We start from the raw sequence: 72,089 nt of genomic DNA, 5'->3' as shown, positions 1-72,089 counted from the left end.
GCTACAGCAAGAGGACAACCAAGTAATTCTGTGAGAGTGGTAGGCTCCTCCCAGATATGTTTTCCTCCTTTATGTGGTTTTCTGGGCACATGGGCTTCTTGGGAAGAATCACTAACAGTTTCATCATCCCTCTCATATGCTGAGTCTGTCTCCATGCTTGTGAATTTGGAGTGAAAACTAATGAGTATGAAGAGATTTTAAAAGTATGAGGGTGAACAATTTATGTAGGAAATGACTGCTGTTTTTCTTTTGGGAAATGAGGGAATGAATGATATTATGACTTTAGGTGAGGTATTTGATGATGGAATGGATGTAAGTGGGGAATAGGAAATGGGAATTAGGGTTTTGGGAATGTATAGGGTTAGGGTTTTGTAATAGGGAATGAGTGCCAATGATTTTGGGAGAGGTAAAGAGGAAGGGATTTAGGGAAATTTAGTGTGAGGGAATGGGGTGTAGAAAAATAATCAAAGGGGAATAAAAATAGCAGAAGACAATACCCTATGCAAATTGTGCAAGCCAATTTAGAGACAGCTAGGGTTTAGTGTTTTTGACATGCAAATCACCACCACTGATGAAAAATTGCTTACTAGATAGGATGAGAGGCTTCACTTACTTGCTGAGAGGTTAATTGTGAATTTGAAGGTAGAGGAAAATGATGAAAATCGATTTGAAGCTCAACAGGCAGGTGTGTAGCGCTTGAACAAAATTCAGTGCAAAACCTGCGCCAAGTAGGTGCGTAGCGCCGGTTTAATTTCCAGTTTTTTGCTCAGTTTCGCCTCTTTCTCCCAAAAACATGATTTTTCCCTTTGAGCTCACTCACTTGCAAAAAATGAAGACCTTCAAATACATAGATGAGCTTTATATCCCCTTGGCTTTAATTTTTCATTTAACAAACCCACTTTCCTAAAGTCTTATTCACTTTTGCTTTAAAAACTCTATTTTTCATTTGCAGTTTGACTCTTCTTGATCACTTGATGAACTAATGCATTGATGTTTTTGTTTCTTGCAGTGGCTGGAGTTGGCAAGGTGACCAAGGGTAGCAGCTAGAACTTATTACATATAGAAAACACTTTAAATTACATAAAATTTGTACATAGAAATAAAAAACTCTGTTTTCACCTCAAAACAGAGTTTTGAGGTAAAAACTATTTATTGAGCATATCATCAGTAAATTTATGATCTTATGAACTTATAAAACTTCCTCATGTGCCTGATGACCTTTTATTGACTTTTGGATGACCATGGTGGCAAACCCTAGACCTAGTGAGACCTAAAACCCTAAAACTGGCTTTTGCAAATGAAATGACACAAAATGACAATAAATGATCTAAACATGTGAAAACATGCCAGAAGGTAAATGCCATGAGGGAAATTAACAATCAACCACTACCATCAGTTGATCCATGACCTAATGGAATGCAGCTGATCGGATGGGACACCTAATATGCATGCAAAAAGAGAAATTTGATCAGTGATGGAGGGATGAAGATACTGACACTAACATTGGCTCCAATGGGGATGGTAGCTCCTGGGATGTGCCAAGAACCATAAATCTCTGGAAAAGCAGATAAGTGCCTTCATCCATTGGGCAATATGGAGTCAATAACTTCAGAAGACTAAAACAAATTTCTTGACTCAAAACTGACTTAATTACAAACACTGAAAACTGACTCAAAATTGACTCAAACAACTGACACTAAATAACCAAGGATTGAAGCCAGACATTCAGCTTTATAGCCTTCACTTCAGGTCCCCAACTGAATGAATGATGATAGTACAAACTTTGCAACGAAAGAAATAAAATGGTATATACAATGACAAAATGTGACAGCAGAAAATTCCTCAAAGATAATACCGTTTTAGAAGCCGACCATTGACTAGCCCTCCTGGACAATCTTCCTTGTTCATTTCTTTGAGTAGAAAAGCATTTTGACCTCGATATGCAGCAATTCTATATGGTCCCTTCCACAGATTCTCGAACTTTCCATGCTTGCCTTTATCCTTGTTTCTAGCATCCCACTTTAGCACTATATCTTCAATCTGAAATTTGTCTGCCTTTTCCTTCCGATCATAAATCTTCTTAATTCTCTCTTGCAGCCTGAAGGTATTCTGAAAAACTTCCTCTCTCGTTTGCTATAAATGGATCATTTGGCTTATTCTCCATTGAAAATGATCTTCCTCGCTGCCAGCTTCCTACAGAAGTTTAACAACAGGGACTGCGAGAGATGTCGGAACACCGTGTCAATACCATATACAATCTCGAAAGGAGACATGCCAATTGACTTCTTTTGACTTACTCTATCCGCCCATAGCGCATTAACCAATTTTTTATGCCAGCTTTTCTTATTGGTTTCCAAAAGCTTTTTAATGATGTTGACCAATGATTTTTTTGAAGATTCCGCCAATCCGTTACCTTGCGGATAGTATGCAGTAGAATATCCCAAGGTAATTTTGTATTTGCTACAATAGTCAATCATCCTTTTGGACTTAAAAGTTGTTGTGTTATCTGTAATTAGTCTGTTAGGAAAGCCAAAACGTGACAAAATATTATTTTCAAGAAACTGAATTATTACTGAGTCTGTACCCTGCCGAGTGGGGATCACCTCAATCCACTTTGTGAAAGAATCTGTCGCTGTTAAGATCCACTTATGCTGAGCTGAAGATGTGGGATGAATCTCTCCAATAAAATCTAGGCCCCATTGCTAAAATGGTGCACTAAATTCAACCGACTTAAGAGGTAGAGGCTGCAACTTTATCGTTCCTTGAAAAATCTTCCATTCATGATAGCTTGTGACAGTTTTGTAAAAATCAGCAAAGAGGGTAGGCCAATAGTACCCCGCTCTCAAAATTTTGTTAGTCGTCGTCTTCCAAAATAAGTGACCTCTATAGTATCCTTTTATGAAAATCACTCATGACCTATTTTGCTTCCTCTTCGACCAAACAATTCAGCAAAATGCCTCCAGGATCTTTCGAATAGAGTGCATTGTTCAAAATACAAAATCTAGCAGCCTTCAATTTCAGAGTTCTACCTTTATTTTTAGCCATCCCCGGTGGTGGTGAAAGTTGCTAGAGCACATATACAATATCTAAATACCAAGGAGAATGGAGAAAAATTTCAGATACCTAAATCAGCGAACTATCTTCATCTTCTTCAGACATGGCAACAATCAGGTTTATGTCCAATGCATGTAAATTAGACTCCGCCATCAACTTTGCTAGACCCTGCCCCTTGATTAGCTTTGTTGGCTTTATCTCCAAGTCATATTCTAGCAATGTTGTGATCCATTTGCCTCGCCTCCCTTACGGATCTGTTCGTACCAAAAAATCTTTGACTGCTACATTAGGGACATAAGCAAGAATATGAGAGTGCAAAATATATACCTAGAAATCTTTCAAAGCTTTCACCAAGGCAAGAGCTTGCTTCTCAATAATGTTATATTTTAAGGCTACAACTCTTATTGTCCTGTTGAAAAATGCAATTGGTTTTTCAAGCTGATCTCTTTTTTGCATTAGAACTACTACCATAATATGTTTAGAAGCGAATGAAAATAGTATGAAATCTTGTGAATAATCTAAGCTGATTAAAATGGGAGCTGAAGAAAGAGCCAACTTTACTAGGTTGAAAGACTTCATGGCTTCTTCGGTCCACTTAAACACACTATCCTTCTTCAACATATTTGTAATCTCCCTCAAGTGTTCAGCTAGATTAGGCACAAAACGACGTAAGAAGTTCATCTTACCATTAAATGCTTGGATCTCTTTCTTACTACGAGGAAAATCATTTTTCTGAATAGCTTCCACTTGAGTAGGATCAATGCGGATGCCTTCTTTTGATATTATGTGACCAAGAAGCTTCCCCTCATCCATAGCAAACAAGCTCTTTTTGGGATTGAGTGAAATTCCATATTTTTTGCAACGCTGAAAAACAATTTTCAGATGGTAAAGATGCTCCTCATCTGAATTTGAAAAGACAGTCAAATCATCAAGATACACTACTAAAAATACATCTTTTTCATTGGCAAAGGTGATGTCCATGGCCCACTAGAATGTTGCACCAGCATTCTTTAAATCGAACAGCATCTTGGCATAGTGGAATGTCCCCCACGGAGTTGTGAATTTTGTTTTGTCCCTGTCATCTTCATGAACCAAAATTTGATTGCAGCCGGAATACCCATCGAGCAAAGACATACGAAATGCCCCAACTACTCTTTAGAGTATGTGGTCCATTTTCAGAAACGGGTAATTATCTTTCAATGACACCTTATTCAAATTTCTGAAATCTATGCACAATCTAATCTCACCTGTCTTCTTCCGCACGGGTACCGAATTGGAGATCCAATCTGAAAATCTGATTGGAACGATTATGCCAACCTTGTACAATCGATTCACCTCTTTTTCTATTGATGGCAAGAACTTCGGATTTATCCTTCTTAACTTTTGGCGAAATGGCTTTTGGTTTGGCTTGATTGGAATGATATGCTAAATTATACTTTTGTCATACTCCTTCAAATCTGTATAGTCCCATGCAAATACATCAAAGAATGAAGACAATAAAATAATGTATTTTTCTTTTACCTAAGGAGGTAATGCCTTTGACAACTTCACCATCTTTGGATTTTCTGCTGTTCTGATATTCACATCTTCAACTCCCTTCTCGGTTGGCACTAAACTTGGTTTCCGAGCTACATCATCTTGATCAAATAATTCTTCTAAAGGTATTAGACCTTTAGGGATGACACTGTCCTTCAACTGTAGGACTTCCATCTGATTTACCTCTATTTTTGGTTCACCATCATCTTGCTCACCATCTATAGAAATGTCTTTATATTTGCCTTCATTTTGCAAAAAATCTTCAATCTCTTTGTCATCCTGAAACACCTGCCAATATCTTATATTATCAGGGACAGTTGGGTGATGCTTCACATGAATTTCAAACTTATTGTTTGAATTCATTGGGATCTTTAAGTTGCTTGCAACTGTAGCAAGGGAATCTGCAATAACATTTTGTGTACGAGGGACACATGTCAAAGTATGATCTAGAAACAACCTCAAGATATCTAGAACCGCATTATGGTAAGCGAGCATTCGAGGATGTTTGGCTTGGTATTCACCCTTGACTTGTTTGATTACTAATTTGGAGTCGCCATAAACTGAAATTCTCTTTGCATTCAACTTTTTGAGGATTTTCAAGCCTGCAATCAGTGCCTCATATTCGGCTTTGTTATTGGAACAATCAAAAGCCAATTTATATGAACAAACTCTTACATTACTCGGGACTTTATTTGGTAGGAAAACAGGGTTGCGTATCCAAATACCAATTCCTGCACCATCCTTACCTACTGCTCCATCAAAATCCATACTCCACAACCTGACTTCTTCCTCCGAGTGCTGGAATTCTGCCTGCTCTTCTACCTTTGGCTACTGTCCATCAATTTTCTGCTATTGGAAGAATGTTGACTATTCAATGGTACTTTCAAGCCTTTGTCTCTCTTGATCAAGTACTGCTATGAAATTTTCTGTTATCTCTGGAATATCTTCGACTTCAACTAGTTGACTATTTACATCATTAAAACCACTGTCATAATAAAGAACAAAAGATTCTAAATCTGTATGTACATAATTAATCGGATGATTCAAAGGTTTCTCCTTGCTCGTGATCATATACTTCATCTTTTTCTCCCTATATAATTTTCTCAACTGACCAAACACGGGAATAGTGGCATAGGAGAAATCTAACTGCAATGTCCCTTTAAGTTTTGCACCCCATGACCTAGATAAGAGCATGCCAAATCTAGGGGGAATGTCGGCCACAACTACATCCATGAGTACATTCTTTGCTGGGATCTGATCTAAAGTCACAACCAAATTTTTAACGAGACCAATACATCTGACCCTACCGGAATCAAAGGAATAAAGATCATGATACTTGCGAGTGATGTCCAAACCCAATTTTTCCATAATTGCCTTTGGCATCAGGTTGTGAGATGCTCCTGAATCAAACATGGAATTATGCAAGAAAAAATCATGCACTCTAAGGCTGATGTAAAACGGGGGTACATCACTATCCTCAAATTGATCTTCTAATGCCGGACCAAAAATAAGTTCGGGTTGGTCATCTTCCACATTAACCATATCAGACAGGGGATCTACATTCAAAATCTTTGACACCTGACTTTTATAACTGCTATTCTTCATTAATTCAGTCAAAGGTATCGACACTTTTAACTTAGCAATCTCATTTTCTAAGCTAAAGGCTATAGTTTCCTCTACCTCTTTGACCGGAGCATCCTTCTTTTCAGACTTCTCCTTTGCTGCACTTGGCTGATTTGACTTTTCATTTGCAGATTGTACTTTGCTGGAAGTAGGATCTACTGGCTCTTTTCCTTTTTTCTGAACATTTGGAGAATCATTCTTTGGTGGTGTTGCTTCCTTCTGCTTTTGAATTGGATTAATTGGTACATCCCTACTTCTGAGTGAATACTGTCTTTGCTGCACTGTCAATGAATTCATATATCCCCTCTGATATTTATCTGATTCTTCTTCTAGGACTGTTTCATTAGCTAATATAAAATCTTCATCTTTCTATACAGCCAGGTTTTATGAATATTCCTCATCCTCTGTGATATAAATTGGCAAACCATCTGGCGTAAAAAAGTGGTTCTCCTCTCCTATTGGATTCTCATCATCATCTGATTCCGAACCATGCACATAATTCTACTGTAATGCTGTTTTGACTTGCTGCTATGCTATTTGATCTTGCGCTCGTTGCTCCTACTGTTTAATCCTGAACTGTGGTTGCTGCTAACCACGGAAATTTGGATTTTTGATCTATGTCTCGGGTTTATCTGCAATGGTTAATCTATCAAACATCTTCTCAATTTTACGAAGCAAATGATCTGAGGAAGAAGCTTCTTCCTTTATGGTCACCTTCTTCTTGGTCTTTGTCCTAGCTCTCTTAGCTAGCAGATTTGCCTCCACACTCACTGCAATTTTCTGCATATCCTCCAATGTGGCAGGATCTCTTTCTCTCAATTGATATGCCATGTCGGGATCAAAACCATCGGGAAATTTTATCAAAGCTAGCCCCATTGGTGGCTTGATATTAGCTGGAATAGAATTATAAATAGTATTGAATCTCACACAGTAATCCTAGACACTTTCACCAACATTCCTCTTTATATTTTCATACTCGGAGAGAATTTGGAGTGGATTTTTCTTTACCTCCCAATGATCTAGAAATTGTCTATGAAAAACCGCCAATGTATTGATAGTCCCAGCAGGCAATGCTCTGAACCACTTTCGCACCTCGCCTCTGAAACTTTGCACGAATAATCTCATAGTCACATTCTCTTCATCTATCTCATGAAGGTCAAAGAAGTCGCTCATCCTATCAACATGCTACTGCGCTGTGATACCTTGGGTAGAATTGAACAATGGAATTTTACTTTGGTAATCAGCAAGCATAGCATCTAAGTTCTGTGGCAAGACGAGAGGTGCATATCGGGCAGCCATTGCTCGTGGTGGATTGGAAACTGGCCTTGGGGATGTAGGAGGAGTTGGAACAACAATAGCAGTCGATGTGATGGGTGTGTGAGGTGTCGAAGGAGGTGAAGAAATGATAGATGTTTGAGGTGTTGAAGGGGGAGAAGAGACAATAGATCTTTGATTAGATATGGTGGGCTGAACGGGAATGGTGGGGATAAAAGGAGGTTCAGTAGGAATTTCTGAACTAGACAAAACAGAAGATGATCCAAGAGTAGCAGATGCAGATTCTAAGAGCTCGGGAATATTGGTAGCCACTATAGATGTTTGAAGTGAATTCAACATGTAAGAATCAATTGATCTATTTTCTCTTTCAATTTCAAGATATTGGACAAATTCCAGATTTAAAACAGTATTAGCAACTGCACTTTCAGATTTAGTTTCAAACAAAGATAGATCAAAATGTTCATCAAACGGGAGATCTTCAAGATATTCAAATATAACTGGGCAAGAATGAGATCTAAACACCAGTATCACAGAACTTTCCTTCCGAAGAATTCTTGGAATAAGATTTTGGTTTTCATACATGGGAGGAGGATCAGGATCAGGATTGGCCCTCGTGTATCATTTGGAAGCCAGTGTGTTGAATTGTTCCCAAAATTCAAATCGACATTACAATCTTTTCACCCTACTGAATTCTAAACTTATCATCCAAAAGTCTAGATTTGTTTAATGTAATGGGGTAATAATTTTCAGTTCTTTCGCTAGTGGAGTCGCCACTATGTTATAGCCTAAATCTACCTCAGGCCGAGAAAGGCAGGTCTAGGGTAACATCAAACCACGCTTAACCTGGTAGCTAGCCCTACCAGGTCGGGAGAGGGCTCTCTCCTTGTAAATCTCAAAGAAAATATGGAAAGTAATGCTAGAGATGACTAATATGAATTCTAATTTTAGGTTAGGTATATGCTCAGAGGGATTTGATTGATTTTAATGGTTGGTTGCTGGATCAGATGGGGAAGGCAGCTTTGGATCCGGGAAATCAACTCAGATTTGCAGAGGTTTCTGTGGGGCGAGGTAGGCAAGTGTTTTAGCATTTTGAAATGAATGTGATGGTGAGTCTAAAGACTAGTGAGGAGTTGGAGAGGGCATGCAAGTTTCATGAGTCCTCTTCAAACAATAGAAAACATTTAAAACTAAATAAACCCCAAGGCAGAGCACTGAAACACCAATGGATTCCACCCTTTACTCTTGATTTATTTAGTTATGCAGGAAAAGAGAGATGATGCCACATATAAACATAAGATAAACTGAATAACATAGGAGAAAACAATGCTAATTCACATTACCACAAGAATCCCACAAAATGCTGCAAAACCCTGGTTCATTTCCTTGCCAAACTGTAGAAGTGATTTACAAAGTAGCTAAATGCATCCACAAGAGTCCAACCTTGATAAATGACTAAGAAAGTACAAGATATAGGCATCAAACCACCTATGCTAGCCATCAGAGGCCGAATCTATGAGTCAAGGAACTGTTTCAACAAGATCTAAACTAGGAACTGAAAAATAGGCAGTGGAACAGCTTGCCTCTAAAACTATGGAAACTGATTCATTCATCCTCAAACCAACTCTAACTGATGTATCTACCTCCTTAAGTCATTTTTCATCATATTTACATAATGGTACATCAAGTTACATCAAATTACATCATTAATTGACCAAGAGAGAAGAAAAATTCAAACTGACAGCAAACTCGGTGAAATTATGAACAAACAGGCAAAACTGGCAAATTTTCCTCCTATGCGTTGCGCCACTGATCCTATGCATAACACTTTTTCCAGGCCAATTTTGGAAGGCTTCCCAAAGTCCAAATCAGGTGCAAAATAGCTCATTGGAAAGCTTCGTGAGTCTACTTTCTATGAAAACTTGAATTTTTTGATATGGAGTCCATTTTCCCCTCCAAAAATGGAATCTCCCAAGAATGCTTCCTGTGTGGCAAAAAAGTGGCAGAGAGGGCACTTTTTGGGTGTTTTTAGCCCTTCTGGAGGTCCAGAACTTGTTAAAATTTCTCAGCCATTTCTGAGAAAGCATAAATTTTCATGCCAATTCCAAAAATGTAAACTTTTTTGCAAATGGAGGACCCCATCAAAAGCGTAGCACCGGTGGCCCTACGCACCTATTGAAAAAACCTGTTTTTTGCTTCAAAAATTTTAAAAATGACAAAAACTTCACCAAATTTCTTGAAATTTGGCATGAGTGATCGTTTTTATGTGCTATGCTCCGCCAATGATGCTTCAGCCAAGATCTTGAGCTTATCTTGGTCTTTTTTGCTTCTCAAAGCTCTCTTTAGCTTCACCTTTAACCTCTTCAACCTTGTTTTGCAAATTTTATTCCGGGTTAAGTAGTGATAGGCCATATGACGCAAGATTTTCTTCTCTTTCTTTGCTTTGTCGAGGAATTTCTCCATGTGAATGTTTCTCCTCTCTAACCATGATTCCCGGTCGGCCTCAATTTCTTGCTCAAGGAGTGTCATTTTGGTTTTTCTTCTTTTTGCCACTTGCCGGTTTTCTCTAATTGTGTGCAGCTCCATGATTGCTTGTTTGTCCTCTAGTTGCTTATTCTCTTGTTCAAGGAAGTTAATAATCCATTTATCCCTCTCAAGGTCAAGTGATAAGGCCCTAATTTGAGCCTCCTTCTCCTTGATGATCATATCTTTGAGTCTTGAGCTTTGAGGGCCCAAATCAATGTCATCCTCCTCAATTAAGACAAAATCTCTGTCTTGCCCCTCAATAGGGCCTTCATCATGCACCTTTTGCTTTCCTTTGTATTTGTCCCATACCTGTTTAGCTAAAGAAAAAGGCAAAGCCCCTTTCACCCCTAGTGAAGATAGCATTTGCCTGTGATTTGGTGAAGAAAACGAGACCCCTTCCATCCCTAGTGAAGTTAGTACTCGTTTGGCAGCAACAAAAAGTCTCCTCGTGCCTTTTTGATAAGTGACAAACACTGGCACAACTGTAGTTTCAGTCTCATGAACATCTGGCTATCTAGAAGGCGCTCCTTCTTCTTGAAGCACCGATGGAATCACCCGAGGTCCTTTGAAAATCTCATGTGCAATGAAGGTATCCCATGGTATGTTTAGCAAGCTAAGCTGATGAAAAACAAAAATTTTGATCAGAGAGAAGTGGTAAATGATGTAGAATTGATCCAGACTTAAACAGGAACGCAACAAAATATAGAGATAACCATATATACAAAGATGCAGTGGAAATAATACTTCATTTCATTAATGGAAAATACTGAAATATGCTTACAACTGGAAATGGAAATAAACCAGCAAGGCGATGGTAGCTTATCTCTGAGAAGAGATGTGGTGGCTACATGCCTCTAAAATGTCTTACAATGAGGCTCAAGGGCCTTTTTATTATTGAACAATAAGAGAAAACCCTAAACAACCAAAACCCTAACCCGAGGAGATGTAACACCAAGAGTTTGTGGGCCCCATTGGGGTGAGTTGGACAGCCAACTTCCTGGGGTCGCGAATTGGTCATATTATCATCGTTTGACACGCATGATAGCCCGTTGGAAATATCTCTCCGGGGACTATGAAGGAAAAGACAATTTTTTGACAGAAAAATCGTTGGTGGTAGATTTCCCAAAAAACGTCGTTTAGGACCTGAAAACGGCTCCGGAAGTTTAGGACCCGAAAAACTGCTAAAAATAGTAAACTTTGCTATAATTAAGGAAATTGAAAAAGCTGAAAGAGATAGTTGTGGGGGTGCAAATGGGATAGGTGGGTGGCCACCAACATCCACCTGGATCAAGAATTGGTGAGGAAAAGGTTTCCTTTGCACATATAGAGCCATCTTCTCAATATTCCTGCAGATAAAGTATGGGAGGTTCATCATCCTCACTCTTGTGAAATGCATCAACAATTTGACATGGTAGGTATAGAGATGAGAAAACCTTCCTTCACATGTGAAATACTTGATGATGAGTTTCATGAGAGGAACATAAGTGCCCTGCAAGTATTTGAAAGGAAAAACCCTACTGATTTACCTTTGATAACTAGCCTTGATGTAAGGCTCATAATGCTCTCTACCCACATGCTGCACCTTATTCCACTGTTCACCTACATTAGGGATACCTGTTGCTACTGCAATTGTTTCAGGTGTCAAGGTGAAAGAGACACCAGCTAGGTTCACCTGGTCATTGTGAAGATGAAGAAACAACAACCTAGCTAGCTCATGATGATACTTCACCCTTTCTACCATTTCACAAAACTGATAACAAGATTGATGTTTAAAACAGGCTACAGCAAGAGGACAAGCAAGTAATTCTATGAGAGTGGTAGGCTCCTCCCGGATATGTTTTCCTCCTTTATGTGGTTTTCTGGGCACATGGGCTTCTTGGGAAGAATCACTAGCATCTTCATCATCCCTCTCATATGCTGAGTCTGTCTCCATGCTTGTGAATTTGGAGTAAAAACTGATGAGTATGAAGAGATTTTAAAAGTATGAGGGTGAACAATTTATGTAGGAAATGACTGTTGTTTTTCTTTTGGGAAATGAGGGAATGACTGATATTATGACTCTAGGTGAGGGATTTGATGATGGAATGGATGTAAGTGGGGAATAGGAAATGGGAATTAGGGTTTTGGGAATGTATAGGGTTAGGGTTTTGTAATAGGGAATGAGTGCCAATGATTTTGGGAGAGGTAAAGAGGAAGGGATTTAGGGAAATTTAGTGTGAGGGAATGGGGTGTAGAAAAATAATCAAAGGGGAATAAAAACAACATAAGACAATACCCTATGCAAATTGTGCAAGCCAATTTAGAGACAGCTAGGGTTTAGTGTTTTTGACATGCAAATCACCACCACTGATGAAAAATTGCTTACTAGACAGGATGAGAGGCTTCACTTACTTGCTGAGAGGTTAATTGTGAATTTGGAGGCAAGGGGAATTATGAAAATTGATTTGAAGCTCAATAGGTAAGTGCGTAGCACTGCCTCCCAGGTGCGTAGTGCACTTTGTATGTGTAGCACCTGAACAAAATTCAGTGCAAAACCTGCGCCAGATAGGTGCGTAGTGCCAGGGCCTAGGTGCGTAGTGCCGGTGTAATTTCCAGTTTTTTGCTCAGTTTTGCCTCTTTCTCCCAAAAACACGATTTTTCCCTTTGAGCTCACTCACTTACAAAAAATGAAGACCTTCAAATACATAGATGAGCTTTATATCCCCTTGGCTTTAATTTTTCATTTAACAAACCCACTTTCCTAAAGTCTTATTCACTTTTGCTTTAAAAACTCTGTTTTTCATTTGTAGTTTGACTCTTCTTGATCACTTGATGAACTAATGCATTGATGTTTTTGTTTCTTGCAGTGGCTAGAGTTGGCAAGGTGACCAAGGGTAGCAACTGGAACTTATTACATATAGAAAACACTTTAAATTACATAAAATTTGTACATAGAAATAAAAAACTCTGTTTTCACCTCAAAACAGAGTTTTGAGGTAAAAACTATTTATTGAGCATATCATCAGTAAATTTATGATCTTATGAACTTATAAAACCTCCTCATGTGCCTTCTGACCTTTTATTGACTTTTGGATGATCATGGTGGCAAACCCTAGACCTACTGAGACCTAAAACCCTAAAACTGGCTTTTGCAAATGAAATGACACAAAATGACAATAAATGATCTAAACATGTGAAAACAGGCTAGCAGGTAAATGCCATGAGGGAAATTAACAATCAACCACTACCATCAATTGATCCATGACCTAATGGAATGCAGCTGATCGGATGGGACACCTAATATGCATGCAAAAAGAGAAATTTGATCACTGATGGAGGGATGAAGATACTGACACTAACAACAGCTAAATAGGGTCATGGGTCGCAACAACAACAACATAGAGATGAGGGCATTGGTTAGTTGGAGTGTTGGACATGTGGTGAGGAACACCTTAGGAGAGATTGTCCGCAACATCAGGGTGGAAGGCCTAAGATATACAGTGCACAGGAGGTGCAGATTGTTGGGGATGTTGGTCAAAGTATTCCATGTATCTATGCAACAACGGACAATGGGAAAGAAGAACACCAGGCATCTATCATTGAGATGGATAGTAATATTTTTGATAAAGTTATTTCTATTTTGATGGACCGTGGATATAATTATAACTATGTTAGTCCTGAATTGGTGGATAAGTGTGGTTTGAATAAGGAATTGCATGCAGAGTCTTGGTTAGTGCTGTTGGCTATAGGTACAAAGAAGTGAGTTCATCATTGGGTGAGATCTTGTGCATTTAATTTAAATGGTGTGCCTCCAAAAACACATTTGAATGTGTTACCATTGGGATCATACAGTAGTTTGTTGGGCATGGATTGGTTGTATCTACATAGAACCAAGTTTTAATGCTATGAAAAAACTATTGAGTGTGTTGATGACAATGGAGAACCAAGAGTCTTGCAAGGTAAGAAGAAAGTCACATCAGTTAGGATGGTAATAGCCATGCAAGCCAAGCGTAGCTGCAAGAAAGGGTGCAAGCTATTTGCAATACACATTTCTAGTGATAAGGGTAAGGAGGTTGAGGATGCAGATGTGTTTAAAAATTACTTAGTTTTGCAGCAATTTTAGGATGTATTCCGTGAGGAAATTATAGAGTTTCCACCTCATAGGGAGGTAGACTTTTCTATTGAGCTAGTGCCAGGGGAAACCCCAACATCGAAAGCACATTACAGGATTAACACACCTGAGTTGGTTGAATCAAAATTGCAGCTGAAGGAAATGTTGGACAAGGGATACATTAGGCCAAGTGTATCACCTTGGGGCACACATGTCTTGTTTGTGAGGAAGAAATATGGTACTATTGATTATGGGATACTTATTCCATGCTGAATGGTACGCAAGACATCCTAGGGGGTGTTCATTTGGTTGTTTATGGCTAAGGAGATTGGCAAAGGCAATGGCTAAGGCTTTGGAAAGGAAAAATGACGTTTTTGGCACGATTATTTATGAAAATAATGGAAATTAGGAGAAAAAGGAGGTGAAAGATCATAGGTTTCATGTGAGGAGGCAAATGAAGGAAAATAATGGAAAATGAAGAAAATAGAGGCCTCATTCATAAAAATGATTCAGAGGATCAGTTGGTAGCCTTTTTTCAATTTAGTATTGCAACTCTTTCATTATTCTCTCTCTCTCGTACTCTTGGACACTTAGATTTTTCTTGCAGAACTTTGGCACTGGAGCAAGAAAGGCAAGGAAGGCAAGAGGAAGCAAATATCAAAAATGGAAAGGCAGGATCAAGCAGCTATAGTAGGCTTCATTGTAAGTATCGACTTGCATGTGTATTTTCCTTGCTAGATTTGGCATGCATGGGATTGCGTGTGTTACTTTTCTACCATGGCATGGATTTTTCCAGGTGTGATAGTATTTTCAGCCTAGCCTTGCCATTTCCTGATAGATTTGATGAGATGGGTTCTCTCATTCAATTTATGTGGGAGGGTCAGATTGGATTCGAAGCTAAGTGGGGTGGATCTCTAAATTAACAAACACATGGTGGTAGTGGTCCATGAACCGAACTGAGGATGCATGAAGCCATTGGCCTAGTAGCCCCTAAACTGGACTACGGGTTGCGGTAAAACCGGATTGTGTGCCTCAGTGGGCTTAGGAATCCTTGTCGGTGAATGGCGAGATATACGGTAAAGCCAAGAGGTGGATTTTCTCTCCGTTGGGCCTAGTGATTCCAGGATCGAATGCATGGTAAAGCCTGGAGATTATGTCTCGATGTAGGGCCTAATGATCCCTCGATTGGATTGTGGATGCATGGTAAAGCCTAAGAGACTAGGAGGCACTCAAATTCCTCACGGTATAGGCAGAGAACTCTGGTGGCATCCACATTGATTGGTGTTTTTGATGTGTTCTATGAGTCCCACATTCATGCTTGGAATATGGCATGGGGGTGATGGGCTAAAGAGAGACTTAGCTCAACCAATCTATGGTCGGGTGGAACATGGTAGTCCCATCTCCGGTTGGTTCATTGCATTGATTAATGAGAAATTCATTCCATTGATTTTCATGTGTAAATGTACTCGTGTATATATGGATTTTGACCACTGATATGTTTATTGTATTTATGTTCCTATTTTGTTGGTTATATGTACATTTTATGGCAGGAGCTATGTTTGGCTCTTAGCATGTTTTTACTTGTATTTGAATGGATATTGTATCTATTACCTATCAAGTTATAAGGTAGCAAAAGACATGAGGAAACAATGGTTCATGGCGATTCTTAGATAAGTTTGAGATCCCTACACTTAATTCTATTATTTAAACCTATAGGTTAAATGTTGACAATATGTTTGATGAAATGCCTATCATGGCTAGTAGGGGTCTTGTTAAGGTCTTGATAAACTATTTTCTTTTGCATCATTGTTTCCCTGTACTTTACTTGATTATGATCTTTCATTCCATTCTGGGCAGTGGCCTAGGCTCTGGGCCTGAAAAAGTGGCTTAATTCCCGGGGTCACTGGCACAAAACTGGCAAATTTGGTCCACAGTCGCTGGCAAGAAGGCCTATCAGAGAAAATTTAGGTCTCTAGTTGCCCTCTTTCCCATAGCATGAGAGAGACTATGGCCTAAAAGATCGAAAACAATAGTGGGACCCGAGGAAAGGTTGTCTAAGTGGCTGACCTATCCCTTGAGGGTTCTATTGATGATGCTAAATGATTGTGTGTGATGTTCCGTTGATTCCACTTCCTTAAGGTTACCTAGGAGGTTGAATCTGATCATAGTAGCCTCTGGTCTCATGTTTTCCCTGGTTGGCATGGTTACTTGGGTGCATGTGGGAGGAGGTTTTTACAGGTGTAGAGAAAAGGAAAAGGAACATTTTCCCCTAGCAGGAACAAAATACCTTAGCACCTTAATGCTAAGCAGCGGGTCACATCTCTTGGTCCCATGGAGGAGAAAAACTCAAGGAGATCAGCAAGCTAAAGATAGTGGTGCTGAGAAGTATCGTAACACTGCATCACTATGAAGCTATGCCATGGAGTTTCTATGAAAAGGAAGTACGAAGAGTTAAAGGATGTATGGGTTGAAAACTGTGAAATTGAATGCAGGCACAAAGTATTAGGTAGTTGAAAGGTGCTAAACCTGCAAAAGACCCTGTGACAACAAATCAAGGACAACATTTCTGGCACAGAATAATTCGAGAGACTGAAGGAATCAATCGACTTCTTCGCGTGCATGAATGGTTGTGCTAAATGAGAGCAAAGCAGTCACTTCTATGATCTGTTAAAATCTCTTTGGATTGATAAATGAAATTGGGGCTCTCGGAGGTGTGTGCAGGTCCCCTAAGAATTAATTTCTCACAGGATCTTTATGCAGTCAAACTATGAAGAACTACAAGGTCCATCTCTCTTTTGGGCTCTGTGACAAGAAACTATCAGAATAAGTAAGAGTGGAAAGTGAAGCCATGCCTGAGTACAGCTTGGCAGCTAAAGGATAGAGAGGCGAGACTCCCTTGTGCAGAGTGCCTTAGTGGAACAAAACCATCACCAATAACAGGAAAGATGGGGAAGTGAGCATATGTGTGTGTACGCAGTGCTGTGAGATAGAGCATCGAATCAGAGAGGTTGAAGAACCTAGGAGGACACTATGTAATACAACAACAAAAGAAGCATGAGGACTGTGTGGATAATTGCAAGGGTAGTGGTGAAGATCAGTCAGAGTAGAGCCCTTAATAGAGAAGGCAGAGTGTAGAGGAAGTGTTACTATGAGCAGCGAGAGGAGACCTACTACAAGTGAGAACAAAAGGTAGAGTGCAGAAATCAAATCTATGAACATCCATTGTTGATATTTTACTTGTATAATCATATGCCTTTGTTTTCAGTGTGAAAATTGTATGAAATAGTAGAACATTGGCAAGAGCATGTTGGTGCCTGCATACTAAAGAGGTTGGTTCCTCTTGGAAAGTTGGTGCTTGCTAACCAAAAGGAGTCGGTGCCTCCTGTAAGTAGGTGCTCACAAACTAACAGATGTAATTAAGTGGGTGATTAACTTACATCATAAACAAACAAAAAATTTGGTGGTTTTTTCCCTATAGGTTTCCACATGAAAAACACTGTGTCAAATGTGTGTTGCTCATGTGATTGTTGTTTGAACATTGGGTCTGAAATTTTGTTGATGTATTGTTTCTTTGAATGAATTCTCTCACAAATAAAATAATATAACAAGGAATGTAATTATAATAAGAAAAATAATAGAGCTTCTAAATTACTGATTCACCCCTCCTCTTAACATTTACTTATTTCAACAGTTACAGAGATAACATTATCTCCATTTTAGCAAAGAGTGTTATATTTGAATTTATGTGTTTTAAAATTTGTTTTCTTCAAAGGATATTGATACTTTTTATTTCTTTTGCTTGCAAGTATATATAGGGTTTTTATTTTTCATTTGGAGTTTATTTATCCAACATGAGCATTTTCCATGATTACTCTACGAGGGTATTCCAAGATTCTTGTCGCTAATTGCAAGGTACTGATGAAGTTACAATTCACATCTATTTGGCATTTCTTAATATTATTTTTATATATCGTTTTACCAAGCTTTAAATCCTTTGTTTTTCTGAAGTAGGTATTCTTAAAAAATTATTGTGGTTGCTTCCATGGTTGAATTTAGCATTTAAATTGCTTGTGAGCCTTTAATTCTTGGTTGTCTTGGATCTCTAAAAAGATACCTTGAGTCTTGCCTTTTAGGTAATTTCTTGAACAATAATATTTCTCCTCTATTGGGTTAGCTTCTTTTTCCTTTACTTATTCCTCTCATTGTCATTATTATGGTAAGGATTTTTAAAATAAAAAGCCTAACCCTCTGGGTATATCTATGTATATTTATTTTTACTTTAATTACTTTGATCTCAAAACTGGGGTTTTGGTTATTTGCATGTTCTTGTGAGAACAACTATCAACCCTTTGTATATTGTAGGTTGTGATGGGGTTTCTATTATAATCATAGTTTAGGGTTTTTAATTATATATATATATATATATATATATATATATATTTTCTTCCACTTACATTTTTCCTCTAGTTTTATTCTAGGAATTTATATAGGGTTTTAAACCCTCTCTATGTTATAATACTTTTATCTAAATTTCTCTTTTACTTTTGCGTTCTAGGTTTTAACCCAATCTAGGTAATTTCTTTGAAATTATAATATAATTATTTTTAATTTACAGAGTTCTTAACTACACCATTAAGGAAATATTTCCAGGTAAAAACCCTCTCTTGGGTACTATTCACAGTACAAGAACTAATTTAGTTCACTTACACATTGCAGTATAAATACTAATTTCTATTTCACTACTCTTCATAGGTAATAACATTCTCAAGGCGAAATTTTGAAACTTTTCCTTTGTACAAGTACTCTGGAGCTTTTCTTTTTGCTCATGAAGACTTCAGGTTCCTCATCTCAGGTAAAATGACCCCGAAAATCCCTGGAATGTTTTTGTTTGTTTGTTTATGAATCTATGTTTGAGGCAATTCACCAGGGTTTTCTATCATTTGTCTATAACTTATGGACTAAATTTGTTAATTCTATTTCACTTCCTTTTTTGATGGACTTTTTGTTAACTATCTTCCATGCCTAACATTATGCATATTTATGGTTTTCTCCAACCCAGAACTATTGTTAGTTGTAACTCGTTGAGGTCAATATCCACCTGTACTGCTTATTAAGGATGTTTATATTTCTGTTAATAAAATGTTGTTAAATATATGCGTCAGCTTTACATATGTTTCAATTTTCATCATGTATGATTAATTTTTCATTTCATGCAAAGTGACATCTATTACTCTTTTTTTTTGTTACTACTCTACTTCTCAACTTTAATTATAAATAAGTAGGTCTTACTAGCCTTTCTACATATAGTAGATACTTTACCTTAGCATGTAATATTTTTTATATCCTTCTTACATATATACTTTACTAAGTCTTTGTACATAGTAATATAGTATGTATATATTTTGCTTTACTATAGTTAGAATACCATATAATTATTACCTTTCATACCTTTAGAGCTATAATTAATTACCATTTATGTATAAGTATGACTAGGTTAATTTAAAAAGGTTTAACTATGAAAATATTTAGCACTAGTACTTTATAATTTTCCACACTTCAAACACTCATAAATTTTATGCAAACTCATCCTATTTTTCTAATTTATCAGGTCTTTTAGTGGCCTTTAGTTGATTACTAATGTCATGATGTTTTAAACATACAATCCAATTTTTTATACCACTCCTTGCCATTTCAAAAACACAACTATTTCTTAAGAGGTTATATTTTATTATATAATATTGAATTGATATGTTTGGAACAAATTTCACGAGAACTACCTAACTTCTATCATTTTATGATATTGTTATTTAGCTTCTCATATATGTTATATATAAAAGAAATTATTTTATTCTTATTCGAGATTGAGAACAAACCTCAATAGTCATATGAGTTCTTATGTCGGTGTTCATATATAAAAATTAGTGAATATGAACTCATGAAATTCCTATATTGATCTGGATCTCTTTAACTACTAGAATTAACCAAGACCTTTTACTTTTGTGATGTTAGCTGAATTGCATGTAACAAAGTATGATAAACCACATGTGCATACTGTAAAAAAGATGAAACATAATGACAACCATCAAATCAAAGAACACAAACACATTGATAACGAAGTTCACCCAGTGTGGGCTATGTCTCCGGGCCCTGATGTCAAGAGTGGGGAGGACGCTTCATTAAATGCTCCAAATGATGATGATTTACATGGTATTTTCTTTGTCATTACAAGGATGAATACCCTCAACAAGAGTGGCATGTCTCTCCACGAGATGTTCTTCCTATAGGAACTCTCACTCAAATGGGCATTCCTTCAAAATGAGAAGCTAACAAATTCTCACAAGATGTGGCATACAACTATCCCTCAACATTATGGTAATCAGGGATCTCAAAAACCAAAACATCATCTCAGCAAATTAGAATAAAAGCGTGACATAACTACATCATATACCTCCACTTTCAGAGATCGCCCAAAAATTCAAAGATCAGTTGTTGAAATGCACATCACTGCTAAATTCATGGCGTGAAATTGTGTCAAACGACTATAAACTTTTCCCCTTTCTGAGACTGTCAAATTCCAGACCCTCAGGTAACTCGAAGATTCCCCCAAAGATTCCTTCCTAAAGATGACAGAAAAATATGTTGCTCGGATGACTATTCTGAGAAGCAACAGAGGGCTTGCTAGACACTTACATTTATGCTGCTTAGATGGGGAAACAGACTGCACGATTTGACTCCTGGAGATAAAACATGCAAAAATGACTATCAACTTGTCAAAATATGACACTCGCATCTCTGGCCCTCTAAGGGAATATTTCCAACATCTTGGCATACCCCTTGCTCATGGTTTTCCTCCTCCTAGTGTTTCTGGGAAAACTAGTGTCTTTTCAAACGACTAGCCCTCTAGGTTTGGCAGCTACCCTAGAAATAACAGTTTAAAGCAATTCACGATTTATTATATGTGTAATGGATAAGAGAAAGACAATGGGACCAACCTGGAACTTCCGCTTAATCCTTTGCTTGATCTCTCTCCTTCTTGAAAGAGCTTGCCACTCCTCCCTATACTTATCCTGCTTGGAGAGTACCTGTAGAAACATAGTAACAAAGAACCATCAAAGCATATTGATCTGTTACAACATACACATTACAGAATCAGATATATAATGAACATATAATAGCATTCACAGATGATCACATTCACAATTGCACAATCATATGGAAGAAAAATTGAAGAACTTTATTAAATAGAAGGGAGAATTAAAACCTAGTTGTCTGATCCAGCATCATCCTCCCAGCATCAAGTCCTCTTCACCTCATGAAATAGCAAAATCACACCAACAATACAATGCTCTTTTTCTCAATTACAAACTATCAGCACTTCCTTGCAATTCACAATATTCTAGCCTTCAGATCTATTAGATGAGGGATCCATTTATAGATGTGTGCAAAGGTGTGAGTCATCTCTAGGGTTTTGATTAGTGTCATTCCACTTGTTACATTTGGTTCCACAAGAGAGGGCATAACTGAAGTTTAGATCCCTTACTCATCCTTGGGCGAATTCATAGAGGCAAGTGGCACAGGAGAAGTTTCTAGAAGATTCCATGAGCAACCAGCAAGCAAACTGTCTCGGACATTTGTCCATCCTCACTCATCACACCCTATAGAAGGCCCAAATAGTATGCATCACACCTAGGCAATGTAACACTCAGTATGCATCACACTTTGCCAGTGGAGCAGTCAGTATGGTTCAGTTTAGGCCATTTCTGGATGGTTTCTCAGGTGGAACTTTTGGGGAATGATGTAATCAAATGACCATGTTATTTTAGGGTATGAAACAACTCTTTTAGGCATTGATGAGCCCTAGTTTATTGACATATAAGATTGGGGTTGAAGTTACCAAATATGTCTATAACAGTTGCCCCCTAAAGCATGAAGTCATAAATCTTGATGTCGGGTGAAATGCTTTATCATGAGGATCCGAGGTTTCGAACTGGAAGGTGACCTACACAAGTTACAATAAAATACATCATCATAATACAATTTTCATGATCTAGCTGAGGTAGGCATTCCCATGCGCAACTTTATAAATTCATTTCATGTACATAGATTAGATAGTCATCTGCAGATGCAGACTGATGATTCTTCAGATGTAGAGTCATCATCCCTGGTTCAGATGACCATCTGTGCAGCACCTTTGTACATTTGATGTTTTTATATCCCTGAATATATCGCAGCCCGGATGGATGAAACTAGATCCGGGGTCTTCAAACTCGTTCAATCTTTGCCCAATGTACAAGTCAATCCATGTGAAGAGATGTTCTGAAGTCGAGAATGGAAAGACATCACCTCATTACCAGCCAATAATATGAGTTGTTAACAGATGCGAGAGGAATCACCAATAATGATGATGATCCTCAAGGTACTACAGTAAAATTCACGTGGTGTGAATATATGACCCAATGTCGAACACCACACAAAATCTTTCAGTCAAAGGCCATTGATGCCAACCTGTCACCGAAAGTGAGAAACTTGCCATTGATGCATGAAAGCTTCAAAGCACTGAAAGGGGTGTTTCTAAGTCAACTTCTTGTATAATGAGTTGATGTTGACAAGAAGTAACTCATCATAGGAGGGCCTTAATGTATCCCACATCTACGACACGAAACAAAGCAAATGATTTCTGGAGGTGAAAAAAAACTGACGACACAAGGTTCAAGAATGGCAATCATGAAAAATGAAGGTTGAAGTATTGCAGTGGATGAGGCATTAACTGGATTATGGTTTCTCGACTGAATGAATTCTCTTGAATGTGTTGGCAACACTGAGATGAATTGGTAGTGTTAACCCCAAAAGATGGATGGTATGAAAGACCAATGGTGAGATGACTGGTGAACGGAATAACCCAACCCAACTCAAACACGGAGATGAAGTGAAAGTGTCATGTTCAAGAGCAACCTGCTACCATAAAGTTTTCAATTTTTCTTCCCTTTTTCCCCAGTCATTGATGACTAGTACCTCTTTATTTTTGTCAAGCTTGAGGAGGATAACATATGCTTGTTCTATAATTTTCCCTTCAGGCAAACCTGTCGTATTTAATATTTTAACAAGTCTAGTGACAATGAAACTCAGTCTCGTCTAGATGGACAAGTTTGTCTCTATTGTTTTAACGAGTTTAACGACAAGGATAAATTGGTCCTTTTCATGTTTAGAGGGTTTGAAAAGGGACAAAAAGAAAACTTCGTAAGTTCTTTTTCGTAAAGTAATCCCTCAGGTCCGAAAAAGGATAAAATGATACAGGAGGGATGACATTTCCAATACTTTAATGAGCTATAAAGGACAAGCGCTCGACAATCTTTTTCATGTTTAAAGAGTCTGAAAAGAGTTTAAAGAGGACTCTGTTTTGAGGAACGAGTGCTGTCTAGGGTAGCTACTGGTTTAGGTAATGTTGGAACTTCTCAAAACATGTTGATTTATGTGAAGAGGCTAGCTAATACGACCACTCATTACAACTGTTCCTCAGAAAGGGTAAAACAACCAAGTGAAAGCATATGATCGGCCAAAGGGATGGTGGTGATGGGATGAACACAACCAAGGCTCAAAAAGCTGATAGAATGGCAATCACAAGGGTTAAAAATTGAAAATGGGTTCATTTTTAGACAAGCTTGAACCATAGGGAACTATGCTTGGATTCAGTTTCATTTTTACACAAGCTCAAAATGAAAAATTATGCTTGAAAATCATTTACATGTCCTCAACATGATAAAAAAGAGAGTCTTCTGTAACCAGATGGAAATCGCTGCAGTGAAGCAGGATGGTTATCCAACGTCTCTTTGGCTTTGTCCAGATAGACAAAGGTGAATGGCTTCACATAACCTACAGCGAAACTTGTCTTTACCACTAGGTGTATGCCCCCCAAGCTTCATTGCATTTGCCTAAATAGACTACTCATGGCTATCAAGTGGGTGGAATGAAGGTTCTTTTACGAGATCAAGTGAAAGACTCGACTTTGAACTTGAGACCTTGTTTCATTTTTCAATGAGCTTGACACAAGACAAGGAATTATGCTCACATCCTTGGTTTAATTTTTTAACGAGGTTGACACAAGACTAGGAACCATCCTCATACTCCTTGTTTCATTTTTAATGAGGTTGACACAAGACTAGGAACCATCCTCATACTCCTTGTTTCATTTTTTAACGAGGTTGACACAAGACAATGAACTATCCTTGGGCTCCTTGTTTCATTTTTTAACGAGGTTGACACAAGACTAGGAATTATCCTTGGACCTCACGATCATAACTCGTAAGAGGTCATGAAGGAGAAATCTGGTTCCAATGCCCCCAGTACATGATGTACAACATCACTGAATTGATCGCCAACTGATGTAGGTATGGAACAGGTTGCCACATAATTAACCCATGGCGGGGATGATACCATTGGTATAAATGGACCATTTAGGAACGATGGTTGACTAGAAGCTATATTTGGACTGGGAAATGAAAGCTGGTCAACGGTGACAATTTTGCCTTCATGCAGGAAACAAATAACTTGAAAGAGTGTTCAAACAATAGCTCCCATGCCATAAACATAGTCGCGTCCTAGAAGTAAATTATAATCTAAAGGGCCTGGGACTACCATCACGTTCAGATAAATGGTTTTCCCTCCCAAAGTAATAGGTAACTGAGGAAGGATTCCTAATGGTCGACTCATTCCTTTGTTAAAACCCAACAAATTCTGTGTAACTAGCACAAGCGGTGGCGAACCAAGCGCTTGCCCATCAGTTGAGGAAAGGATACTCATTGATGCACCTTCATCTATAATAGCGCCAGATACAATCATTTTACAAACTTCTACTATGATCTGGAAAGGCACATAAGAAGGAAGGTGGAATCCTGCCAGTCGATTCCAATCAAAGGAAGTGACTAGACTACTTGGAGGGGGTACCGTAGAAACGGGAGAATTAACCCCTTGAGTTACGAGAACTGGAGGATTTTCCTCCTGTCTTGATGGAACAGGTGGACTTCCCCCAAGCTCATTTGAATCTGAGGAAACAAAAAGAACTTGAGTGGTATCATTTTCACTCTCTTCGGGAAAGGTATGATTAGCTGAAGGTGAAATCGGGTCAACTGTTACCTCAACCTGTTGATTTTGGTTGGGTATAGACTCATAGGATTCACTTTCAGAGAGAGTGGTTTTGACCAACGATTGATTTAAGTCTATCGGTTCATCAACTCGTGAAGCATTTAGGGAGAGTTTCCTATAACCAAATGGAATTCGCTGCGGTGAAGCAGGACAGTTATCCAGCACTCTTTTGGCTTCATCAAGAAAAGGAAAAAGGTGAAGGGAATGATTACCTTCACATAACCTACATGGAATCCTGACCTTTCCCTTCTGTCCATGAACTTTACTATCACTAGTTGATGGTGTGTTACCAACATGATCTCTAGAGGTTGATGACACAGGATGGTGTGAATGGGAAGACCATTCTTTCAAGATCTGAGGAAAGTAAGGACAATTTCGATGAAAATGGTCTCCCGCACAAATTATGCATGGATATTTGGCTTTGTGAAGCTTAATGGATGGATTTTCATCAGATGTTGCATTCAGAGCAATGGTTGCTTGGTTGCCCCCTTGCTGAATTGGCTTCTTCTTCTTCTCTTGCCCTTTCTTCTTCTTCTTAGCCACTTGGTTACTAGTATCAATACTTTCACCAAGCGAAGAGGAAGAAGGGGAGGAAGAAACAAATGAGGAAGAAGGAAAAGGGTCAACTTCAGGATCAACTGGAGGTTGATTTTGTCCAGTTGCCGGTGGACTTAATTGAGGAGAAATCACAACATTTTGAACAAAATAGGTTGAAAACAGCCATATTGGCATGCCAATGGTAAATCCTGGAAGGGATAATGTAGCCATATAAGGAGCACCAATATTTCTGAAAGAAGGAAAAGGACTAGGATTCCCATCAAAAGGGATTCCTTGATCAGTGGACTCCGGATTTGTCGCCATATGTCTCAACCTAAGATCAACTAAGGAATAGGGATGTTATTCGTAGTCAATTAATTTTAACAACACTTTGGACACAACTTTGCTTTTTCAGTTTTTAAGAGTCAAGAAAAAGATAAAGATGACTCTAGTCTCCTTCGATTTTTAATGAGCCTGAAAGGACAAGTGCTTAGATGGACCTTTTATTTTAAAGAGTTGAAAAGGAACGAAAGTGACTACTCTAGGAAATCTAGACAAAGGGATTACCAAACCAATCGCAAAACTGCAATATACACCTTGGTAATAAATTAAAAAGAAATTACCAAGGACTTATGTATGGCAGTCAATCTTCCCGAATGCTATGTTCAGTGCATTGCGATCAATAAGGCGGCAGACTCAGCTTCCTATGGATAAAGGATTTAAGCCTATAGTGGTCTCCCAATATATACGCGATGGTACGGGGAGCACAAGTCCATGCTAGCACTTGTCATATCAAAGAGGAGGAATCATCCAACCTTCAATGAAAATGATAGCCACTAGTTTTAACGACGCCAGAACACGTCACTAACCTAGACCTCTAGATATGTTGCGTTAAGTTCCAAAGCATTGTTAGGTTCATTGAAATTCATTGTAAATTTGATCTTGTTTAGAGTTTGCCTTTCAATGGTTCACCGCATGATGATGATCTGAAATTCCTATGATGCAACCTACAATGATAAACAATCTTTGTTTATTCGAGCAATGAAAATCCTAGCTACTAGGGAAATAAGCTAACAATGCTTTTAAGCAAAGAGCAAAGAGCACACACTGGTGCATTTCCCTAAATCATCTTTTCGCACACAAATCAAAAAATTCTAAATGCAAATGCATGTATTTTTTTTCACTTTCCTTAATGTGAAAAGTACCAAAAGGAAAACTAAATGCAGCAAATATCTAAAATATTTTACTCAAAATGACATTTTCGACAATTTCTTCTTCAAAAGAGAAAGGAAGACTCAAAAACGACACTTTCAATTTTGATCAAAAATTCTTTAGACACTTTGAATTTAAGCAAATCAATTCAAACACATGAGGAAAATTTCAATCGACTATCAAGGGAAGGAAGAATTTACGACACTTTTCTTTTCGACACAAAACGACAATTACGACACTTTTTGTATCAAAGCGACAAATCGACTAAAACAATTTTTCGACAAAGGATTGTAAATGAGGAACAAATACACAAAAAAATTCACTAATCCTATTGTAATTTAGGCTGATCTAAGTGATGAAAGTAAGCTTTAGTAAAGAGGCACTATTCATTTGCAGCAAAACAACCAAACAAACTGAAAACAAGGTAAAAAAACCTCAATTTCTAGATGGAAAAAGAGTTCAGTTAATCATCGCACCTAGGCTTCACAAAAATTGAGATGCATTACACTTACTGCACTCGGGAGGTGCTATGCATACTGAGTCACAGTGGGAAACAGTGCGATGGTCCAGGGAGCGCAACTGAAATGGGTTTTGGTTCAAATGAGGAGTTGTTTTCAATGTATTAAGATGGGTTTTCATGAACAATGATGAGCAAAGTATGATGGAATGTCTTGAGAGGTTACTGAGCTACCAAAAGGGCATCTAGATGTGCTTTCAAGTCAAATTTTTAATTCATAAACTAAAACAAAGATTTACTGAAGCAGCATTCATCTACTATGCAATTGCAGAGCAAGAGCAGTTTGAAGGCTACCTGGATGACTTCAGACTTTGTCTATAGTTTATCAAATTGAACACAAAACAAACAATAACAACAAACAAACATCTGTTCATTCCCCAGTGGAGTCGCCAATTTGTTTCTGGGAAAACTAGTGTCTTTTCGAATGACTAGCCCTCTAGGTTTGGCAGCTACCCTAGAAACAACAGTTTAAAGCAATTCACGATTTCTTCTATGTGTAATGGATAACAGAAAGACAATGGGACCAACCTAGAAATTCTGCTTAATCCTTTTCTTGATCTCTCTCCCCCTTGACAGAGCTTGCAACTCCTCCTCGTACTTATCCCGCTTGGAGAGTACCTGTAGAAACACAGTAACAAAGAACCGTCAAAGCATCTTGATCTATTACAACATACACATTACAGAATCAGATATATAATGAACATATAATAGCATTCACAAATGATCACATTCACAATTGCACAATCATATGGAAGAAAACTCGAAGAAATTTATTAAATAGAAGGGAGAATTACAACCCAGTTGTCTGATCCAGCATCATCCTCCCAGCATCAAGCCCTCCTCACCTCATGAAATAGCAAGATCACACCAACAATACAATGCTCTTTTTCTCAATTACAAACTATCAGCACTTCCTTGCAATTCACAATATTCCAGCCTTCAGATCTCTTAGATGAGGGATCCATTTATAAATGTGTGCAAGGGTGTGAGTCATCTCTGGGGTTTTGATTAGTGTCATTCCACTTGTTACATTTGTTTCCACAAGAGAGGGCATAACTGAAGTTTAGATCCCTTACTCATCCTTGGTCAAATTCAAAGAGGCAAGTGGCATAGGAGAATTTTCTAGAAGATTCCATGAGAAACCACCTAGAAAATTGTCTCAGACATTTGTCCATCCTCGCCCATCGCACCCTATAGAAGGCCCAAATAGTATGCATCACACCTGGGCAATGTAGCACTTAGTATGCATCACACTTTGTCAGTGGAGCAATCAGTATGGTTCAGTTTAGGCCATTTCTGGATGGTTTCTCAGGTGGAACTTTTGGGGAATGATGTAATCAGATGACCATGTTCTTTTAGGGTATGAAACAACTCTTTTAGGGGTTGATGAGCCCTAGTTTATCGACATATAAGATTGGGGTTGAAGTGCCCAAATATGTCTATAACACCTAGGTTAGGGTTTCGTCGCTATTCTATCGGCCAAACTCCTTGTCGAATGGAATGAGAGAGTTTATATGGTGTGTTTTTGGTGGAGTAAACAACGAAGGTTGTTTGGCCTGTTGGCAAAGGCCGAGATAAGGTGGGTGGTGGGTGTAGGTTCAAACCTCTGCATTATCTTATTCTTTTTATTCGTTGGTTACAATTGGTTTTGTCGCATTGTTTGAACATAGGCACAAACCGTTAATTTTTGGAGTGATGTGGTTGGGTGGCGGTATAACCATTGAACGACAAGGTGGTATCTTGTATGAAATGGTATGGTGTGGTTTGTGCATTGAACATTGTTTTTTGGAATTTTTCTGTAGTTTGTTTTTGGTTGGTGTTTGTTCCACTAGTGGACCGAACGTCTGTCAAGTCAGGCAAGTTCAACACCTTCCGGAACACATATCATCATGGCGGTTACGTGGTTCTTCCTATACAATAACATATTTTACAATATGTTGATTGTTGTCGTGGGGTGTTGTGGGGGTGGCAGCTTGCCACCTCAATTTTTGACTATTATATATATAATACATAATAATGTGGCGAGGGTGGCAGGGATGGAAACCTACCACCCTAATTATATATATATTTTTGTTTTTATAGTCAATTTTTATCTGCTAAAAAATAAGGGTCACTGGGCGAATTAAGTAGGTAACAAATTCACCCATTTCGGTAGTTGGATTCTGTGCGCAGAATTGCTGCCAAATTGTTGCCTCATTAAGACTCACACTTAGACAAATTTGACCCAAACTTTGACCAACTATAACTTGAGCATAGGAACTTAGATTTTAGTGTCATTCACACCTTTGGAATCGAGGAGACGAGCACTACGACCTAGTTCTACTTTCACTTTAATCTGAGGAATTTGATTTTTTTAGCTTTTCCACAACCACTGCTGAATTCTGAGCGTGTCTAGAGCCACCTAGATCATATATTAAAGAATATTTTCTTTCATAGAATCATAATCATCTTATGATTAAAATTAAAATACACATATATAGATTTACTACATTAACTCTAAGAAAAGAATAATATAATGTCTTTTCTCTCAGTCGACCAAACTCTCGGTCATACGCCTTTCTCATGGTTCCACTCCTCCTCGGTTAGGGTTTTGTCGCTCCTCCGCTAGCCAGACTCCCGGTCGAATGGAATGAGAGATTTTATAGGGAGTGTTTTGGGTGCAGTAAACAACGAAGTTTGTTTGGCCCATTGGTAAAGGCCGAGATAAGGTGGGTGGTGGGTGCAGGTTCAAACCTTCGCATTAGCTTATTTTTTTTAAATTGGCGGTTACAATCAGTTTTGGCGCATTGTTTGAACATAGGCACAAACCATTAATGTTTGGAGTGATGTGGTTCGGTGGTGGTATAGTCATTGAACGACAAGGTGGTAACCCATATGAAATGGTATGGTGTGGTTTGTGCATTGAACATCGTTTTTGGAATTTTTTTGTTGTTTTCTTTTGTTTGGTGTTTGTTCCACTGGTGGACAAGATGACCATCAAGTCGGGCGAGTTCAACACCCACTAGAACACATATCATCATGGAGGTTATGTGGTTCCTCCCATACAATACCATATTTTACAATATGTTGATCATTGTCGTGGGGTGTGGCAGGGGTGGCGGCTTGCCACCTCAATTTTTTACTGTTGGGATGGGATCCCCTAGGTTAGTTTTGGGGTTAAGATAACCCAATTTTTGATACAATTTTGTAATTAATGTAAAGTCTCTGTGATTTGTGGATGCAGAGCATGTAGATGATTAGGAGTCAAAGGGGTTTTAGCCCCTTGTTTATGTAAAGTTTGAGTCGGCTTTTGAGATCCACCCATGATCCGCAGACCATGGGATTGTATGAAAAAGGCTATAAATAGGTGTGTCTTAGGGAGTCTAAGGCATATATTGGATGTAATGGGTCAATAGAAGAGAAGTGATAGCACAGAGAAGTGGGTCAGATAGGAGAAGAAAGGCTTTGCAGCTGAGTGTGTAGAGGCCTAGGTAGAGTCTACAGCTAAGTGCGGGGACCCTTGCAGCTGAGTGCGCAGTGTAGTTTTGAGTCTGTAATCCTGAATTGAAGATAAATAAAGACACTTTCTGAAGAATTATCGTGTATATCTTCTTTATCTCTATTTCTTTTAAAGATATATGTTATTGATGAATAGTGTGTTTATGGAATATTGATCTATTTATGCGCAATTCTCTTCAATAAGTCTTAATAAATGTACGCAATGCATGTTAAGTACTTTCATGAAGACTCTGATGAACTTTGTTATGTTTACTAAATAACTAGAGTAGATCTGTGCAAAAACTAATTTAGGGTTGTTCTTTGATGTGTGTAAGTGGATAAATCAACTGTTAAGGGTCCGCAAAGTCTGATCGTAGACCTTCACGAAGGTTTGAAGGTTGTTTTAATAGAGTTGTAGTACCGATCCTTAAGGTCTTATTGATCTGCATGAAGGTCGACTTGAGGCGCTAAAAGAAATCACACTAGTCTCTGGATGCAGAAACTTGGTTCTAACATCCCCCCATACTGCTTCGGGTGAGACTGCAGCCTGCGCTACACGGGTTGTTGCTGAAAGGGCCAGTAGTGTAGGGATTTTTTGGTTGGTGCAACTAACTCTGAACTTGGGTCAGGCCCCCCTAAGCCAACAAATGGTTTCGTTGTCACGATTGGGATCTACTTGCAAGAGATGTGTGATGTCACATCACTGGAATCCAACCAAGAAAGAAATTGAAAAGTGGCTGGATCGGAAGATTCACAAATTCGCGGTGCAAGAAAACAGGAATGTGCATCTGTCAAAAGAAGAGTGGTTGAACAGGTATCTGTATACAGAGATACAAGAAATCTTCTTCTGCACTTTTCCCATTGAACTGTACGAGTGGTTAGCTAAATTGACAGCTAGCCAAGGAAGGTGGAAGCTTGATAATCCTATAGTGTGGACTCTTTAATTAGTATGACAATTAGAAGCCTCTGAAAACTAGATTGGGTGGGTTGTTGATCATTGGCTCGATCAAATTCTGGGAGGATTTGTTACAAAATTCGCAATTGATACCTTAGTCAGCTACAACGAAGTAGAGCGATGATTTTTCAAAGGACCGCGAGGTAAGTATTTAAGATCTTTGAATACCTGGATTAAAATGATGTTATGTGAAAAATGGGTTATGCCATTGACTTGATGTTTGGAGCTATGCGAAGTGGAAAACTCTTTATAGATCGAGAGAGATTAGGTCTAGAATATAGCCCGTTGATCAGACCTCCTTCGAGCGACGACGAGGGAGCGATACAAGCCTCAACACGGAGTGTTGTCCAATTGATAACACAAGGTTTTCCGCAAACACATCATCCGACCACTCTGCCTCCACCTCGACCTCCACCACATACACCTTCGCCCCCACTTCCGCCTCCACCACCTCCATTCAACATGGTGAACACTATGAAGCTGTTGATTTTCAAGGGAATCGGGAGTGAAGATACATAATAGTTCTGGTTTGTTGTGAATGATGTTTGGATAGCGCAACAGATTACTGATGATAATATAAAGAAGGCACAGTTGGTTAGTGATCTGCAGGATTGCACGCTAACTTCGTATATTAAGTACTGTTTTGATGATCCTATGGCATCGCTAGGAGAAACTAAGGCTGCTTTAAACAAGGAGTTTAGTAAGACTAAGTTTGACTCGCAGTCAGTAGTTGGATTTAAGGAAATCATGATGAGGGTTGATGAGACGCCTTGGGAATTAGATCAAATGTTGAAATGTCAAATTCAAGAAGCTAACATGCAGCTCGCAGACGGTTAGCATCGTGAATGGTTTATAGCTTCGCTTCTGCCCCACCTGAGGATAGGAACACAGGCAGAAGCCTTGGAAATTGCGATGAGGTTGCATGCAATGCCTATTCAGGATGTTTCCTTAAGGGTACAACAGATTCACTCTCAATTATAGAGCCTCTTCTTAGAATTACAGAGCTTGAAGAAAGACAAGGAGACTAAACCAGAGGTGCACGCGAAAGTCTGGTGTCTGAAGTGGAAGAGCCATGGGAACGATAAGGACCAATTCCCCTGAGCCCAGAAGCTCCAGCAGGGTCGAGAGTGGAGGCTACACTATCGTGTGATATTTGTTAGGTTACTGGACAACACACAACAGATAATTGTCATTTACTTCAAAAGTTCATCCAGACACCCCAGTAGTTGTTCTGCAACTTCTGCAAATTAGTGGGCCATGATGAGCGCCACTTTCGTAGCTATGAGATGATGATGGAAAGAAAACCTACATACTGGATGCAAGCAGAAAATCAGCCTCCAGAGTAGGGTGCTAGAGGAGTACACGGAGGTTATCAAGGATGAGGATGAGGCCGAGGAGGAGGAGGGACTGGTAGAGGTTGGGGTCAGGTTATATGTTACAACTGCAGAATTAGACACGCTCGACATGTCAATACTGCAGCCAATTTGACCATACCATAAAGGAATGCCTGGTGTTGATAGCTAAAATGCAACAAAAGAAAGTGCAGCCTCAACAACCTATGCAGAACTTACAGATGATGAGAGTTGAGCCCCGCGAGGAAGATCCAAGCATGAATATAGTGCTGAGAAATAGAATAATGACTAGCAACGATAAAGGTAAACAACCTGAAGAGGTTGGATGGGTCCACAAGGCCCCAAAGAAGGAACTGGGTTTTAATCTAGCGCACGCTAAGGAAACATTTATGGAGGCCAAGAAAATCTTCACTGAGTCATCCTCCTTAGGAAGTCAGGATAAGATTCAAGAAACTAGCGTGCAAGCAGAGGTTGATCCCTCTGTTCTTAGTACGTTTTTGGAAACCTACATAAAGTTGTTGCATGATAGAAAAGATGTAGAAGGCCTGCAGGAATTAATAAACAAATGTGCCAGCAAAGAGAAGGTCCCTGATGGACACCGGGTGGTCAGAAAAATTGGTAAACATAAGGCAAGAACGGGGCACGACATGAGGCTCACCGGGGAGATTGGAGATTATGAGATGGACCAGGTCATATTGGATTTGGGGTCCGATGCGAACGTACTACCAAAGCAAACATGGGAAAGAATGGGGAGACCCGCATTACAGTGGTCTCCTATTCATCTCAAAATGGAAAACCAATAGAAAATCATCCATATGGGACGATTATATGGAGTAACCATTGATATCAAAGGTGCAAGTGCAATGGTCGACTTTGAGGTGATAGAGATTGTTGATGATAGTAATCCATACCTCATTCTCTTGGGAATTGATTGGGCCATTGACATGAATGGGGTCATCAATCTGAAAAAGAGGACAATGATGTTTGAAAAGAAATCGCTTCGGGTTGTAGTGCCATTGGACCCTACAGAAGGAGCGCGCTATACTGAACCAGTCCGTGATTATGAAAGTGATGATGAAGTAGACCAGATCTATAAAATAACAGCATGAGACCAGGACTAGATCAATCTGATGACAGATAGACGAATTCCATGGGACTGGGAGAGTTCCTGCACCTCTGATTTAGATGAAGAGTTGCAACATTGACATAATCGTTTGCAATTAGTAGCCATGCTACAATGCAATATGACGATGAAATCATTGCACTGTGTTTCGTCAGAGGTAAGGAACTTACCCTATTATGATGGGTTAACTGATGTGGATAAGTTTTTGGATGCATTTGAGTGTGAAGTCCCTGAGGATCACCACTTGCAAGCATTAGATTTGGCACTGTACACTACACCTGCACGATGGTGGGGTACGCATAAAGATAGTTTTGAGGGATGGCGAGATTACAGAAGAATGATGAGGTTAGAGTTTGGGTGTCCTAACACTAGATTTAATGAGAAATATAGCGGGAAGGATGATCCGCACGAGCACATGGAAAAATGGACTAAATCTTGGGGAACGGAGCTGCAACTAGAGTGGGTACACCTATTCTTCCATACTTTGCATACAATTCCCATGAACTGGTATCTGGAAACAGAGCTCCACCATGGCACTGCGGAGTGGGATACATTGAGGGAAGGGTTCTTATTGACCTTCATTTTTGAAGGCGGCTTCACAAGCATCGATGAAGCTCTACAGGAGATTAAGGCAGTTATCTTTAGAATGTTGCAAGAACCTATGGAGTGGGTCCAACCAGATTGGAGCACCTAGCTGTGCCATGCACTAGAATGCTATAATGTGAACACTGAAGAGAAGGATGAAGATCCAAGAAATATTAATATTCTAGAGGCAGAAGGGCATTGCGAAGTCAAGGGCCTACAAATAGACAACCCAAACATCACCGTGTCATTGAAGAAAAAGAAAGTAAACATTGGTACTGAAGCAGAACCAAAGTTTGCAAAAACTGGAGATTATTGGGACGATGCTACTGTGGATAAAGTTTTCGAGTTACTCCGCAAATAGCAAGATCTATTCCATACCAATTTTTCGGATTTTAAAGGCATAGTTGGTGATTTGGGTGTTATGAAGATCACTTTGAAGCTGGACACAAAGCCTATTAAACAAAGGCCATATCACCTTAATCCTAAATACAAGGAAAAGGTTCACATAGAGCTCGATAAGATGGTGGAAGAAGGCATCATAGAACCGGTTGAGGAATCTGATTGGGTGAGCCTGATGGTGGTTTAGGAGAAGAAGCAGAAGGGTGAGATAAGGATTTGTGTAGATCTGCGAAAGCTTAATGATGCATGTGTCCATGATCCATTCCCGACGCTGTTTACCGATGAAGTATTAGATAATGTTAGAGGGTAGGAGGCCTACTTGTTCACTGATGGGTTTTCAAGGTATCATTAGATTAAGATCACACCTGAAGATAGGAGAAAAATGACCTTCATGACAGAATGGGGTTGTTTTCAATATACAGTGATGCCGTTTGGACTCAAGAATGCACCTACGATATTTTCTCGCGTAGTCATCGCAGCATTCAAAGAGTTCATTCATAAGTTCCTAGAAGTATACTTTGATGACTGGACAGTGTTTAGATTAGTAAAGCACCATGTAGCAAGTCTGCACCTGATGTTGGATACGTGTCACAGATACCAGATCACGCTGAATTTGAATAAATGCATCTTCTGTGTTCCCTTTGGAATCTTGCTGGGTCACATGGTGTGCAAGCAAGGGATGATGGTGGACGCTGCCAAGATTGTGGTGATAGTGAATTTGGAGGCACCGAGGAATGTTAAGTAGTTGTGTGTGATGCTAGGACATACGCGATATTACACAAAATTTATCAAAGCATACGCTCAAATTACCGCGCCCATGGAGAAACTGCTAAAGAAGGACGCAACATTTTGTTGGGATGAAGAATGTTAGTGCAACTTAGATGTATTAAAAGAAAATATGGTCACCATGCCGATCTTGGCATTCCTTGATTAGAAAAAGGAGTTTCACGTACATGTGGATGCCTCTTGCATTGTGTTGGGTGCAGTGTTAACACAGGCCAGTGAAGAAGAAATGGACCATCCAGGTAGGAAATTATCAAAGGCCGAGAAGAATTACTCAATGAATGAGCGCGAAGGATTGGCCATGGTGTACGCACTGCAAAAATTCAGACATTATCTGTTAGGCGAACATTTCAAAATTTACACAGATCATTTTGCCTTGAAATACTTGGTCAATAAGCCTGTGTTGTGGGGGAAGATTTGTAGATGGTTGCTACTATTTCAGGAGTATGACTTTGAAGTAATTGTGAATCTAGGGAGGTTAAATGTAGGACCTGACCATTTTCTACAGATCAAAATAGGAGAGGAGCCCAATAATCTGGAGGAAGGGTTGCTAGATGTGCAACTCTTTGTGGTGTGTGTAGTGGGTAATCATTTTGCAGATATTATTCACTTCTTGACTATGGGATGGCACCAAAAGGGTATAAAAGTCAGCAAAAGAAGGAACTAGTAGTGCGCGTAGTAGATTTTTCAGTTATGGTGAGACATTTGCATAAGATTGGTGTTGATGAAATATTGCAAAGATATGTGCCAGATTTTGAGAGGGATAGCATTCTCGCTGAAGCTCATGGAGGGGTTGCGGGAGGTCATTATGCAGGAAAGGCGACTGCGTAGAAGATCTTGCATGCAGGTTTATGGTGGCCAACGCTGCACAAGGATTCCAAGGCATATTGTAAGGTATGCAATGCATGTCAGAGAACTGGCAGACCATTGCGAAGGGATGAATTTCCATTACAACCTCAAGTATCTTTGCAACCATTTAAAAAATGGGCGATTGATTTCAATGGGCCAATTTAGCCCCAAGGGAAGAAAAATAGTGCATGCAATATCAACATTGCGACGGAATATCTAACCAGATGGGTAGAGGCACAGCCAGATAAGGATTGTACAGGGGTCACAACAACAAAGTTTTTGTTTGAGTATGTCTTAACTAGATTTGGTTGCCAGAAAGTGTTGACGAGCGACAGAGGTACACACTTTCTGAATGAAATGATCAACGCGTTGATTGAAGAATTCCAGGTCTACCATCAGAAGACTACAACATATCACCCACAAGCCAATGGAACTGTTGAAGCCTTCAACAAGATTTTGGAGAATGCGTTGACAAATATCTACAACGCGCAGCAAAATGAATGGGATGTGCACATACCTGTGGTGCTATGGGCTTATAGGACTACTTGCAAGAAGTTGACAAGGCAAACACCATTCAGATTGGTATATGGTGTCGAAGTTGTAATGTTGATGGAGTATATTGTGCCTAGTCTACACATAATATCTCTCACAGGTATGGTGGATATTGAGGCCTTGGAAGAATGGCTCGCGCAGTTGATGGAGCTTGAAGAGGATCAATTTTTAGCAGGATTTCATCAGCAAGTACATAAGGAATGTGAAAAAGCATGGCACGATAGCCACATCAAGCTTCACACGTTCAAGGTAAACGATATTGTCTTGTTATATGATAGTAAATTCACTAAGTTTCCCGGGAAAATCCAGATGCATTGGCTAGGGCCATATATTATCAAAACAATTATAGATGGAGGCACAGTTTAGCTCGAGAAGCTGAATGGAGAACCTTGTCCAGGAAGAGTGAATGGGAGTAGATTGAAGCTGTATACAGGGGATCCTGTGCAATGACTATATGGCGGCAGGATAGTCTTCATTCTCCAGGCATTTGCAAGGGAGCGCAGGACTATAAACTACAATGCTAGGTCTGGAGGACTACGCAATAGGCAGGCTATGCAGAAAATAGTGAAGTGGCAACCTAGGACGATATGCACAGGAAGTTGCGCCATGGAGGGAGGTGCCACACAACACAATAGAAAAGTGACCATTAGAGTCACTGTTCATGACTTGATAGCCAGAAGATGGTTAAGAGGAGCGGGTTGGAGGCATTTAAGGAAAAAATATTTGAAGATCTACCACCAAAATAACATTTACTATCAAAATGTGGGGGGAATGGTCTGATTTTAATTCAAAACTCCCTATAAATTACGCGTGCCAGTCCAACAGAGAACACTTTGTGCTCTTACAGTTGTTGTTGAAATTTGTTGTCTGTCGCTTATGAGCCGAGTGTTTTGGGAGGAATTCCTGGCACACACAAACATTTCTCTTGAAGCCCGTGAGTTGTTTATGGAGAGGATGACTGCCACCAACCCCGCCGAAGCCCTGAGTTCAGAAGCAGCTGTATCTAATGCTCCACGACTAGAATTATCCAGTGTAGAAGCTACGTCTATGGTACCCACGACACTGAGGTCACCAAGGCCGAAACAGACCATGGCGAAATACAAAAAACCTACCACGAAAGAGAAGCAACATGCAGCAAAGGAAAAGCAGAAAAAGCCAGTGCAGGTATGTGCTTCCCCAAGGAAGCATACCACGACACAAACACAGAAGAAAGATAAGTAGCCAATGAAAGATAAGCAGAAGGTAGTGGACCTAGAGGCAGAAGAAGGCCAGGGAACATAATACATTGGTGATGAAGGCGCGGAGCCCATAACAAGGCTCCCTGAGTATATCCCTTTGCAGAAGGGAAAGGCAAAGGTCACAAAGGACCCAGACTCTGAGAAATTCACCATTTCCATGCCCCTGCTACTTGAGAAGGTTCCTTTTGAAGGTATGTAGCTCGCGCGGATCCCACTATTGAAGATGGAGGATTGGGACCTCGCAGATCATGCTAAGTTCCCACACTTGGCGATGGAAAAATATATGAAGAGAGTTTCTTATGAAGAGACAGGTGTTACAGTGCTAGAAACGAAGGAATGGTTCCGCGGTGTCGAGCAATCTGGGTTACTCAACTTGCTATGGGTGACCCATTATCACCGCACCCCAATTAACACAAGTTGTGTGCGCTAGCTTCTCACAATGGTGCACGACAACTATCTGTGGCTAGGAGGGCCTATACCCATTATAGATTTGCTAATTCATAGAATCACACACCTGCCATATGAAGGCCTGAACCCAGCCAAGGAATTTGGTGGAAAGACGGGGGAAAAGGACCTTGCCAAAAAAATGAAGAGAGATTATGGCCTCGCAAAGAAGTCATGAGGGTATTCAATCCTGTCGATAACAAACCCAACAGTCCAATTAGCCACCCAAATTTTAGCAGGGAAGGTGATAAGGAAATGTCGCACGGATGAAGTTGTGGCACCTGTAGTGTCCCTTGTTGCACATTGGATGAAGGGTGTGCAGTTCAAGTTGTCTAAATACCTCTATCAAGAGTTCCTCGCGAACTGCCGAGAGGTCCAGGATGAAACCAAACCATTTCACTACCAGTGGTTGTTGTTGTCCATTGTGCTTATCGTGTGGGAATTACCGGAGGACATCATGACTAAAGTGTTGTAGCAGTTTGAGCAACAATATATGTAGACGCTGGGGAGTTTCCAAAAGGATCTGCACGAGCTGTAGTTCCAAGCAGGTAGGATACAGGTGGGCACTAGACAGGCGAGTGCAGAGCAAGTGAGATTGACACCTGGGACGAGCCAAGAAGTCGAGTTGGTAAGGACCCTAGACCTTAGGACTATTGCATTTCCAGATGGGTCTCTTCACACAGAATCAGCCAATGACCGCATCATCCTAAGCACAATCAAGAACATCGGGTTGAACATCACAGGGCTCCCCAATGAGATCATCCACACAAAGGTAGAGGAGGGAAAGCAACTCCTAGCGTAGGTAGAGGAGGCACAAAAGAAGGAGGCGTTGCTAAAGGCTACATTGTAGCTATGGTTGGAAGAGGCTTATCAATTCATGAAAACCATCTAGGATAACCTTAAAGGCTTGCAACAGAGAGAATAGATAATGAGGTTGGTCATAGAAGGACCAACTGCATAAAAGTTAGTTGAGGAAGTCAAGCAGGCAACAACTCAGAGTGCTGCCGAAGTTGTTGTGATCCAAGTGGAACTGGGGGATCTTTGTAGCAAGATCACAGTGCTAGCCGAGTGACTCGAGGGTGAGTCATGATCTTTATGTTGGGGGCCTATTGGGATGGGGTCCCCTGGGTTAGTTTTGGGGTCAGGAAAACCCAAGTTTTAATACAATTTTGTAATTAATGTAAAGTCTCCGCGATTTGTAGACACTGAGCATGTAGATGATTAGGAGTCAAAGGGTTTTTAGCCCCTTGTTTATGTAAAGCTTGAATCAGTATCTGAGATCCACCCATGATCTGCGAACCATGGGATTGTATGAAAACGACTATAAATAGTTGTGTCTTAGGGAGCCTAATGCATATATTGGATGTAATGGGTCAATAGAAGAGAAGTGATAGCACAAAGAAGTGGGTCAGATAGGAGAAGAAAGGCTCTGTAGCTGAGTGTGTAGAGGCCTAGGTAGAATCCGCAGCTGAGTGCGTAGACCCCTACAACTGAGTGTGCAGAGGCCTAGGTAGAGTCCGCAGCTGAGTGCGTAGACTCCTGCAGTTGAGTGCGCAGGGTAGATTTGAGTCTGTAATCCTGAATTGAAGATAAATAAAGACAGTTTCTGAAGAATTCTCATTTATATCTTCTTTATCTCTATTTCCATTAATGATATATGATGTTGACGAATAATGTGTTTATGGAATATTGATCTAATGATGTGTGATTCTCTTGAATAAGTCTTAATAAATGTACACAATGCATGTTAAGTACTTTCATTAAGAATCTGATTAATTCTATTATATTTACTAAATAACTTAAGTAGGTCTGTGCGAACACTAATTTAGTGTTGTTCTCTGATGCACGTAAGTGGATAAATTGACTATTAAGTGTTCGCAAAGGCTGATCGTAGACCTTCGTGAAGGTCTGAAGGCTGTTTTAACAGAGTTGTAGTACTGAGCCCTAAGGGCTTATTTATCTACGGGAATGCAGATCTAAGGCACTAAAAGACATCACACTAGTCTTTGGATGCATAAACTTGGTTCTACCATCCCCCCATATTGCTTCGTGTCATACTATAGCCTGCGCAATGCGGGTTGTTGCCGAAAGGGCCAGTAATGTAGGGATTTGTTGGTTGGCGCAACTAACTCTAAACCTGGGTTGGGACCCCATAAGCCAACATTGACTATTATATATAATACATAATAATGTGGCAGGGGTGGTGGGTATAGCATCCTACCACCCTAATTATATATATTTTTTGTTTTTTATAAACACAGTAGTCAATTTTTATCCACCGAAAATTAAGGGTCACTTGACAAATTAAGTAGGCAACAAATTCGCCCATTTCGGTCGCCAGATTCCGTGTGTCGGGTTGCTACCAAATTGTTGCCTCATTAAAATTGGCACTTGGCTAAGTTTGACCCAAACTTTGACCAGATATAACTTGAGCATAAATTTTTTTATTTGAGTGTCATTCACACCATTGGAATTAGGGTAATGAGTGCTACGATCTGGTCCTGGTTTCACTTTAATCTGAGAGCTTTTATTTTTGAGCTTTTCCATAACCACTGCTAAATTCTAAGTGTGTCTGGAGCCACCTGGATCATTCCTCCCCACTAAGGAGATTTTGGTCCTCAAAAATCATTAACATAATCTGTAATTGTTGTGTTACATTGTTGATGCCATAAGTGTCTTGATAGGCCACACTTCCTTCTCCTTCACCCTTATTCTTCAGATCCATAAGTGATGAGCCGACACCTGCATCCTTTGCAAGCCTATAGTACATATTTGTAAATTACAATCTCAATTACATGATCAACCATGACCCAAGAATCCCCATACTTTCCAAGAGTTTATAAGACACACTCTTTGGTCAAGTTTACATCATAATAGAATCAAATACCCCAGCTATCAACAAAGGGCAAAAAACATCATCGTTGCTTTAAAAACCGAGGGAAAACACATCATCACTTTTACAATTTAAATTGCAACACATGATTTACCAAATTTGGCCATGATAAGCTACCATATCTAGAAAAACCATCTCTCACTCATGAAAGTGAATGGGTCATCATTCTGGAGCTGATTTGCTTATCGAACAACCTTTCCAACTAGTTCCTGCACAGACTCTTTGCCCTTGAGATGCTGTTTTGACGCAACCTCGAACATGTGGCTCTTTGATGTCCACCTCTATTGCAATGACTGCAAAAGGTATTATTCCTCTAGACCTACTTTACCTTCTTCCTTCCATGATGTGGAGAAGGTGTTTCATGCCTCATCCTTTTTCTTGCTGCCATTCTCTTCGAACACTCAACAACCACATGGTTATGTAAACCACAAAAACTACATGATTTTCTATGCCATGATTTCTTTTCATCATTAACATTCTTATAATCAAAATGGAATTTACAATATTGATACTTTTTGTACCTCTCTTGATTGTCTCTAGTGCGATTATAGTGATGAGATCTTGCCTTAGCTCTTCCTTTGCAAAGTGCATTGTCATGGGCAGATTGGGATGTTTTCCAATCATCCTCTTTCCTCGATGGTTTCGACAATGTCTTGGAATCTTATGACACATTTGAGCACTCTCCTTCAATGTATGCCAAACTTGTGAATCAAGGTCTTTGTACCACCTCCAATGGCTAAGTCATTCCTTGGCCATTAACACCAAGTCCTCCTCCTTTATATCCCATCTTGGTAAGGAGTCTCATGACAATTCCTGAAATGGGTGCCTCCATGTTTCCAACAAAAATAGTGTCATGTGAAAATGAAACTGAAGAATGATAAAAATTGTTTACCTATGCTGTTGATTCTGACACAAGTGATGATGGCTTCACTAAGCCTTTGTTACTCTTCAATTTTTCCTAGCCATGTTCTGTGGCTCGTAACTGAAGTTACAATATCTTCTTCTCCTCTTTTTCTTCTCGTAGAAGCCTCCTCAATTCAACATTCTCTGCTTGAAGACTTTGATTTATCTCCTCATTTGAATGATGGGAAGATGATGAAGAAGAGGAATGTACACTCAAGGGGGTAGATGGAGCAACGTCCTTTGCTCTTTCTTTCTCTCATTCCTATCTTGCCATCTTCTCATAATCTTCATACATTATGTCTACCATTTTTGAGATTCTGTAGAAGGCCATGAAGAGATCTCAATTTTCCTCCATTTCCCTTCTTGTTGTACATCAATATTTCACACTTGCAATTCATATCAATGAGAAGACATTTCTAGTACCAAACTTGATCCGGATCTCTTCAGCTATCGGAATTAACCAAGACCTTTTACTTCTATGATGTTAGCATAATTGCATGTAACAGAGTATGATAAACCACATGTGCATATTGTAAAGAAGATGAAATATAATGACAACCATCAAATACAAGAGAACAAACACATTGATAATGAAGTTCACCCAGTGTGAGCTATGTCTCCTAGCCCTGCTGTTAAGAGTGGGGAGGTTGCTTCATTAAATGCTGCAAATGAAAATGTTGTACATGGTATGTTCTTTGTCATTACAAGGATCAATACCCTCAACTATAGTGGCATGTCTCTCCATGAGACGTTCTTAGGAACTCTCACTCTTATTCGCAAATTCTCTCAAAAAGAGTGGCATGTCTCTCCATGAGACATTCTCCCTATAGGAACTCTCACTCAAATGGGAATTCCTTTAGCGTGAAAAGCTAAAAAATTCTCACAAGATGTGGCATACAAGTATCCCTCAACATAATGGTAATTAGGGATCTCAACAACAAAAGCATCATCTCAGAAAATCAGAAGAAAAACATGACATAACTACATCATATACCTCCAGTTTTAGAGATGGCCAAAAAATGTAAATCTCAGCTACTGTAACAGACATCACCGTTGAATTCGTGGCACAAAATCATGTGAAACAACTATAAACTTTTCCTCTTTATAACACTGTCAAATTCTAGACCCTCGAGCATCTCGAAGATTCCCCAAAGATTCCTTCCTAAATATGGCCAAAAAATGTGCTACTCGGATGAATATTCTTAGCACACTACTGTGTTCCCTATGAAATTTTGTGCAAAATAACTATAAAGTTGGCATTATTCTGCCTCTGTCATAAATCATCCTCCAAGGGAATCTTTTAGATTCCACAAGATTCTGTAAAGATTCCTTGTTGTTAGACACCTAAATTTTTGCTGCTTAGATGGGGAAACAGACTGCATAGTTGGACTCCTGAAGAGAAAACGTGCAAAAATGACTATCAACTTGTCAAAACCTAACACTGGCATCTCTGGCCTTATAAGGTAACCTTTTCAGAATCTTGGCCTACTCCTTGCTCATGGTTCCTCTCCTCCTGCTTGGTTAGGGTTCTGCCGCTCCTCCATCGGCCTGCCTCCCAGTCAAATGGAAGGAGCGAGTTTATATGGAGTGTTTTGTCCGAAGTAAACAAGGTAGGTTGTTTGGACCGTTGGCAAAGGTTGAGATTAGGTGGGCAGTGGGTACGGGTCCAAACCTTCGCATTAGATTATTTTTTTTAAATTGGGGGTTTCAATCAGTTTTGGTGCTTTTTTTGAACATAGGCGCAAACCATTAACGTTTGGAGTAATGTGGTTAGGTGGTGGTATAACTGTTGAACAACAAGTTGGTAACTGGTATGAAATGGTATGGTGTGGTTTGTGCATTGAACATCATTTTTGGCATTGTTTGTTGTTTGTTTTTATTGGTGTTTGTTCCACTGGTGGACCAGCTGGCTATCAAGCCAAGCAGGTTCGACACCTACTGGAACACATGTCACCATGGCGGTTACATCGTTCTGCCCATACAATACCATGTTTTACAATATGTTGATCATTGTCGTGGGGTGTGGTAGGGGTGGTGGCCCCCCACCCTAATTTTTGACTATTATATATATAATAGATAACGATGTGGCAGGGGTGGCAACCCGACACCCTAATTATATATATTTTTGGTTTTTTATAAACACAATAGTCAATTTTTATCCATTGAAAAATAAGGGTCAGTGGGCAAATTAAGTAGGCAACAAATTCACCTGTTTTGGTGGTTGAATTCTGTGCACAGAGTTGCTGCCAAATTGTTGCCTCGTTAAGGCTCCCACTTGGCCAAGTTTGATCCGACCTTTGACCCACTATAACTTGAGCATACGAACTTGAATTTTAGTGTCGTTCACACCATTGGAATCAAGGTGACGAGCACTACGATCTGGTTCTAATTGTACTTTAATATGAGGACTTTGATTTTTTGAGATTTTCCATAGCCACTGCTGAATTCTAAACGTGTCTAGAGCCACTTGGATCATATATTAAAGAAGATTTTCTTTCATTGAATCATAACCATTTTATGCTAAACTTTAAAAATACACATATAAATATTTGTTACATTAACTCTGAGAAAAAAATAATATAATGTCTTTTCACTGATATTATCCATTTAAGATTCTTTTCTCTTTTAATAAGACAAAAAGAAAACAAATACTATATAATTATAATAATTTTTTGTCACAAAAAACTCATAGATTTATATTTTAGAATACCAACAAGAACATTTGAGTCTAGAACTAATATTGGAGCTCACCAGCTTCACCCAACCCTTGAAACCTTGTCCTCCAAAGTATCCCCTTTAGCATAGGTCTACAATTTTTTTTTTTTTTTTGTACTTTCTCTTGGCATCCATAGTTCAACACTGCATATCTTTGCTCAACAATAAGACAAAGGTAATTACCCCTTACCAATCATTTGGTACTTGGCAACTGCCTCCACCTCACCCAACATGTGGCGAGTAATTACTAGATCATTTATGATCTCTACTTCCCACTCCCAAAGATAGTATAATGTCTCTTAGGGAAGTTATGGATCAATCATATCCACAATCATAATTGATCCAACCATTCATATTATATGCCTAGGAGTTAATGAATGGATAATTAATATTTTGAATTTTTCAAAAGCTTCATCTTTATATTTCAACAAACTAACCCAACACATTCAACAACATAAATGTTATTGAACTCATGGAGATCTCTTTCTTTTGGGCCCATGTATGTCTGTATGTATCACTTCCAAAGGAATTTCTATAGAGTGTTCCTTTTCTTTGAATTGAACTCTTATTCATTTTCCATATTGACATGACTTGTAAACATTATTTTCAAGTTTGATGATTTTTGGCATGTCTTGGATAGTGCCCTTTCACCTACTTTAACCAACTACTAAAAAGTGAGGTTCCCTAATATCTTGTGCCACAACAAACTCTCATCGGTTTTACCCAAATGGTAACTTTATTTGTCTCCTTCTAGCACATATACATTACTTGGAGTCCTAACTGCTTTAATTATAGTTTCTCTCGTGTCAAACTCTTTGACCACAAACCCATCTGACCTGAAGTTACCTCATGTCCTTGGTCACACATCTAACTTACACTTGAAAGGTTATGCTTAAGACCGTCTACTTACAACACATTTTGAGCCTTAGTCTCTCCCTTTTCTAAGACGAATTCCCCTTCCCAATATTCTTGTTCGTACATTATTACCATAAAATTTGCATCTCTCTCTTCATCAAAGGATATAAATGTACTTCTATCGCCTATGATTTGTTTTGAGCATAGACAATCAATGTGGCACTGATTTCCTTTGATTCTTTGATTAGTGTTGTTCAATTACTCATATCTCTTTTCTTGACTTTTTACTTGTACCAAAAACAACAATATATGAAGATGCATTATCTATATTACCCACACTACTCTTTATTCTTGCCAACCAATAATTTTCAGGTTAGACCTTTTCTCCTTTACTTCACACCATCAACAACGTCTATAATTATTTATCTTCTATATTTGTCGTTTAGGTCCTTTCTTATTATGGGTATAGGTCCATGGACATTTGACACATGGTGGGAACAACAATCTTAACAAAATTTAATAAAGTTCACCTAGTGTCAAATGTCCACTGGCATTAAAAGCACACCAAGTGATCTTATTGAAATCGAGGGTAGAGAAGTCAATTTAGGGCCCCCACCCTATCTGAATTTTAGTGAGGGGTGGACCCCAAATTTTTAAACTGCACCCCACAATCATGTGCAATAGAGAAATAAACCACCAGCGTTATTGTACAATACATTTCATAATGAATTATTTCATGCGATGCAACAGTGACCATTGTCTCATTTCATATCAATACTCGAGAGGATATTATCTTGTCTATATTTTAAGAATACGAGTAGAAGTCTTGGGAAAGTCAAGACGTGGTCCATGTTTTAAGAATGCAAGTAGAAGTCTTGGGAAAGTCAAGACGAACGGGAAAATGTTAATGTTGCATCACATGCAATGTATTGTGAAAGTTGTATTTATCACACTAGAGCTTGGACCCAGTCTTGACTTGTATATATATATTAAGAATACAAATAGACTCGGAAAGTCAAGATGGGGTCCAATGTGAATGTTGCATCACATGAAATGTATTGTGAAGGTCGTTTTTGTGGCATGGAGATTGGACATCGTCTTCACATGTCCCCATTCACATTCATGTTATTGAAAAAGTGGATTCAAATAATACATGAGATTTACATCAATTAAATTTTGATATGGGGTTTAATTTTTACTAGTTAGAATTTTTAAGATAAACTATTGTTCAAACTGTTGACGAGGTAGACTGAAACTAATTAAATAAAAGATTTGGAAATAATGGAGAAAGTATTTGTTAGCCTCTTTTGATTTTGTTTTTATTTAGGAGTTATATCTTATTTTACAGGAGTTTGTTTGATCTCCCTAACTGAATGTAATCATATCAATGCATGTATCTTTGATTGTTTAATCCATGAGGAATTGATAGTGTTATTTTTGCAGCCTCCACATGTAGCTCGTCTCACCTGTGAGTTGCAGGTTCATTCATCAAGTTTTTTCTTCCATTTCAATCTGGTATCAAAGCATGAATGGTTTTTGATCTAGGTGTAGAGATGAAGAACCAATATTGACATATGAATGGCTTATGATTTGTGTGTAGATGTAACTGATCTTTGTGTAGGTCTATGTGTGGCATTAATTTGGAGAGGCAATCGGCATGGTATTGATCTGGAGAGGCAAGAGCTGACATGCGTGTGGCATTGACGGAGGCTGGAGAGTCAACCTGAGAGACTACTTGCGTGTAATAGGTCTGAGTGGTCCCCTGCATGTAGTATGTCAGCCCTTTGGGTGGGAGTCATGTCTCATTGTTTGTAACAGCATATGAGCTAGTCTGAGACGGTGTGAGCCAGCATGTTGATGTTTCATGTAGGTGGTGTGAGCTTGCATGTTTGAAGTAAAAAAGGGGGCCGCAGTCATAGTGTAGGTCAAAATATCGCCAAAGGCAGTAGTTTAGGATGAGAGATATGATCAGATCTCTAGTCGCTTGTTGTGCATGCAACGGAGGAGAGATTGCATTGAACCAGTGTGTTGAGTAGATAACTTGGAGGAGAGATTGCAGTGAACCAGTGTGCTGTGTGGATAATCTATGCACTGGTGTGTTGAGCGACTGACCTGCGTGCTAATGTGGTGAGTTGACCTGCATGTGGTGCGTTGACCAGCGCTGAGCTAACGGACCATCACATCTATTGTTTAGTGAAATGTGGGCCGAAGTGTGATTATTTGTTTTGTGATTGGAAAAACACATACAAGTTCTAGTCTTGCTTTGGGCAGTGAAATGTCTGGCATCAAAGGTGTCCATGCTCAAGATCTTCATATTTTCACCTCAAGGAGAGTCCTGAGAATAAAAACAACAATGGAAAAGGGGAATTATGTTAATAATGTCTACATATGCAATGTTATAGTGAAGAATGTGAGCATTGGTATTGCCTATTGCAATTTATGGTGATCATCTTGGTGATAGATATGATCCAAATGCTCTTCCAAACATACAAAGGATAACATTTAAGCACATTGTTGATGATGAAATCAAAACCATAGGTTCCGTAGAAGGCATTCAAAATTCTCCCTTCAAATATATTTTCTTATCAATCATTTAGTTCAATGTTACATAAGATCCTTTCTGGAACTGTTCATACGTGGGAGGATTCTTGGAGTTAGTGTGTCCTGAACCATGTAACCAACTTCAACCCAAAATCCCTCATGACTTGCTATTATGTTATCCTTCTTATGTTAGTAGCACATTTAAGGCCATTTAGAATAAAGCCAATTTGTAATCTACCTGTATTTGATTTTGTTCTTTAATGAGTTGTAGGCCCAATTTAGGAATCCCATTATTTATACATTTTGTTGAGATTTTTGTATTGTTGTGAGTGAAATGGCAGTTTATACCACTCTCAATAGTATTCTATTTGTCTACCTACTTTCACAACTATTTTCATTGTTATATCCAATGCTTCCTCCTCCTTGTGACCAATATTGTATAAATGATCTTTATTTCAACTTGATTGTTCTTCCCTTGCTAAGATGAATACTTGTGTCCCCATTCAATTTGTACTATCTAATGTTCTTTGAAGTTCCTATTACATGTAGTCAATAAAAGGCTAGACATTCATTTTCTTTTCTAAAATTTATGATCAATGATAACTTGGCTGATCATTTCTCCTATGTGTAGCGACTAGTAAAGGAAAACGAGTTCATATCAGACAATCCATTGGTAATTTTCTTATCTTGGAATCTTTTACTCAATTATTTATTTTCTGTCATCTTTTAGCAAGAGTTAACAAGCTTGAATACAGTTGTGGAGTCTTCCATATTCATTTGTTTAAGCTATTTATTTTTTTTGCAAATCCATGTGCTCAATTTTAAGACAATTTTGTGCCATCATGTACAATTTTCCATAATTTCAAAACCTATGAGGTAATTTTTTTGAAGCATTGTTTGAACTTTCAAGTATGATGAGAAGGGTTAGTTTGCAAACCTAATTTATAGTTAGGATGGAAAGATCCAACAAGAGTAATATATTTAAAGTTTAGTCATTGTATTCCAATGCAGAGAAAAATGCATGAAATATATCATCTCTCACATGATAGCTACGTATACTACTTCCAACTGTCAGGTATGGAAGATGGACCATATCAAAAGCACTTTTCTTCTCCAAGTAAAGGCTATAAATGGACTTAAATGCTACTTGGAAGCTTCATTTCTTTCCCTACATTTAACTCATAGAAGATACCTTCTTTTTGTTTTCAAGGATGATAAACTTCACTCCATGCTCTTGGAATTCCAGGCTTTCTAAAAGGTGTGTAATTCATGAGCTGCTAATTTAAAATCATCTGGAGATAGTTGAGCAATGGAAGTTTGTTTAAATTTCCAATTGTTACTATCCCAGATGCTTCTATTGTCGTCAGATATTACTATAATATAATTGTATAGCGTGTGTGAATCTGGTAAACAAATTATGGCTTTGCATAAAACATAAAAAGACCTCTGAATCCTTTCTAGCATGAAGTTTCTATTCCCTTTGTTGAGAACTTGAGTGCCTATTAAGCATGGAGGTATATTTGAGCCATGAGATTCACCAGATCAAAATAATGTTTTAAATATTTCATGAACTTCATCTGCGTAGATCTATGTGGAATTAATTGGAGAGGCGATTTGTGTGGCATTGATCTAGAGAGGCAAGATACGACTTGCATGTGGAATTGATGGAGGCTCGAGAGTCGACCTAAGCGACTACCTGCATGTAATAGATCTGACCAATCTCATGCATGTAGTATGTCGGCCCTTTGGACATGAGCCATGTCTCGTTGTGTGTACCAACATATGAGCTAGTGTGAGACGATGTGAGCCAACATGTTGATGCTACATGTAGGTTGTGTGAGCCTACTTGTTTCAAGTAAAAAATGGGGCCGCAGTCACAGTGTAGCTCAAAATATCACCAAATCCAGTAGTTATGAGGAGACCTACGATAATATCTCTAGTTGCTTGTTGTGCATGCAACGAAGGATAGATTGCAGTGAACCAGTATATTGAGTGGCTAACCTGTGCACTGGTGTGTTGAGCAACTGACCTGCGTCCTAGTGTGGTGAGTTGACCTGCATGTGGTGCATTGACTAATGTTGAGCTAAGGGACCAATGCATCTATCATTTAGTGAAACGTGCGCCGAAGTGTGATTATCTGTTTTGTGATTGGTCAAACACATACAAGCTCTAGTCTTGCTTTAGTAAATGAAGTGTCTAGCAATGTCAAAGGTGTCCATGCTCAAGATCTTCGTATTTTCAACTCAAGGAGAGGAATGAGAATAAAAACAACCCTGGACAGGGGCAATTGTGTTAAGGATGTCAACATATCCAATGTTATAGTGAAGAATGTGAGTGTTTGTATTGCCTATTGGGCTTTATGGTGATGATCACAATGATAGATATGATCCAAATGCTCTTCTATATAAACAAAGGATAAAATTTAAGGGAACCATCAGTGATGAAATCAAAACCATAGGTTTCGTAGAAGGCATTCAAAATGCTCCCTTCAATTATATTTGCTTATCAATCATTCAGTCTAATGTTACTTCTAAGCCTTTCTGGACCTTTTCATATGTGGGAGGATTCTTAGAGTCAGTGTATCTTGAATCATGTACACAAATTCAACCTCAAATCCCTCATGAATTTCTAGTATGTTATCCTTCTTATGTTAGTAGAACATTTAAGGTCGTTTAAAATAAAGCTAATTTGTAATCTACCTGTATTTGATTTTGTTCTTTAATGAGTTGTAGACCCAATTCAGGAATCCCATATTTATACATTTTGTGGAGATTTTTGTACTGTGGTCAGTGAAATGGAAGTTTATACCACTCTCAATAGAATTCTATTTATCTACTGGCTTTCACAATTATTTTCATTATTATATCCATTGCTTCCTCCTCCTTGTAACCAATATTGTATAAATGATATTTATTTCAACTAGACTGTTCTTCCCCTACTAATATGAACACTTATGTCCCTATTCAATTTGTACTCTGTAAAGTGCATTGAAGTTCCTCTTATATCTAGTCAATAAAAGGATAGAAATTCATTTTCTTCTCTAAATTTTTTTATCAATGATAACTAGGTTGATCATTTCTCCTATCTGCAAGGACTAGTCAAGGAAAACGAGTTCATATCAGACAATCCATTGGTAATTTTCTTATGTTGGAATATTTTACTCAATTATTTTTTCTGTCGTCTTTTAACAAGAGTTGACAAGCTTGAATATGGTTGTGGAGTCATGCATATTCATTTGTTTAAGTCATTCATTTTTTTTTCAAATCAATGTGCTCAATTTTAAGACAATTTTGTGCCATCATGTACAATTTTCCATAATTTCAAAACCTATAAGTTAATTTTTTGAAGCATTGTTTGAACTTTCAAATATGATTAGAAGGGTTAGTTTGTAAACCTAATTTATAGTTAGGATAGAAAGATCCAACAGGAGTAATATCTTTCAAGTTTAGTCGTTGTATTTCACTGCAGAGAAAATTGCATGAAATATATCATCTCTCACATGATAGCTACATATGCTACTTCCAACTTTCAAGTATGGAAGATGGACCATATCAAAATAACTTTTCTTCTCCAAGCAAAAGGCTATAAATGGACTTAAATGCTACTTGGGAGCTTTCTTTCTTTCCCTACATTTAACTCATAGAAGGTACCTTCTTTTTGTTTTCAAGGATGATAGACTTCACTCCATGCTCTTGTAATGCCATGCTTTCTAAAATGTGTGTAATTCACTAGATGTTAATTTAAAATCGTCTGGTGATAGCTGAGAAATGGCAGGTTGTTTAAATTTCCAATTGTTAGTATCCTGGATGCTTCTATTGTCGTCAGATATTACTATAATATAATTTTATAGCTTGTATGAATCTGGTAAACAAATTATGCTTTACATAAAACATAAAAAGACATTTGAATCTTTTCCAACATGAAGTTTCTATTCCCTTTGCTAAGAACTTGGGTGCATATTAAGCATGGAGGTATGTTTGAGCCATGAGATTTACCAGATCAAAATAAGGTTTTAAAGATTTCATGAACTTCATCTGCATAGAATTGTGTGGCATTAATTGGAGAGGTGATCTATGTGGCATTGATCTGGAGAGGAAAGAGCCAAATTGCGTGTGGCATTGGCGAAGGCTCGAGAGTCGACCCGTGTGTAATATGTTAGAGTGATCTCCTGCATCTAATATGTCGGCCCTTTGGGTGTGAGCCATGTCTTGTTGTGTGCACCAACTTATGATTGAGTGTGAGACAATGTGAGCCAGCCTGTTGATGTTGCATGTAGGTTGTGTGAGCCTGTGTGTTTGAAATAAAAAATGGGGCCACAGTTGGTGTAGGTTGAAATATCACCAAAGCCAGTAGTTAGGAGGAGAGATACGATCATATCTCTAGTCTCTTATTGTGCATGCAACATAGGAGCGAGTGTAGTGAACCAGTATGGTGAGCGTCTAACCTATGCACTGGTGCGTTGAGTGACTAGCCTGCATGCTAGTGTGCTGAGTTGACCTGCATGCCATGCGTTGACTAGTGCTGAGCTAAGGGACCAACACATCTATTGTTTAGTGAAACGTGCGCCGAAGTGTTATTATCTATTGTGTTATTGGAAAAACACATGCAAGTTCTAGTCTTTCTTTGGGCAATGAAATGTATGGCAACCCCAAAGGTTTCCATGCTCAAGATCTTTGTATTTTCAACTTAAGGAGAGGACTAAGAATAAAAACAACCCCAGATAGGGGAAGTTGTGTTAAGGATGTCTACATATCCAATGTTATAGTGAAGAATATGAGAATTGGTATTGCCTATTAGGCTTTATGGTGATCATCTAGATGATAGATATGATCAAAATGCTCTTCTAGATATACAAAGGATAACATTTAAGGGCATTGTTAGTGATGAAATCAAAACCATAGGTTTCGTAGAAGGCATTCAAAATGCTCCCTTCAAATATATTTTCTTATCAATCGTTAAGTTTAATGTTACATCAGAGCCTTTCTGGATCTTTTCATACATGGGAGGATTCTTGGAGTCAGTGTATATTGAGAAATGTACACAAATTCAACCTCAAATCCCTCATGATTCGGTAGTATGTTATCCTTCTTATGTTAGAAAAATATTTAAGGCTGTTTAAAATGAAGCCAATTTGTAATCTACCTGTATTTGATTTTGTTCTTTAATGGGTTGTAGACCCAATTCAGGGATCCCATTATTTATACATTTTGTGGAGATTTTTGTACTGTGGTCAATGCAATGGAAGTTTATAACACTCTCAATAGTATTCTAGTTGTCTACCGACTTTCACAATTATTTTCATTTTTATATCCAATGCTTCCTCCTCCTTGTAACCAATATTGTATAAATGATGTTTATTTCAACTAGACTGTTCTTCCCCCACTAAGATGAACACTTATGTCCCTATTCAATTTGTAATATGTAAAGTGAATTGAATTTCATTGTTACATCTAGTTAATAAAAGGATAGAGAGTCATTTTCTTCTCTAATTTTTTTTTATCAATGATAACTAGGTTTATAATTGCTCCTATTTGGAGGGAATAGTCAAGGAAAACAAGTTCATATCACACAATCCATTGGTAATTTTCTTATGTTCGAATATTTTACTCAATTATTTCTTTTGTATCATCTTTTAGCAAGAGTCGACAAGCTTGAATATGGTTGTGGAATCACGCATATTCATTTATTTAAGCCATTATTTTTTTTTTCAAATCAATGTGCTCAATTTTAAGACAGTTTTGTGCCATTGTGTACAATTTTCCATATTTTCAAAACCTATAAGGTAATTTTTTTGAAGCATTGTTTGAACTTTCAAGTACGATGAGAAGGGTTAGTTTACAAACCTAATTTATAGTTAGGATATAAAGATCCAACAAGAGTAATATATTTCAAGTTTAGTCGTTGTATTCCACTGCATAGAAAATTGCATGAAAGATATCATCTCACATGATAGCTATGTATGCTACTTGAACTATCAAGTATGGCAAATGCACCATATCAAAAGCACTTTCCTTCTCCAAGTTAAAGGCTATAAATGGACTTAAATGCTACTTGGAAGCTTTCTTTCTTTCCCTACATTTAAATCATAAAGATACCTTCTTTTTGTTTTCAAGGATAGTAGACTTCACTCCACGCTGGTGGAATGCCATGCTTTCAAAAAGGTGTATAATTCACGAGATGATAATTTAAAATCTTATTATGATAGCTAAGAAAATTTTAGGTCGTTTAAATATCCAGTTGCTATTATGCTGGATGCTTCTATTTTCATCAGATATTACTATAATATAATTGTATAGGGTGTATGAATCTGGTAAATAAATTATGGATTTACCTAAAACATAAAAATATCTTTGAATCCTTTCCAACATGAAGTTTCTATTCCCTTTTGTGAGAACTTGGGTGCCTATTAAGCATGGAGTTATGTTTGAGCCATGAGCTTCACTAGATCAAAATAAACTTTTACATATTTCATGAACTTGATCACAGTGTATATTCTTGTCCATATTTTAAGAGCTCATCTTATCTTGTCTATATTTTAAGTATGTGAGTAGAAGTCCTGGGGAAGTCAAGGTGCGGCATAGTCTCTGTGACAAACGGGACAATGTTAATGTTGCATCACATGCAATGTATTGTGAAGGTTATATTTATCGCACTAGAGCTTGGACCTAGTCTTGACTTGTATATATATTAAGAATACAAATAGACTCGGAAAGTCAAGACAGGGTCCAATGTGAATGTTGCATCACATGAAATGTATTGTTAAGGTCGTATTTGTGGCATGGAGATCAAATAGAATCTTCAAATGTCCCCATTCACATTCATGTTATTGAAAAATTGGATTCAAATAATACATGAGATTTACGTCAATTAATTTTATATGGGGTTTAATTTTTATCAGTTAGAATTTTTGGGGTTCAAATTATTGAGGAGGTGGACTAAAACTAATTAAATAAATGATATGGTGGATTGAAATAATACTTCAGGTTTACATCAATTAATTTTTATATGGGGTATTGTTGTTCAAACTGTTGAGGAGGTAGACTGAAATTAATTAAATAAATGAATTTGGAAATAATGGAGGAAGTATTTGTTAGGCTTTTTTTATTTTGTTTTTATTTAGGACTTAGATCTTATTTTACAGGAGTTTGTTTTATTTCCCTAACTGAATGTAATCATATAAATGCATGTATCTTTGATCTTTTAATCAGTGAGGAATTGATAGTGTTATTTTAGCAGCCTCCACATGTAGCTCATCTCACCTCTGAGTTGCAGGTTCATTCATCAAGTTTTGTCTTCCATTTTCAAATTGGTATTAGAGCATGAATGATTTCCGATCTGGGTGTAGAGCTGAAGAACTGATATTGACATATGAATGGTTTATGATCTTGTTATCAGGAAAACTAGTGTCCATTCAGAGCTGCTAGTCCCACTAAGATGGGTAGCTATCTTAGAAACAAACAAACTAACGTTACTTATGTTTTCCTTTATGAGAGATAGATGAGAGAGAAGCAGAGAGTACCAACCTTAGTCTTTCACTTGGCTCCTTGCTTGTTTCCTCCCTCCTTTGACAGAGCTTCGCCACTCCTTCCTTACTTGTCCCGCTTCAAAGAACACCTGTAGAGTCAAAGTAGCATAATACCATCAAAGCATAGAGATCTATAACCATAAACAATATAGGATCAGATGTATATTAACCATACAAATGCATATATCAATACAAGATTCAAAAATATACAAGAATATGGAGGAAAACTCAAATAGCTTTATTGATAGAAGTAGTAGAAGAGAGGATTACAACCCATTGGTCTGACCCAACGCCATCCTCCTTGCATGAAAGCCCTATTCACCTCATGAAAAGCTAGATCACCCAACACTATGATGTTTCACAGAGAAACCAACAACACTTCCTTACAAAATACAAAATTCAAGCCCCTGGATCTCTAGGATGAGGGATCCATATATAGATATTTGCAGGTGGGTGAGTCAGCTTCTAGGATTTTGATTAGTGTCATTTCTCTGATAGTTCTTGGTTCCACTTGGAGATTTCATGATATCTTACTCATCCCTGGACGAATTCAGAGAGGCAAGTGTCAAATGGGCAGTTTCTAGAAGATTCTCTGGGTTTCCACCTAGCCAACTGCCTCTGCCATATGTCTGTTCTCGCTCATCACACCCTACAGAAGGGATTTTCAATATTCATCACACTTTTTTCATGTAGCAGGTGAGATGCATCGCACCCTTAGCACTGAGCAGTCTGTATGGTCTAGTTTTGACCAGTTCTAAGTAGTTTTTCAGGGAGAACTTCTGGGAGATGATGTAATCAGCTAACCTTGTTCCTTTAGGGTATGAAGCAACACTTTTAGGGGCTTAGAAGCCCTTGGTTTATGGACATATGATATTGGGGTTGCAGTGCCCAAATATGTCCATAACAGATCTGTGTGTAGATGTGACTGATCTTTGTGTAGATCTGTGTGCGGCATTAATTTGAAGAGGCAATCTGCATGGCATTGATTTGGAGAGGCAAGAGCTGACATGTGTGTGGCATTAACGGAGGTTGGAGAGTCAACCTAAGAGACTACCTCCGTGTAATAGGTATGAGCGATCCCCTGCATGTAGTATGTTAGCCCTTTGGGTGTGATCCATGTCTCGTTGTGTGTAGCAGCATCTGAGCTAGACTGAGATGATGTGAACCAACATGTTGATGTTGCATGTAGGTGGTGTGAGCCTGCGTGTTTGAAGTAAAAAATGGGGCCATAGTCATAGTGTAGGTTGAAATATCACCAAAGCCAATAGTTTTGGAGAATAGCTATGATCATATCTCTAGTCGCTTGTTGTGCATGCAACGAAGGAGATATTGTAGTGAACCAGTGTGTTGAGTGGATAACCTGTGCGCTGGTGTGTTGAGCGACTGACCTGTGTGCTAATGTGGTGAGTTGACTTGCATGTGGTGCATTGACCAATGCTGAGATAAGGGACCATCACATCTATCGTTTAGTGAAACGTGCGCCGAAGTGTGATTATCTGTTTTGTGATTGGACAAACACATACAAGTTCTAGTCTTGCTTTGGGCAGTGAGATGTTTGGCATCAAAGGTTTCCATGCTCAAGATCTTCGTATTTTCAACTAAAGGAGAGGCCTGAGAATAAAAACAACCTCGGATAGGGGAAATTATGCTAAGGATGTCTACACATCTAATGTTATAGTGAAGAATGTGGGCATTGGTATTGCCTATTGAAATTTATGGTGATCATCCGGATGATAGATATGATCCAAATTCTCTTCCAGATATATAAATGATAACTTTTAAGGGCATTATCGGTGATGAAATCAAAATAGTAGGTTCTGTAGAAGACATTCAGATTGATACCTTAAAATATATTTGATTATCAATCATTTAGTTCAATGTTATGTCAGAGCCTTTCTAGAACTGTTCATACGTGGGAGGATTCTTGGAGTTAGTGTGTCCTGAACCATGTACACAACTTCAACCCCAAATCCCTCTTGACTAGCTAGTATGTTATCCTTCTTATGTTAGTAGCACATTTCAGGTTATTTAGAATAAATCCAATTTGTAATCTACCTGTATTTGATTTTGTTCTTTAATGAGTTGTAGGCCCAATTTAGGAATCCCATTATTTATACATTTTGTTGAGATTTTTGTATTGTTGTCAGTGAAAGGGAATTTTATACCACTCCCAAAAGTATTGTAGTTATTTACCATATTTCAAAATTATTTTCATTGTTATATCCAATGCTTCCTCCTCCTTGTAACCAATATTGTATAAATGATCTTTATTTCAACTAGACCGTTCTTCCCTTGCTAAGCTGAACAATTATGTCCCTATTCAATTTGTACTATGTAAAATTCTTTGAAGTTCCTATTACATGTAGTCAATAAAAGGCTAAACATTCATTTCTTCTCTAAAATTTGTGATCAATGATAACTAGGATGATAATTGCTCCTATGTGCAGGGACTAGTAAAGGAAAACGAGTTCATATCAGACAATCCATTAGTAATTTTCTTATCTTGGAATATTTTACTCAATTATTTATTTTCTGTCATCTTTTACCAAGAGTTAACAAGCTTGAATACAGTTGTGGATTCTTTCATATTCATTTGTTTAAACTATTCATTTTTTTTTTCAAATCAATGTGCTCAATTTTAAGACAATTTTGTGCCATCGTGTGCAATTTTCCATAATTTCAAAACCTATAAGGTAATTTTTTTGAAGCATTGTTTGTTCTTTCAAGTATGATGAGAAGGGTTAGTTTGCAAACCTAATTTATAGTTAGGATAGAAAGATCCAACACGAGTCACATATTTCAAGTTTAGTATTTGTATTCCACTCCAGAGAAAAATGCATGAAATATATCATCTCTCACATGATAGCTACGTATGCTACTTCCAACTGTCAAGTATGGAAGATGGACCATATCAAAAGAACTTTTCTTCTCTAAGTAAAAGGATGTAAATGGACTTAAATGCTACTTGGTAGCTTCCTTTCTTTCCCTACATTTAACTCATAGAAGATACCTTCTTTTTGTTTTCAAGGATGATAAACTTCACTCCATGTTCCTGGAATGCTATGCTTTCTAAAAGGTGTGTAATTCATGAGATTCTAATTTAAAATCATTTGGTGATAGCCGAGCAATGACAGGTTGTTTAAATTTCCAATTGTTGCTATCCTGGATGCTTCTATTGTCGTTATATATTACTATGATATAATTTAATAGCATGTATGGATCTGGTAAATAAATTATGGCTTTACATAAAACATAAAAAAACCTTTGAATCCTTTCCAGCATGAAGTTTCTATTCCCTTTGCTGCGAACTTGAGTGCCTATTAAGCATGGAGGTATATTTGAGGCATGAGCTTCACGAGATCAAAATAAGGTTTTAAATATTTTATGAACTTCATCTATGTAGATATACGTGAAATTAATTGGAGAGGTGATATGTGTGGCATTGATCTAGAGAGGCAAGATCCAACTTGCATGTGGCATTGACGGAGGCTTGAGAGTTGACTTGAGAGACTACCTCCATGTAATAGATCTGAGCAATCTCATGCATGTAGTATGTCGGCCCTTTGGGTGTGAGCCATGTCTCGTTGTGTGTACCAGTGTATGAACTAGTGTGAGATGATGTGAGCCAGCGTGTTGATGCTGCATGTAGGTTGTGTGAGCCTGGGTGTTTCAAGTAAAAAATGGGTTTGCAATCACAGTGTAGGTCGAAATATCACCAAAGCCAATTGTTAGGAGGAGATCTACGATAATATCTCTAGTAGCTTGTTTTGCATGCAACGAAGGACAGGTTGAAGTGAACCAATATGTTGAGTAGCTAACCTATGCACTAGTGTGTTGAGTGACTGACCTGCGTGCTAGTGTGGTGAGTTGACCTGCATGTGATGCGTTGACCAACACATCTATCATTTAGTGAAACGTGCGATGAAGCGTGATTATCTGTTATGTGATTGGTCAAACACATACAAACTCTAGCCTTGCTTTAGGCAATGAAGTGTCTGGCAGTGTCAAAGGTGTCCATGCTCAAGATCTTCTAATTTCAACATAGGGAGAGGAGTGAGAATAAAAACAACCCCGAACGGGGGAAATTGTGTTAAGGATGTCAACATATCCAATTTTATAGTGAAGAATGTGAGTGATGATATTGCCTATTGGAATTTACGGTGATCATCCTGATGATAGATATGATCCAAATGCTCTTCTATATATACAAAGGATAAAATTTAAGGGCATTGTCAGTGATGAAATCAAAACCATAGGTTTCGTAGAAGGCATTCAAAATGCTCCCTTCAAGTATATTTTCTTATCAATCATTTAGTTTAATGTTACTTCTGAGCCTTTCTGGACCTTTTCATACGTGGGAGGATTCTTAGACTCAGTGTATCTTGAACCATGTACACAAATTCAACCTCAAATCCCTCATGACTCGCTAGTATCTTATCCTTCTTATGTTAGTAGCACATTTAAGGTAGTTTAAAATAAACCCAATTTGTAATCTACATGTATTTGATTTTTCTCTTTAATGAGTTGTAGACCCAATTCAGGAATCCCATTATTTATACATTTTGAGGAGATTTTTGTACTATGGTCAGTGAAATGGAAGTTTATACTACTCTCGATAACATTTTAGTTATCTATCGGCTTTCACAATTATTTTCATTATTATATCCAATGCTTCCTCCTCCTTGTAACCAATATTGTATAATGATATTTATTTCAACTAGACTGTTCTTCCCCTACTAATATGAACACTTATGTCCCTATTCAATTTGTACTCTGTAAAGTGCATTGAAGTTCCTCTTACATCTAGTCAATAAAAGGATAGAAATTCATTTTCTTCTCTAAATTTTTTTATCAATGATAACTAGGTTGATCATTTCTCCTATCTACAAGGACTGGTCAAGCAAAACAAGTTCATATCAGACAATCCATTTGTAATTTTCTTATGTTGGAATATTTTACTCAATTATTTATTTTCTATCATCTTTTAGCAAGAGTTGACAAGCTTGAAGATGGTTGTGGATTCATGCATATTCATTTGTTTAAGTCATTCATTATTTTTTTCAAATCAATGTGCTCAATTTTAAGAAAATTTTGTGCCATCATGTACAATTTTCCATAATTTCAAAACCTATAAGTTAATTTTTTGAAGCATTGTTTGAACTTTCAAGTATGATTAGAAGGGTTAGTTTGTAAACCTAATTTATAGTTAGGATAGAAAGATCCAACAGGAGTAATATCTTTCAAGTTTAGTCGTTGTATTCCACTGGAGAGAAAATTGCATGAAATATATCATCTCTCACATGATAGCTATGTATGCTACTTTCAACAGTCAAGTGTGGAAGATGGACCATATCAAAAGAAATTTTCTTCTCCAAGTAAAAGGCTATAAATGGACTTAAATGCTACTTGGGAGCTTGCTCTCTTTCCATATATTTAACTCATAGAAGATAACTTCTTTTTGTTTTCAAGGATGATAGACTTCACTCCATGCTCTTGGAATGCCATGCTTTCTAAAAGGTGTGTAATTCACGAGATGCTAATTTAAAATCGTCTCATGATAGTTGAACAATGGCAGGTTGTTTAAATTTCCAATTATTACTATCTTAGATGCTTATATTGTCGTCATATATTACTATAATATAATTGTATAGTTTGTATGAATCTGGTAAACAAATTATGCTTTACATAAAACATAAAAATACCTTTGAATCCTTTCCAACATGAAGTTTCTATTCCCTTTGCTGAGAACTTGGGTGCCTATTAAGCGTGGAGGTATGTTTGAGCCATGAGAATCACCATATCAAAATAAGGTCTTAAAAAATTCATGAAGTTCATCTACGTAGATCTGCATGGCATTAATTGGAGAGGTGATCTATGTGGCATTGAACTGGAGAGGCAAGAGTTGACTTGCGTGTGGCATTAGGGAATGCTCGAGAGTCAACCTGTGTGTAATAGATCTGAGCGATCTGCTGCATGTAGTATGTTAGCCATTTGGGTGTGAGCCATGTCTTGTTGTGTGCACCAACTTAGCAGCTAGTGTGAGATGAGGTGAGCTAGTGTGTTGATTTTGCATGTAGGTTGTGTGAGCCTATGTGTTTGAAGTAAAAAATGGGGTTGCAGTTGGTGTAGGCCAAAATATCACCAAATCCAGTAGTTACGAGGAGAGTTATGATCATATCTCTAGTTGTGAATGCAATGAAGGAGGGATTGTAGTGAACAAGTATGGTGAGGGGCTAACCTGCGCACTAGTATGTTAAGCGACTCACCTGCATGCTAGTGTGCATGAGGTGCGTTGACCTTCATGTAGTGCGTTGACCAGGGCTGAGCTAAGGGACCAGGGCATCTATCGTTTAGTGAAACGTGCACCGAAGTGTGATTATCTGTTGTGTGATTAGACAAACACATACAATTTCTAGTCTTGCTTTGGGCAATGAAATGTCTGGTAGTGTCAAAGTTGTCCATGCTCAAGGTCTTCGTATTTTCAACTCAAGGAGAGGACTGAGAATAAAAACAACCCCGGATAGGGGCAGTTGTGTTAAGGATGTCTACATATCCAATGTTATAGTGAAGAATGTGAGCATTGGTATTGCCTATTGGGCTTTATGGTGATCATCTTGATGATAGATATGATCCAAATCCTCTTTTAGATATACAAAGGATAACATTTAAGGGTAATTTCAGTGATGAAATAAAAAACGTAGGTTCCATAGAAAGGCATTCAAAATTCTCCCTTCGAATATATTTTCTTATCAATAAGTCAGTTTAATGTTACATCCGAGCCTTTCTGGACCTTTTCATACGTGGGAGGAATCTTGGAGTCAGTGTATCTTGAGCCATGTACACAAATTCAACCTCAAATCCCTTACGACCCACTAGTATGTTATCCTTCTTATGTTAGTAGCACATTTAAGGATGTTTAAAATAAAGCCAATTTGTAATCTACCTGTATTTGATTTTGTTCTTTAATGAGTTGTAGACCCAATTGAAGAATCCCATTATTTATACATTTTGTGGAGAATTGTTTACTCTGGTCAGTGAAATGGAAGTTTATACCACTGTTAATAGTATTCTAACTGTCTACCAACTTTCACAATTATTTTCATTGTTATACCAATGCTTCCTCCTCCTTGTAACCAATATTGTATAAATGATCTTTATTTCAACTAGACTGTTCTTCCCCTACTAAGATGAGCACTTATGTCCCTATTCAATTTGTACTCTGTAAAGTGAATTCAAGTTCATGTTACATCTAGTCAGTAAAAGGATAGACAGTCATTTTATTCTCTAATTTTTTTAATCAATGATAACTATGTTGATCATTGCTCCTATCTAGAGGGACTAGTCAAGGAAAACGAGTTCATATCAGACAATCCATTGGTAATTTTCTTATGTTGGAATATTTTAATCAATTATTTTTTTTGTATCGTCTTTTAGCAACTGTTGACAAGCTTGAATATGGTGTTGGAGTCATGCATATTCATTTGTTTAAATGTTCAATTTTTTTTTCAAATCAATATGCTCAATTTTAAGACAGTTTTGTGCCATCATGTACAATTTTCCATAATTTCAAAACCTATATGGTAAGTTTTTTAAAGCATTGTTTGAACTTTCAAGTATGATGAGAAGGTTTAGTTTGTAAACCTAATTTATAGTTAGGATAGAAAGATCCAACAAGAGTAATATCTTTCAAGTTTAGTCGTTGTATTCCACTACATATAAATTTGCATGAAAGATATCATCTCTCACATGATAGCTATGTATGCTACTTGCAACTGTCAAGTATGGAAGATGCAGCATATCAAAAGCACTTTTCTTCTCCAAGTTAAATTCTATAAATGGACTTAAATGCTACTTGGCAGCTTTCTTTCTTTCCCCACATTTAACTCATAAATATACCTTCTTTTTGTTTTCAAGGATGATAGACTTCACTCCATGATGGTGGAATGCCATTCTTTCTAAAAGGTGTATAATTCACAAGATGCTAATTTAAAATCTTTTGGTGATAACTAAGAAAATTTTAGGTTGTTTAAATTTCTAGTTGCTACTATGTTGGATGCTTCTATTGTCATCAGATATTACTATAATATAATTGTATAGCATGTATAAATATGGTAAATAAATTATGGCTTTACCTAAAACATAAAAATATCTTTCAATCATTTCCAGCATGAAGTTTCTATTCCCTTTGGTGAGAACTTGGGTGCCTATTAAGCATGGAGTTATGTTTGATCCATGAGCTTCACTAGATCAAAATAAAGTTTTACATATTTCATGAACTTCATCGTAGTTTATATTCTTGTCCACTATATTTACCAAATTCACTCTACTTGTAGCTACTTAAAATTGCAAGGACTAGATTTGGTCGCTATTAGCTTTCCTTTAGGCACCTGTTGAATGTTGGATGAGCATTGTCTGATATGATAGTGAGTGATTTATGGAAGCAACTAAGGATACATATTACATCAGATAGAGATGGTTCTTCTACAATGCAAGACACTATATTGATCCTTATGTTTGGGCATAGGTTAAATATGTTTTGTTGTTCACCAAGCCAATTTATAACATGATTTTCTTTGCAAATTTAGATCAACCAATGGTTGGGTCAGTTTATGAACAGATGGACACCATGCTAGGTCATCTTAAGGACATTATTGAGCTGAGAGATGTAAAATTGTGTGACTATATTCTACGTAGAGGTGGAAGAATGGTGGGCGAAGCAAAATTTCCACTTGATGCCTTAGCATATGTCCTTACACCAAAATTCTTTCCTACGTCATGTTTGGAAACATTGTGGGGTGAAGAGAAAACCACACATGGATCCAAAGATTGAAAGCGGTTACATCTAAGTAGTAGAAAAGCTTGTCCCTAATGAGGAGTGTGATACCATACAACAACAATTGAGCAAAGTCATCAATATTGAAAGACTATCATTGTGCCCATTAAACTAGAGATTTGAAGAAGATGACTTCTCTTTTGTGGTGCAACATGTATGGTGGTTTTCCCCTACAATTGTAGTGTTTAGTGAAATGGGTGCTTTCATAGGATGTGAATACTTGAAACAGTTTACCAGGTACATAATCCCATTGCAACAGAAAAGGCTAAGGTGAAGAATTAATCTAAGAACAAGTAGCATTTGTATAATGGACAACTCCTAAATCTCTTTAGGTTTTATGTTTTGCAAATTTAAGTTTATATTGGGCCAATATGAAATAATTTATGGTACTAGGGCTATAGTGTGTTTGAGGAAGACTTTAAAGGTTAGGTGGGATTTAGATAAACCCCCTTCTTATTTTGTTTTCTTTACATTTTCCAGACCCAAAATAAAAAAATTATGATTTTATTAACTCGTTTTCCAGTTTGGCTGCAACTTTCCTTTAATTTAATCATTACTCATTTGGGTTTAAAAGAAAAAAAATATTCTAGTGACCTAGTTAATGTCTGTGCATCTTATTTAACCCTAATATGGGTAGCAAAAATGTGTTTCTACATCTAATGCAAATGAGATGGAGGGAAAACTCGAAAATGAAGTCTTTCAAGTGGTGATCTAAATACATGAGTAAGCAAATCTCTAAAATTCCATCTGATTGGCAAATGAGATTTCAAGTTTTCTTCATCTTGGAGAGATACATATGCTTTTTGACTTTTGACCTTTTGATTTCCCATTAGATGTCATAGGTGAGTTGGATGTAAACTGATTACTTAGAGAACTAGTTGTGCCACTAAAATATTATTTCCCATAGTTAATAATATAAGTATTTTACAAACTTTCAATTTGGGTCATTGTGTAATTGCTTGAATGATTCTATTTAACCATTTCAACATTTTTAAGAAATACACAAACCACATTTTTCATTCCCACTAAATGAATTATTTTGATTTTATAATTTGTTTATAAATTTATTTTGTAAATGCACATGTGACATTTGATGAAGAAGGTAAAGCGATTGGGGTGACATCAAAAGGTGAAACTTCCAGATGTAAATTTTTTTTTATGATCCGTCATATCTACCTAACAAGGTAATTTTACTTGCATGATCTGAAAATTAAAGGAAATTTTATTATAACATACTTGTATAATATTCCTATGTCATGCTACATAACATGTTTTCTTGAGTCAGGTTAAGAAGATAGGTAATATTTCTTGAGAAATTTGTATCATGAGCCACCCCATTTACACTTGATCATTTTTTCTTTTATTTTTATTATAGCATTGTTTAGAATATTCCTATGTCATGCTAACTAACATGTTTTTTTGAGTCCGGTTAAGAAGATAGGTAAGGTTTCTCAAGAATTTTTCATCATGAGCCACCCCATTCCGAATACAAATGATTCACAAACACTGTAGATTATTTTGTCTCAAAAGCAACTTGGACACAAACATGATATGTATATCCTCTGATATCATATTGTCTTTTCAAAAATCATATTTTTTTCCTTGTGCTTTTCTGGATGAATAGGAGGAATTCATATTTTTCCCTCATTACAAACCATAGTTTCTTAATAACAAGGTTTTTCCATGGAAATTTATGCATGATATACATGTAAATGCATCAATGTAGATTTATGATTGTAGATTACATGTTTTTATAGTACCCTCTACTTTGTAATTTACATGACTTTTCTTCACCTTTCATTTTGTAGGTATGTATTTTGTTGTTCCCATTCACATAATATTTCTCTCAAAGAAAAATACATTTCATTTGTCTCAACAAAAGCATAGACTGACCAACCTGAGAAAGAATTGCAACCAGGATTAAATTTGCTTGGAGAAGTTGATGAGATGTTTTTTTACACTTATGATATATATGAACCTGTTAATGAACCATCTCTTGACAATTGCTTCGTATCAAAAGTAAATGGTCTTCCCATATTTTCTTTTATTTTTTCTTTTATGAATGGATAGCTTGCTATTATGCAACTACACATCTTGAGACAACGGTTCAATATGTTCTTGTTATGTACACAAAAATCAGAGGAAAGGTAGAGTTACAAACTTACTATCTATTTACATTTGATCATTTTTTCTGTTATGTTTCTGATCGTTTTTTCTTTTATGTTTCTCCAGGTTTATTTTAGTTGTTGCCCTTAACAATCTTGATTTTTGTGCCTACCATTAATTCCTATTCTTTGGTTTTTTCCTCTATCTCCTTTGTTTTTGCAAGTATTGGATCTAACTGTCGATATCAATGCTACAAGTGTTGCAGATGAGTAATTTCTATTTTTTCAGGCTTGATTGTCTTTGACAGTAATGCCAGGTTGCATCCATCTTCTAGATATGGTCAAAAGTGACCTCATATATCACTGTAAGCTTTCTTTGAATTTGTGAAGCTTATTTTTGTATCAAATTATTGACATGCATTCTTAATTAGTTACCCCAACGCCTAGCAAGTGTTACAATCAAGTTGATTCTTTTTATCAGTATATGTCAACAATCTCTTTTGAATATTTAATCGACCTGCTTTTCTTGTAGTAATTTATATTGTAAAAGAAATTTTCAATGTATGCAAAGTTTGAATTTCTATGTATGGGTGCATACTGTATATACCTACAGATAAGTAAATATGCATGTCCAACAAGATCAATGATTCATAGAGCATTATTGTAGTGATTTGTTTAAGATGACATGTTCTTATCATTTTCATATTCTGGATGTCACATTGTGATTTGCAATTTCATGAAGAGTGAACATGGTTTAAGTAATTAAATATATATATATATATATATATATATATATATATATATATATATATATATATATATATATATATATATATATATATATATATATACTTAAACCATGTTCACTCTTCATGAAATTGCAAACTTTATTACCTCTTGATTGGTAATGGAATCATTCCTGTATTGTCTATTCTTTGGTTCCTTTCCATGTTTTAGGTATTCCCTTTGTTGTTTCTTTCTATTCCATGTAAGGTTGAATACTAAGTTAATGTGTTCATTTCTATGGTGACATTTTATTTATTTGTTTATATAGGTCATATGGCCACATTTTTTCCACTATCACCCAAATGAAGAAAAGTTGTTCAAGTTTCTTGCTTTTCTGGGGAAAAATGGCATTGATATTGCTGATGTTGAGGTATATGTTGTATAAATCCTTTATAGTCTACTTTAGTTCATATTCCAGTGTTCATCCTCTTTCATGTATTATATTTTTCATTGTATCTTCATTCATTTTTAGAAGAGGAACTTAGTATTGATGGTAAGAAGCATGAATTGAAGCAGAGGAGAACAATAACAATGGAGTAACAAATGCAGAAAGAGAGAGAGAGGAAAATTGTCTAATGATACCCTTAAAGCCAATATCCCGCATGTGACACACACATACAGACTGATGGTTAATTTTTTAGAGTTGGGGAATTAATCTGAATTTCCTTGGCAACATAATGATAATGTTTTGAAGTGATGAAACAATATTTCATGTGTAAATTGTAGTCCAACCAATATTAAGTTAGAAACTCATATTGTAATACTTGACATATCATATAATTTAATTTGTGTGGTTGAAATTATTTATAGTTTTACTTGATATTATTTAGTATTTTAATTAACATATGTAACTTTTCATTTTCATATTAGATGAACATGCACATTGTATGACATTTTTTTTAATTTAGTCGAAAAATCGTACTAATTAATTTATGTTGTTTAATAATGAATACACAAAATCAATCTAAAACTTTGAAATTAGTAGTTTATATTGATTAATGATGAACACAAATAAAATGAATATAGAACAACTAAATTAGTCATTTATAATGATTATTAATGAAATTAAAGGAAATGAATGTAAACTACTAGATCAATCATTTATATGTTGAATATGAAACTACCAAAAAAATATAAATGACTACTGTAAATGATAAATTTATGATTATAAATGAAGCCTTAATTTTGCATATATACTACTATTAGTAGCTAATTTATAGTATCTTATAACACGAATAAAAGTTGGTCATATTTTTTGGTCGTTAATTGGTTTCAAATGATGACTAAAATCTGCATATATTTGACTATTAGTAGCTAATTTATAGTATCTTATAATATGACGAATATTTTAGTCATGTTTCTTTTGTCATTAATTGGTTTTCTCGAGTGATCATGTAGTAATATATTTTGTTGTGTATTTGGCCATTAATTGTGGAAATTAATGACTAAATCATTAACTAAACTAATGACCAAATTTATGACTAAATATACTACTAGATGATAAAATTAAGACAACCAATTAATGATTAAGTTAAATGTGAGTAAAATTTGGTCGCGTTATACGATACTCTAAATTAGCCACTATTGGTCATCGACTAAAAAATGGTCATTTATATGCAAATTTTAATTGTTTCTTAGTAACTAATTAGCCATTTTGTACTAGTGACAACCATTATTTACTGTGTATCCCACACCACTCAGCTTCGAGTCCATCCAACAATCCAACTCAACCAAATAAAATAGAACCCACCACACCATGGTTATCCGGAAATGGCAAGGCAAGATTGAAGAACACTGTCAAACTTGGCAAAGCCCATGCCAATGACAATAAGAGAACCAAGAACACACATGCATGTACCATGCATGCCACATCTAGCAAGGAAATCACACATGCAAATCGATACCTGCAAGTAATCTCATTGTAGCTACTTGATCCTACTCTTCCTTGCTTGATCTTTTCTTCCCTTTGCCTTCTTTGTCCTTCCTTTACTTTTCCTTGATCCAATGCTAGAATGCTCCAAGAATGCTCTAAGTGTGAGAGAGTGTGAGAGGGAGATAGTAGAAAGAGAGGGCTCCAAAACTGAACTAACAAAAAGGTGTACTGAAAAATCTACCAACTGATCCTCAAAAGCCTTTTCATAAATGAGTCCTCTAATTTCTTCAATTTTCCATTATTTTGCTTCATTTTCCTTCTCACATGCAAACTGTGAACTTTCACCTTCCTTTTCTCCTAATTTCCATTGTTTTCAAATAAAATGACAATTAATGCCTCTTGCCTTTCTAAAGCCTTTGCCAATGATTTTTCCAATTTCCTTAGCCATAATAAACCAAATGGACACCCACACTAGGATGTTTTTCCCAACATTCAGCTTGGAATACGTGACCTTGGTCTTATATTTTTTTTACATGGATTTTTTACTAGGGATGTTTCAAGACCTTCCCCCTTATGGGAACACTTTTGTCGGTGTTCAATGAAAACTATAACCAACAAGACTGTTGAAAAACCAAAACATACTGCTCATGGAGCTTTATAATAGATCTTGTTGCAATATTTACAATCACCAACCTGCTGAGAACATGACAATCATACCGTTTACTAGAGCTTTATAAACCAACTCATTACGATATTCACAATAGCAACCACATATATGCTCATGCACATTTTCTTCAACCGGAAAATAACCATAATGTCTATGGAGCTTTATAAATATAACTCAATACAACGTTTACAAAAATATACACATATACACATTTTCTCTAACCAACAAATAAAATGATACAATTCCCGTATCTGCAACAATGGAATCCAGAAGCTCACACCTCCACCCTCAAAAATAGTACCAGGAATAACCTCCTTCTTAGGAAGTCTAGAGTCCATTGCCAAAGTCAATGTCTGCATCCCATGTCTAGCACTACAATCTTGCACCATTGTCCTCTCAGTGAACAATTACTGACTCATTGTTCGAGGGCACACTCCTAATGCACATCTGATTCCATTTGGAAGTGTTAAAGACAAAAGAAAATCCAATCCCCCGACCTTCCTTTCTCTACTACATAGTCCCTCTGGCAATTCGGTCATCACCTTTCATGCAGTCACTCACCTTTCAAGTTCCTTGACATTCGCTATCTTGGGTGATCCATCCCTTGTCAAGGATTCCTCACATCGGAAGGTCAAACAAAAAAGGTATATTTGGTAACAATGTCCCACAATGGCCCTGCTCCTAAAGTGCTTTACCAGCATAGTGTTGCATGTTCCATTTCCCTTCACTTTTGTTTCTAATTCTTTCTTGCAATCAATTCGAGCCACCCAACTAGGCATGTTCATGCTCTCCTGTACCAAGCACATAGCTGCCATTAGATTCAAAAGAAAATGAAATAATTCACATCATACCTCATCAGTGACATGTTAATAAGGTACACTTACAATTATGTTTACTTCCTGTCACAACAAGTCAAACTAGTTGTTTGATAAGATCATCATGTATAAACATATCACATCTGGTTAGCTCAAAAAGAAACCATCATAATCAAAATCATAGATCACATGTAATCATCATAAACCAGAATCATAGATCACATGCATAATAAAAATGAAATAAAATACTGATACTTATCCTTTAATCGAACATTTCTCTATGCACACCAGATCGATTTCCACACCTGACAAACA

The 72,089-nt window shown here is 37.5% G+C and overlaps 1 pseudogene; it reads left to right on the top strand.

The window, feature by feature from the left end:
- The first annotated feature begins 38,535 nt into the window (after nt 1-38,535).
- Nucleotides 38,536-67,907, top strand: LOC149231008 (guanosine nucleotide diphosphate dissociation inhibitor 1-like; annotated as a pseudogene).
- The last annotated feature ends 4,182 nt before the right edge of the window (nt 67,908-72,089 follow it).

This window comes from Pinus tabuliformis, chromosome J (genome assembly GCF_031772625.1).
Source record: "Pinus tabuliformis cultivar Carrire ecotype Pingquan chromosome J, CPIR1, whole genome shotgun sequence".
NCBI classification, from domain to species: domain Eukaryota; kingdom Viridiplantae; phylum Streptophyta; class Pinopsida; order Pinales; family Pinaceae; genus Pinus; species Pinus tabuliformis.
The sequence above is the reverse complement of the archived record's forward strand: the minus strand, read 5'-3'. Positions and strand labels throughout refer to the sequence as shown.